The following is a 69,147-nucleotide window of genomic DNA, read 5'->3' as shown; positions in this document are numbered from 1 at the left end:
CTCCATTAAGATTGCATAAGGAGAAGTATGGGTACATGGTGTATGTGTGTAGCCACAATTGGCGCATGGCATTGTCTATGACCTAAGTGAGTCAAGCCATTCATATGTGCAGTAATAGAAACAATAGCAATATAGACTACTCCTTAGAAGAAGACAAAACTGAGAAAGTTTTTAGCTGAATAACCAAATGTGAAGGCATGTTTAGATGGACAAAGTGTGTCATGCTGTTGATATGTGGCATTGGATTCAGGCATAGCAGATCATATATTCAATGAAAATATGACAAGTAGGTATAGGAGCTTATCATTTGCAAGTGTGCAGTGCTTTAGTAGTGTTTGTGAACTAATGATAAGCATGAGCAAGTTCGAATTCCACTTAAATTATGTGAAGCTAAAATTTGAAACTTATTTGCTGTGATCATGAGATACTGATGATTGTCTACTGCTAGCATGCTTGCAACTTGAAAATATTATCAATCGCCAAGCATCAGTAATCTAATATGAACCTCATACCAAAGTGCATACTCAAAATGTAGGAGTACTGATGCTTAATTGTAATTATAATTGAATATTTGGAACTAGCAAATAAGTTAAAAGCAATCTTGTATAATCAACTAACTTATCAAATAAGTATGTGTGCTGTAGCCTGTAGGTGTGCACAAGTAGACAATATTACATGTGTGTCATGAGTTTAGAGCATCACGTATATAGAAGCAAGCATAATATGTGTGGTTTCATATGGCCGGCACACGTAGGCATGTAGTGGCTTGAATGGCCTCTGAATAAATACAGAAGTAGCGAGTAAGTAATGGTTTTGAAAAGAAAAGAACTTAACTGATTGTAGATAGATATCCGGAAAAGCTCTGAGACTTTTTTTTTTTTACTTCAAACAACAGAAGAGATGCTTCAGGGTGTCCAAGTAAGATCAATGGGTGCTTGACGAACTGTCAGAATGACGTAAAGGAAACCATAGTGCTTGTGATTGACAAACATCGTCGTAGTGTCGTTTCCCATTTGAATTGAGACGCTGGGAGGGCGTTAGCTTGACGGTGCGTCAAAGGAGATTGAAGCCTGGCGGAGCTTTTTACGAGGACACATTATATACCGTGATAAAGTGAGGTCTAAGGCAAAATTTAGAGAGATCTTCCTAATAATTTTTTTTATTGAAAAAAAAAATATCGGCAAAGCAAAGTTCAAAATAAAACATAACAAGTTATATAAACAAAATAAAAAGTAACAATGCCAATAAAGAATAATAGAACCTGATTTTTCAACCACAAAATTTTGTGAAGTATATAAACAAATACATTTACGTGCTTGATAAAAGCTTATCGTAAGCCCTCACACAGTAGATCAGAAAAGCCCTTTCTAACCCTCACCTCTCTCTCTCTCTCAGGCTTTCTCACCCAAAACGGCCATCTTCATCGGCGAGTTGCCCCGTCGAAGAAGCGCATCAAAAGCCCTTATCCCATTTCTCTTCATTAACAACCATCTCAGTTCGAAATCCGCAAACACTCCAAACCCTATATCTTCAAAACCCAGAAAACAAACCCTAATTGTTTCAATTGAATCGTCAGAGGTAATCTTCTTCTTTGAGCAATGAGCGTTAATTTTGACATTGCTACCAATTTTGAAAACCCCTCAAACTTATATCTTTGTTATTAATCAGTTGATTGGTGGAAGTAGTAGCGCAAAAATTAGGAGCAAGAGGTAATCTATTTTTTTATCTTTGCTAATTGAGTGAAATTATGTAGTTCATGTTTTGATTATATGATTTGATGAATGATGATTAAATCAAATTGAGATGATTAAATGATTACAGGTATGATGATTATGTTGTTTTGATGTTGATTCTTGAATTTTAGATAATTTACTCTATCCTATGTTGCCACTGATGACAGGTAAAAAATGCCAAAGGTAAAGACGAATCGAGTCAACTACCCAGAAGGTTGGGAACTAATCGAGCCTACTCTTCGCGAACTGCAAGCAAAGATGAGAGAAGCTGAGAATGACACTCATGATGGTAAGAGAAAATGTGAAACCTTGTGGCCTATTTTCAAAATAGCACATCAAAAGAGCCGCTACATTTTTGACCTTTACCATCGGAGAAAAGAAATTTCCAAGGAATTGTATGAGTTCTGCCTGGACCAAGGTTATGCTGACCGCAATCTAATTGCAAAGTGGAAGAAGGTTTGTCTCACAATCTCTTTTATTGTAATCTTATACTATTAGGCGAAATTTGCTTTGGTTTAATTGTGAATAGAGTTGACTCAGGGGTTTCATGACCTTGGAAATCGACCTGCCCATATGTGATTTGAAACTTTAGCAATTAATGATGAATGTATTCTAAATGAGCAAAAAAAAAAAAAATATTCAGTAAAGGAATTAATTGGAGTCGGCATAGCATGCTAGAACTTTAGCCATACAAAGCAGATACATAGAGGTTGGACACACTTATATAATATGACATGCATATGCCTAAGAAATTCCTGGTAAGAGTGATATAAAAGTTGTTCAACATTGGTTAATCCCATTGTATGCAGTATTTTGCTACATGCATTGGAAGTGGCAATGTTTGATATTAAGATGCTAAAGGAACTCTTATACCATAGATTTGGAGATTGTGTGAGATACTGGATGACAGTTACTTCAATTTGTATGTTGGAAATGACCTTCATATTCCTAAAGGTGTTCAACATTGGTTGAACTCATTTTCTGAAGTTCTCTTGCTACATGCATTGGAAAGGCATGTTTTGATACTACAATGCTAAGGGATTACATGTGTCATATATTTGGAGGGCGTTATGCAACTTTACTGGAAAACGATTGAAAAATATCACATCAAACTCATTCACTGTGCTGTCTGTTTATCAAAGTCTCTTTAATTTCCCACTTCAATTTTAATGATATCTGGTTTGTGTTTGCAGCCTGGTTATGAACGCCTCTGCTGTTTGAGGTGCATGCAGCCTCGGGATCACAACTTTGCCACCACATGCGTCTGCCGAGTGCCCAAGCATCTGAGGGAGGAGAAGGTTATAGAGTGTGTGCATTGTGGCTGCAGGGGCTGTGCCAGTGGAGATTGATTGCTGGTCTCTTCAAATTTTCCTAGATTATCCTTTGTACGATGTATGCCTTTAACTGACCTTGAACCTTCTCAAGCTGGGACTTGTTCTCAAGCTGGGACTTGTTTTAGTATGTCTTCTCTTGCAAGATCAAATTGCTGTGATGTTTAACTAACTGCAACTTGAAAGCTAAAACAAGGCATGCCTTGCGACTTGCATTATTTGATTTGTTTGTCATGGGTTTGCTTATTGATAATTTTGTCTGAAGACATATGGATGATTTCTTTCTCAGTAATTTGTAAGGTGTCTGTTTATGGTACATTTAATGTACCAATACATCAAGTAGACTAGTTTGATTTAAAAGTAAATTGACTTCATTCATTGGTAGACTAGTTTGGGACTACTCTAGATCTATGTCAAACAAATCAATTTCTATATCAAACTAAGTAGCTTGATAGAACTCCCCATTTGTAAGATTCACAATTCAGACAGAGTTCTCCCAGTTCACCACTCTGAACGTTGTTTGCTTTGGCTAGAGGACTCTTGGGCTGCCAATAGATTCTTGTTTGAGGAAAGGTTGTATGGTTCTTTTTTTGGTGGTAAGGGAAATTTTTGGGGATGTTTTAGGAAAGCTTGTATGGTTTGTTTTTCAGTGGTAAAGGGAATTGGATAAGCCTAAAACACAATAGACTTGTCAATTTAGATGTTGCTTGTCCTGCACAAAGAAAAGGAAAGAAAAAGAGGCCTCACAGTTAGAAAGTGGGGATGGTGTCATGGTGTGGCAACTATTTGTAATCATGATTGAGTATAGGCAATGAAAAGTGTGCCTCTACTATTATGCATTATATGAAGAATGGGAAACATGCTGTTAATGGTAGAGAAGGATCGCTTGAGCCTCCTGGCCTAGCGGTTTGAAGTTGTTTTCTTTTGGAGCATGTACTGATACCTGCACCCCCTGTTCAGCTTCTGATACTGAATCAAATACCTTACAATTCTTATACGGTGACAATATAGAGCATCTATTCAGCTGGTGAGCTGTGGTCTATTGATTTCTTGAAAAATCCAAACTGTAAGAGCAAGTTCAGCGGTATCCATTTGCCCGGGCAAAAGCTGGGAATGATGATGTGTTGACCAGCCTTTGTCAAAAACACTCCTCCACCGGTTGTGTTTTGACCAGCCATAGTTTGTCTTTTGATGACCCAGGCCAAGAAAAAAGCCAACAGACTGACTAATTTCTTGACCCAGCATGCCTGGCTGCCAGCATGCATGTGAGCTGACGTCAGCGACCGAAAGCAGAGAGAGACATAGAGCAGTAGACGCGTGGAGGCAACGCACCAATGAGAGCAGAAGACGTGCCGCAATTGCTGACCGCTGCTGGAATTCGATGAACAGTGAAATTACACAGAAAACCATTACTGAACAGTGAAAAAATGAACCGCGTTGACCGGACAAGAAAAAACGGGTAGAAACCCATGTCCGGTAGCAGTAAACAGTAACTTGATTGGTCAAATTCTTGACTTTTTGACCTTGACATTTCTTGACTACGAGTGAACTTGCTCTAAGTCGTGTTCAAATCTCACTTTCAACGATCCATCTCATATTCGTAGCCATACATCATAGATGCCAATTCTCTAAAACATGGTTGATAACTTGATATAGTAGACTTTGATATTTCCAAGGGTCACAACAGGTATACTTAGCCCGTAACATGAATATGTCATGCAAGGCATCTTTATGCTGGATATACAACAGCAGTATTACCATTACTGTGTATGAACGTGTAAGTAACTATATTAATTGTGTGACATGGTAATTTTGCACAACCAAATATTATCTCCAAAAACAATACAAAGCAAAGCCTCAATTCTGTTACAATAAATAACCATGCTAAATGGTGCTGAAGGCTACACTAATAATTTTAAGCAACTTGATATTGGATATACAATTGCAGCAGCATTGTCATTATTGTTTATAGATTAGTCGCATGGAACGAGGCATGTCTTTTTGTAACAAACTATTTGTGTCGGCAGCTTTAGGAATGTAAACCCTGCAGAAGAAAAGGAAATGTAGTGGAGTGAGGGTCATGCAGTAGTGGTTTGATTTCTTAAAAAACCAAAGATTATCAGACCAGCTATCAATTGTTCTATTGATGAAACTTACATTAGAATCTTGGGCTGGCAGAGACATAAGCGTAAATGATGGCCAATATGAGAAACATCACCATAATCTGCATTTCAAAGATAGATTAGTCAACTGTGATTTCTGAAATGATATTGATCCCTTTCTAATTTAATTTTCTATTTTTATAAGAAACTCACCAAAGCTGAATTGTAACTTTGCTCACTCTTGACTATATATGATTTCCTGCTGTGATCCATAGATACTTGTCAGAATTCAATACAGAAGAACGTTTAATATTCAGATAACTGAATTAGACACTATGAAGTACCTGTTGATAAGGGCTCCAGAGTCCCTGCATGTTTTCTGCACTGATTCCAGCCTGCTCAATGTTTTTGTAGCATTAGGATCCTTCTTGTCAACCTGTAGCCAAGATTCAATTTAATGTCTGAGAATTACAACAGAAAATGGACAAAGAAACCTTTGCATCAAATGAAAGCATGAGTGACAGCAGTGTAGAATTGGAAGCAAAACCAGAGAGAGCTTTCAGCAAGCATTGGAGCCAAAGTAATAGCTCTGTTAAACTATTTTAATAATTATGATAGACAGAAAGTCATGTACAATTTTGGCCTTTTCTTTTCTTAAGAATGTTTAATATGTAGACATTAATCAAACCTTTTTACTCAACTATTCACACACATTCTTGTCCAAGCACAAAGTTGGAATTGGTCAGATATATCTAACCCTTATACCCAGGGTTTATTGTAAGCTAAGGCAGTATTTTAACAACTAGTACATATCTTATACGTGTAGTGGTTCGTTCAGAAATGAAAATTTTGACTTGTCCGGTAAATAAAATTCTAGGGGAGGATATACAAGTGAATATAGGTAAAATAAAACGGTTTATTGATATTGGATTTGATAAATGCTTGTTTCTAGAAGCATCGTACCTTGGACTTTAGAATGGATGAAAAATCATAGAAAGCGGCATAGACATCAGCCATTGTTCTTGTTCTGTCAATAACTTTTGCTGTAAGACCTAAAAAACATAACAATAGATTAAAAATTGTTACTGAAATAAGACGAAATATTACAAGTATGATAGACTTCAAAGCACTATCACAATACTACTTTTTATATCCAGAAGATCCAGACCAAAATGAATAAGAGAGAGAGAGAGGGAGAGAGAGAGAGAGAGAGATGCCTCAAACAAAATTAAGTACAAGAGTACAGACATGAGTGCATAAGTATAGATATACGCATGTGGAGGAGCATCCAACGGTAGAAGATTGTGGACATCTCTATATGCTATGAAAAGAATTCTGCTAGGATCAAACGGATTTCATTTGCAGACACTAAAATCATATGGCATATGCAGACCAACCTTTTTTACAATTCATTTCTTAATAATTAATATATGCAATAGTTTAAGACTATTCGGATTTTTACAATTCATTTCTTAATAATTAATATATGCAATAGTTTAAGACTATTCGGAAAGTATCAGTTTCAACCGACTCAAATAACGTGTTTAAAGATTGATATCTTACCACGCCTCATTTTCACCACACCTCTGAAGACCTCAATGTTGTTGTAGCATAGTGCTAGTGTGCCAATTGCCATGATCTAGTAGAATTAGCATAAACAAATGAGATTCAAACTTCATTTAGAGATCTGTTAGTTTCAAGAGAATGTTGAATACTTAAACTGTAAATACGAATTTAGAGAAGAGTATTTTGACTTTTGTATCGCATTAATAAGCTCCGACAATTCAAAATGAAGATCAGAGGAGCTTTGATTAAGTATTTAAATCAGAAACAGTATATCAATGCCTTCAGATACTTCAAAGAATCGAAAGCTCATCTATAGAGTTACTATTTAGTTAAAAGAGGCGAGATATCTTGGAAGCAACACCACTAGATACTGCCCAACTAGCAGTTTAAAATAATTATCATTAAATAAATGACAATACATCTTATTTACTTAGAAACATTATAGGCTCTAGCATCTTACCTAAAATTCTTAGATCAATATCATTCCAACTTCCTATCAAAGCCACAATTCACTTGTACATAGAAATGAAAGGGCCGTCTAAGAATCACTGACAATAATCCCAAAGGAAGAATTCTTAATCTTCTCTTATAACTTAGACTAAATATATTCTTCCCCTGCCCAACATGGCGTAGTCAGGGAAACCCTCATTTCTTGTCAATGTATATCTAGAGATGTCCTCCTAGGAAACTGCTAGTGTGGTTTTCTATGAACAAACATGAAAAATATTTCTGAGGTTAATGTCCTATATTCAGGACAGATGGTTAATGACTTAATGTTCATTATGCAAGTTTCCCACTCAATTTATTAGGCCAATATTCTTCTGTTTCCTATATATAGACAAAGTACACATGTCAAATTCTGACGCACATAAGACTGACCAACTGTAGCGATATTTCATTGAAAACATCTTATACCTGAGGGATAGCACAAAATTTAAATATAGCAGGATCTCTTAAAGCAGACATATACTTCAAGCAGTCTTCCATATGTATCAAAGCATTAGTGACCATGTCATTCAGACATTGCACTGCCTTGTCTGAGTTTTCCTCATATTTCAAGTCCTGCAACCATAAAAAAAGAAATCAATTCAGGAAAGAATTTTTACTGTGCAATGAATTTTAGGAATAAATACTTGTGTCATCCCACAGTCATAAGTTTTCATGATGATTAGTAATGAAATGGAGCACAAGTCATTGGAAACTAAAGCGATAGCGTAAGTTGATTCAATGAGATCTGAGATTATATACCTCAAGTTTGTTAACATATTTACTCCAGATCTGGCGGGGCCAAAACATACGTGACTTGGGTATCTCATTAATATCCTCCAGATAATCTCGAATAATGTTTGTTTTCTGTAATTAGAAAATCCAAAGATCGTTTATTAGAATCACACTTTTAAACCAAACTTGATATGGAAAGCATTCCTTGCTTCAGATACCATTGATTTACCTGAAGAAATAAACCCATTGAATTTGAAAGTTCATCCGTAGCCAAATCCTCCAATTCAGCAGCATGGAAAAGCTTGGACAAACCTAAACCAACAAGTCCTGCCACATAGTGGCAGTACTCATCATAGTCATCAACTGTTTCTACCTGCAAGATGAGGGGAAATATAAGTAGAGGTCCACTTGTGCAAAAATTATACTATTAATGCAGTTAGGAATAGGAGACTCATGCATGGAAAATATTAAGCACTTCATTGCAGGATCTGGTTTCCCAGGATACAAAGACATTAAGCTTTCTATGTCCATATATGCACAAATTATGGTCCATAGATTAGATAACTTATAGATGTTTATAAACTATGGACACACTCAACTATGTGGTTGACCACAGAATATGAACTTCTGTTTAGTGTAGAGTTCCAAGTATTAACTCATAATTTTGAAGCTACTTAATAAAATCCTAGTTTAAAAAAAACCGTAGCCATAAATCATCTCTTGGTTGATCTACATTTAGTGCCATAAATCATTTCTTGGTTGATCTACATTTAGTCCCTTTTAGAAAGACTTGTAAAATAGCACTCAAAATATAACTACATCCCATGCTTATGTATATATGTGCGTGTAATAACAAGTTTAGTATATTGTATATAATCTCATGCAGATGTCAAGAAGCATTAAGAAACAATGCAATTGATCAAAAGGCTAAAAGGTCTCTGAGAAAGGGTCTTTCCCGTAAGTAAGATATAAGGTGTTACTTAGTAGAAATGAGAGGTAGGAAAAAAAACAAATTGCTTATGAACCCTTAAGCAACTTTAGGAGCTCATTATTAGAATGTATAACATCAGCCTATGTGTTCGCATGAGCATCTATTGTGACATTGATATAAAAATAAGCATGAGAATCATGAAAAACATTATAAAACATCCACCAAGCTTCCTACGGAATAAATGCACTACAAACCTCCTTGCAGATAAACTTTGCCATCCCTGCCCCCATTCTTTTGGTAATATCCTCAATTGCCTCCTGATAACTGCAAAATAGCATATCGATTGCTCATCAAATAGTGTCGAATGAAAACTCCAATGATAGAGAAATATTTTAAGGAAAAGAAATTACCCCTTCCCAAGTTCCAGAAAAGCAGTTGAAACATGATGAAACTCGTCCATGAGAACTTTGTACTCCTTTGTACCACCTTAAGACAAAGAGAGCTAAATTGAGCAAGCAGACCATGATTTCAATTTACAAATTAACATGCAAGTAACTTACTCAACACAGACCTACAGGCTAAAACAAAAGTACCTGAGCCTTGTGTTTTGTGTGTGTTTTTTTTTTCTCTCTCTTCTCTTTAATAATTGTAAATCCAAGAGCTTTTGCAGTGCACTTAATATTAAACAATAAAAATACGTACAAACAATGAAAGTAGAAAAGAAAAGAAATTAACCAATGTTTAGCATTTTAGGAAATAAAAAAAAATAAACTTTGTTTATCGTTCATCAGAACAAGTTTACAACTACATTACAAGTTATTCATAGTATTGTTTTGTCTACACGAATATACAGATAGCAAACATGAAGGATGGAGTATTCAAGTCTGAAATCACTCACATGCAAAATGCCACTTGGCATCATATATGTGACGATGGAAATCTATCAGGATAGGAAGTTTGACGTCTGTCTCTATGGCTGTATCATCCTCTGTAAAGAATCCACCAGAATAAATTACATCATTTATAATAGAGATAATACATTAGCACCAGAGTGAGGAAATTGAAGGAACAAGTTAAATTACACTACTATTAACAGTCACACAAGTAATCAACATGAAATAGGAGCACACTCTATATCACAGCAGATAGTTTCTGTGCTGGCCCTAGTTAAACAAATTAAAAGGTGATGCTAATACAACATCGAAGCATATAACCGTGAATAGGCATGATCTTTGTTTCTTAGTTTTAGTGAAGCAATGTTATGCAGTCTTTGATTCATTAACTATGAGCTGGATAAGCAGTCTTTGATTCACTATTTTGTTACAGAAGTAGCATGCATTGAGAACTAATTTGTCTAGTTCCACTTTCCACTTAGTGATTGAACTTAGGTATTTAAGCATCCTATACCACAAAAATTATCAATTGCAACCAAAGAGAAATGTATGTTCATTCCTCAAAACAATGTGGGGGCAATATCCTCCCAGAAACAGAATCTATCATCTAGTTATAGAATGGATTATCATATGAGCTTAAACAATTAGGAAATGGACCAAATAATGTTCATAAAGCTACACATGAAAAAATATATATTATCATTTTTGCCTAGTGTCTAATCAAGTCAAATTTCAGTAAATGCTATGCTGACATTTTGCCCAACAAACAACACCACATGCACAACGCTAATGAATGGTATAGAGACTTAAGCTGAAAAAAGCCAAATTGAATCTTTCAGACATAATCAAGAGTAAAGCAAAGCATAAGACCAAAAAAAAAATAGATACTTACCAACAGTGTCTAGAGCTCGAAGAACCAGATAAAAAATACAAACCTGCAATTACAAGAAAGTCAACACAAGGGAGAAAGGTGACAAGCAACAATAGAAATGAAATACGTTGGTCCGTGGGCACTGTATGCAACAAGTAAGAATAGTAGTGAACAACAATGACTTCCCCAAGTGAGAGTTATTTGCCAGAAATACAGAAGACCACAAAGTCACAAACATGTAATAATAATTCAATCTCTCACATGACCATGGAAATTAGTCGAAGCAATTACGTAATCATGTTTTAATGAAAAAATAAAAATTGACTGTCTTATAGATCATCTATATTGTAATACATAACATGATCAAGATTTTCAACATCAAGACCCAACACCATAATGGATTAAAATCTTCAAATCAGCATGATCAGAGCAAAAGAAAAGAGAAGAACTAACAGCATTACGGAGCTCCGTATCGAGCTGCTGAATAACGAGAGCGAAGCTCCTGGAGACCTTGTGAAGCATGGTGTAGCAGAAAGCCCAATGAGGCTCGGGAGGGATCTGCTTCTCGATGTTCCTGGCCGCCATCTTGAGCTTCAAAAGAGGGTAAATGTCATCTGGGTGTTTCAGCATAGCCCCCAAACTACCCATCTCGCGATCTGAGGCGAATCACAGAACCCAAATCTCGCAGAATCTGAAATCCCAAAAAAGAGAGCGACAGAGGTGCAAGTGAAGAAGTGGGGAATAAATAACGAGGATGGGTTTTGTGAAGGCGGGCTGGGTTTGGTCCAAGGTGGCGTCCCCGACTTTGGAAAATGATTAAAGAATTGAACTTGTGAAAGTCGTTGATGATGAGCTCGCTGCTCACACTGTGATATATACTCGTTTTTGTTTTTGGGTTTTGTTTTTAGTTTAATAATAATTTCACGCCTGCAAAATCTGGCTTAAAATAATGGCGTGAGGCATTGAGAGAGTTTGATGTTGGAGGTGTATTGGCTGGCGATGATGGTGATGTTGGTTACAGTAGTGAAATTTGTTTGCTTTCTCAAAGGGCAGGATTTGTTTGACGAGAATTCAGCGGCGATACGCAGCTACAGCTGACCCATGAGTAGATATGTTGGACGTCTCTAATTTTCGAGGAAATTATTGCCTTTTTTATAGGCCCACAAAGTAAATGTCTAATTCTCTATCAAGTACGGGAATTAGTAAATGCGGAAATATTAAGGTTTTAAAAAGGGTCATTGACCCAAAGCACCAAAATAAGCAAAAGTTACCCCACTTACCCCAGCAACAGATTTTTGTTCTCAGATACACAATTTAAGCTCAAATCACCATTTTACCCTCAAACTAATTAAAAAATTACCCACTGTCATTCTGTCTCATCTCTCTCTCTCTGAACGCCGATACTCTTTTTCTCTCTCTCAGTCTCCGATCTGCGTTCTCTCTCTCTCTCTCTCTCTCTCTCTCTCTTCCCGGCCTGCAAAGCCCCGACGCCAACTCCACCTACTACCACCTGCAAAGCTCCGACTCAGCCTCTGTCCCTCACGCTCTCACACCGGATCGAAGAAATCTCATCGGGTTTCAGGTATGGATCGTCGGCGCAAGAGATGAGCTGGTGCTATGGAGCTCCGGCGGTCAAAGCCTCGATCGTCGGCGCCGGTTCTAGGTCTGGGTCGAAGGACGACTCTGTCGCCGGCACCTCTCTCTCTCTCTCTCTGGCACGAAGCCGTCACCGGTTGCTTGGACCTCGCCTTCGACTCGTCCCGGCAGCAGGAAGCGGAGACCGGTCATCCCTCTCCGATCTGCACTTTCTCTCTCATCCCTCTTCGAGGTGGCGGGCGGGCTGCTGGTAGACGGGAAATTGGTGGAGGATAACAAGGATTTGGTGCCCAGAGCTTTTCTCTGGGTACCCAAACTATTTTTTTTTTTTTATATAGATAAAATGGGGCAGAAGACCAAAATGAAAGAAAAATGAAAAAAAAAAAGGTTCTATTGGGGCAATAGACGTTTTGAATTGATGTAATCTCCTTGTTTTTTTCCTATAATCAAAGTTTTATTTGTCTAAATTTAAAGAGATTAGTTCTCATTCTAGCAACTGAAAGTCTTATTGGGGGATAGTAGACGTCTATTGGGGGGCAATACATGGCTGATAGACGTCTATTGGGGGGCAATACATGGCTGATAGTCGTCTATTGGGAGGGCAATACATGGTTAATAGACGTCTATTGCCCCTTTATTGGGGGGCAATAGACGTCTATTGGGGGGCAATACATGGCTGATAGCCGTCTATTGGGGGGCAATACATGGCTGATAGCCGTCTATTGGGAGGCAATAGACGTCTATTAGGGGGTAATAGACGTCTATTGGGGGCAAAAAAACTTTTTGGTGGGTGGTAGCCGGTGATCGGAATCCGGCGGTCGGTGACCGGAATCCGGCTGCCGGTGATCGGACTCCGGCGAAGTCCCCTATGGTTTCTCTCTCTTCCATTCTCTCTCTCTCTCTCTCTCTCTCTCTCTCTAAGTAACAAAGGTGAGGGTAAAATGGTATTAAAAAAATAATAAAAACAAAAAAAAAAATCTTAATTGGGTATTAGGGAAGACCTCCTTAGAGTGTTTTGGGTAAGAGGGAATTAAAAAAACTTAGTGGGGTAAGTGGGAAAAAAATCTCTAAAAATGGTGTAAATGGACAAAAACCCTTTTAAAAATTATTAGTCGAGAGGGGACTAGCGCCCAAGCGCTTAGTCGGACACCGGCTTATGAGATCAGCGCGATACGCAGCTACCCACGTGCTTCATAAGTATGACTTGTGAGTAAGTATGTTGGACGTCTCTAATTCCCTATCAAGGGAATTATTGCCCTTCTCATAGGAACATGGAGTAAATGTCTAATTCTAAATGCGGAAGGTTTTAAAAATCACTAGGCGCTAGTCGAGAGGAGGCGTTAGGCGGCACCTAAGTAGTTTTTATTTTTTAAATATAAATTTTAATCTTTTTAATAATAAACACAAATTGATGAATTCACATGTTTTTTTCAATGGTAAATAATTCACATGTTTCGGAATATGAAATAATTCACATGTTTTTTTTTATGGTACGCCCAACCAATCATTGCCTATGCAGAGAGATGTTTTGGGTATTTCATTTTCATTAAACATGGGTAGTTTCATAATACAATTAAAAAATAGAAAAACTTGATTGGCTGGGCGTACCACGTGGCTGGTACGTTTGCCCTACCTAAGAATTTCTTTTATTGATAATTCGATTGCTTAGTTACATTTAAAACACTAAAATAATTCTCAAAAAAAAAAACACTAAAATAATTATTAAATACTATTAGATAATTATCAATCACCTAATATGCATAACTTATACCAAATCTTATCTGAAAATTTATTCTAGCAAAAAATAAAAACAACATGCCTCCACACCATTTAATAGTTCACTTTAGTTAATCCAGAGAAGTCCTCAACTTAATAGACCACCTCTCCACTTCTTTCTAGCAAAAAAAAAATAAAACCAAAATGCCCCCACACCATTTAATAGTTCACGTGAGTTAATCAAGAGAAGTCTTAATAGACCACATCGCCACTTTTTTCTAGCAAAAAATAAAAACAACATGCCTCCACACCATTTAATAGTTCACTTTAGTTAATCCAGAGAAGTCCTCAACTTAATAGACCACCTCTCCACTTCTTTCTAGCAAAAAAAAATAAAACCAAAATGCCCCCACACCATTTAATAGTTCACGTGAGTTAATCAAGAGAAGTCCTCAATTTAATAGTATTCAACTGATAATAGGGGTCTCTTTATATAAAAATTACAAGCACAGAAACTGAGTCATACAAGGAAAGATAATCATACAATGATTTAGATATCTAAGAAGATATCTACAAGAAAGGTGATGTATTCTTTCTCTAAGCTTTATAAGGGTTTGTCTTGCAAATACATGCCAGTCTTTTTTAAGATTTAGGTACCAAATGTTGAAGTCTCCCTAACTCAGATCTTTGTTGGTTCTAGGGTCAATTTAATTAAAAAAAATCTCTCTGTTACGATCCCTAGCCAGGGATCCGAATGAGAAATGGGTCGTAGCTGGCGACTTTAACGAGATTGGAGAGAAGTCTGGAGGCCGACTTTGCAGCCATGGTCATATGCAAGCCTTTTGGCAAGCATTGGCAGACTATCATCTTGCTGATATGGGGGCTGCTGGTGGCCCTTTCACTTAGAGCGATTCCAATAACAGAGCGCTTAGATAGAGGTACGTGTTCCCAAGCTTGGCAGGCGGAGGTTGGTTTCTCTAGGGTTGTGAATTTGTTTCCTAGTCGCTCTGACCATGTTCCCCTCCTCTTGGAGGTGCAACGCGAGTTGCAGCAAAGGAATAGAGTTCATAGACAGTTTCGGTTTGAAGAGATGTGATGTGCACATGAAGATTTCTCTTAGAAGGTAGAGGAGGCTTGGGGTATACCCCAAATTAGGGATCCTATGCTTCGGTTGTGTCATAAGATCAAAGGAGTGGGTGGTGATTTACTAGAATGGGATAGAATAGTGTTCCAAAGCAGAAGGCAGGAAGTTGAGAGTGTTAGGTCCCAACTCAATGATCTGCTACAGAAACCCTTTGACCAGAATGATATCGAGGTCAAACAACAACTGACCAGAAGGTTGAATGAACTTATGTCCATTGATGAGACTTATTGGCGTCAGCGCTCTCGTGCAATTTGGCTCAAGGATGGGGATAGGAATTCAAGGTTTTTCCATAAGAGGGCATCTAATCGGCACCAAAAGAATAAAATCAAAGGGTTGTTTAATGACAACGGTGTGTGGCAAGATTCAAAACAAGGAATTGAGTCTGTTGTTTTGGACTACTTCCAATCCATCTTTAGTTCCCAGGTTCTGGATTTAGATGCTCAAAACTTGGTGTTGCAAACTATTGGAGGAGGGTAACAGACCAAATGAATGAACAATTACTGACTCCATATGGCATGGATGAAGTTAAAGCGGCTCTATTTCATATGCATCCTTCTAAAGCTCCCGGGCCTAATGGTATGTCACCTTTTTTCTTTCAGAATTATTGGGACCTAGTTGGTTCAGAAGTTAGTACTACAGTGATTTCTATACTTACTAATTTGGAGATGCCGCCAGATTTGAATTTCACTTATGTGGCTCTTATTCCGAAAGTAAAAGAGATAGTGAATATGTCACATTTGAGACATATCTCCTTGTGCAATGTAATTTATAAAATTGCTTCCAAGGTCGTTGCTAACAGACTCAAGAAGTTTTTGCCGGATATTATTTCTTCTCAACAGAGTGCATTTGTGCCAAATCGATTGATTTCTGATAATATTGGTAGCTTCTGAAGTTGCTCATTATATGCATAAATTGAATAGGGGACAAGAAGGCTTCTTGGCACTCAAATTGGATATCAGCAAAGCCTATGATAGGCTGGAGTGGGTTTTTTTGCAGAAGATTATGCTCAAAGTGGGATTTGTTGTTGCATGGGTGGAGCTGATCATGTTTTGCTTATCTACGGTACGCTACTCTTTTCTTATTAATGAGGTACCTAGGGGATATGTGACACAGCAGCGTAGGTTGAGGCAAGGAGACCCTATCTTTCCTTATTTATTCTTGCCATGTGCTGAGGGTTTGTCTGCTTTGATTTCCCATGCCGTCTCTTTTGGTCAGTGGCAGGGCTTACGTATATGTGATGGAGCTCCCATTATTAGCCATCTACTATTTGCTGATGACAGTATGAAGTATTTTAATGCTACTTCTCAGGATTGTTCTATTATCCGTGACTTGTTGAATATTTATGAGAAGGCCTGGGGGCAGCAGGTTAATTTGCACAAGAGTAATGTGGTTTTTAGTGGCAGTATGCAACCTCATCTATGTGTAAATTTGGCGCGAATTTTGGGAGTGCAGGTGGTTGATAAGCATGAAAAGTATTTGGGTATTCGTACTCTAGTTGGCCGGTCCAAATCTGATACTTTTGCTTATATTAAAGATAAGGGAAAATTTTATGAATGGTACCCGAAGTAAGGCCCACTCTAAATTTCAGTACATCAAGTTTCAAAACATAAACTTTGGTACATCAAATATGAAGTTTGACTCAATATACGTACATGACGTTAATGACTCCGTCAGTCTGCATGCCATTACGCACATAATGAAGGGCATAATTGGTTTTTCATTTGTCAATTCCTCTCCCTCACTCCCTCTGACTCTCGCTCTCCCTCTCTCTCTCTCTCTCTCTCTCTCTCTCAACCGCTGCTGACGACGAGAACTACGGGTTCAAGAGGCCGGAGACCACGCGGCACCATCACCGTCATCGTCCTCCTCCCACAGAAGCATCGTCCTCATCCCAGGTCAATGCTGAAATCCAACTCCAGAAATCCAATTCTGAAATCCAATTCTAAAAATCCAAAGAAACCCAATTGAAATCCGAACCCAATTCAGGAGAATCTGGACAACGAGGGCTCGATGACGGGGTGCTGCTGCGGCGTGACTTGGATCCTGTCCGGGGACGCGGAGGCCACGGCCATGGCGGGTCGGGTCGAGAGGATCCGAAAGCGAGAGAAGGAGAGGAGAGAGGAATTGGGGATTGAATCTATCAGAGCACAACTCGCGTTCCTACTTGTAGAGATTTTGAGGGTCCAAAAGTAGATACTCGGCCACTTGCAGAAATTTAGGTTCTAAAACGATTATTATAGTTCCCACTTGCAGAGACTTTTAGGGTTTAAAAATGTTATCTACTTCCCATTTGCATAAATTTGTAGTGAGTTGATAATGCCCAGGCTGTCACGGAAGACTAACTTGTTTGATTATTCACTCATCTTGAGAGTTCTTGCGATCTGATCTCTATTGCATCCTTCTCACAAATTATGGAGGAGAAGCAACTAAAGAACGAGGCTGTGAAGGTATGGCTGGATGATCTCAGAGACTTGATTTATGATGTGGATGACATCTTGGACAAGGAAGGAAGGAGCGTCGGTTGGAGTTTGGCGGTGGAGTTAGAGTGAGGGAAGCTTCTGGAGCCAAGAATCCTCCTTTGTAGCCGAGTAGTGGTCCGCAGCCAATGGCAGCATTGGATCCCGGAACCTGCTTCCGATTTCCAATTGAGGGAGGGGGAAGAGAGAGAGGGAGGGGGAAGAGAGAGTTGGGTGCCCAGAACAAAAGAAGAGAGATAGCGGGGTGCTCAGAGTAAAAAATGTGAAGAGACCGCTTTACCCCTTGAAATACGACAAACTAACGCGTCAATGACGTCGTGTATGTTTACTAGGTCGGTTTTGAAACCTCATGTACCAAAGTTTATATTTTGGAACTTGATGTACTGAAATGCATAGTGAGCCTTACTTTGGGTACCATTCATGAAATTTTCCCTAAACATAATCTCTCTAAGAAGTTAACAGGGTGGCTCTCCAAGTTACTTAGTGCTGCTGGGTGGGAGGTCCTAATCAAGGAAGTTGCTCAGGCAATGCCTCTCTATACAATGAGTTGCTATCTTTTGCCTCAGAATCTTATCCAGGAACTCCATCATTTATGTTCTCAGTTTTAGTGGGGTGGTACGGAAGAGAAGAGAAAAATGCATTGGCGTGCATGGGATGAATTATGTAAACCCAAGAGAATGGGAGGTATGGGATTTAGATACTTGTTTGCTTTTAATCTGGCTAGATACTTATTGGTCAGCTCTTCAAAGCTCTTAATTATTTTCCTCATGGTACTTTTTGGGAGGCTACCTTGGGTACCCAACCTTCTTATGCTTGGCGGAGTATTTTACAAGGTAGAGATATCCTTCGAGCAGGCATCCAAAAACATATTGGAAACGGGTTTACGACTAATATTTGGTCAGAACCTTGGTTATTGGGGGAAGATTTGAGTTCGTTCTGGACAGACAGTGTGGCTGTTGTTGCCGACTTTTTTCTCTCCCCAGGTGTGTGTGATACTTATCTCTTGTTTGAATTATTTCCTATACATATGGTTGAAAAAATTCAGGCTATCCCTCTTAGTCCTCGGAATCATGATGATAGATGGATTTGGAGTGGTGATAAAAAGGGTCAATTTATAGTGAAATCTGCATACCATATTGCTAGAAGCAGAATCCTTGATGACCATCAGGGAATTCCTAATTCTAGTGCAATTCTATGGAACCAAATTTGGAAGGCTCCTGTACCAGGCAATGTGCAAATTTGTGCTTGGAATGCGGCTTCAAATATTCTTCCTACGCGTAGCAGGCTCAGCCAAAAAGGTATTGACATTGATACCCAATGCACGTTTTGTGAGGAGGAAGTTGAATCCCCTATCCATGCACTGCATGATTGTACTCATGCAGCAAGTATGCTTTGAGAGGCCAATATGCCTAACTCTTCCTCATCTTCATGTGTTGCGGATTGGTTAGTATATGTTCACTCATTAGCTCCTGATTCTTTTGCTCCCTTACTTATGATTCTTTAGGCAACTTGGAGGAATAGAAATTCCAAAGTTTGGGATGATCATTTCAAATTGTCCACAGAGGTTGTGCCAATGACTATAGGCTGGTGGGCAGACTACAAATCTGCACGTCTTTGTTCCGCTTCTCCTATTGTTCAGGGAAGAACTTCTAGATGGACAAAGCCTCCAGTTGGTTTTATTAAATTGAATGTTGATGCTGCATTTGATTTGGAATCTGGGCTTACAGGTCTGGGCGGCATTTTTAGCAAGGTTTCTGGCACACGGTGCTAGTATCCAGCTCGGCTAGGCATGCAGAGCTATTAGCTTTGCTTCTAGGTGTGCAGATGGCTATTGAACACCAACTTACGCCATTGATCGTTGAAACTGACTGCAAGGATTTGGCATTGGCGATTAATGGATCTTCCTTAGATAATTTCGAATTGGGTTTTTTGCTTCATGATTTAAGAGACTTGCTGCACGAAGCTTTGGCAGCTAGAGTGGCTTTTGGTAGACGGACAACTAATCAAGTGGCTCATATTCTGGCTCAGGAAGACAAGTTAGACCAGTTTGTGTTAGACTTTGAAAATACAAGAACAGTTTCGGAGAACAAGGTACCCAACTCAGCAACATCAAACTTCTTTTCATAAACCAAAGGTCTAACACATGTATAATTTTCGAAATCAAGACACTGAGTACGAGTTCCAAATCGAGAATCCTTACTTGGTCTGGGAGGCTTTCTCGAGAGGGAGGAGGAAGGAGCCGAGCAAACGGAGGAGCGAGGTCGCTTGGATTGAGGAGCCGCCGGAGAAGGGCTAGCAGAGCGTCGGTGCGAGGTTTGAGCAGGCGAATGAGAGACAGGCGCGGGCTCTGAGGCAGCAGAATTGGAAATAGCGACGGCGGCGGAGGAGTGCTCGGACCCAGAAGGAGACGATGGTGCCTGGGCGGTGGACCGAGATTGGGATGTCTCCAAATCCTGAGGATGCTCAGCGGAGGTAGGCGACCCAGAATCCCGAGGTCAGTGGAGGCGACGTGGTGGCCGGAGCGGAAGGACACTTGATGGTGTGCTTGAAACGAGGCATGGTGAGAGCTCGAGAGAAAAAGAAGGTGGCCTCGAGACGAATTTTAAAAATTGAAAGAAAAAGACCTAACTGAAACACCTTAAACACACCGTGAAGTACGAAGAAAAAAGAAAAGAAAAAAAAAACAAATTTTTTTTTTTAACTTTATTTTATTTTATATATACATATATAGGGAAGACAAATAAGGAAACAAAGAACATGAACCCATGAAGAGGACTGCAAGAGCACAAGTTGAAACAAGCAGAGTTCGTCAAAGGGACCAAAACCAAGTCCTGAAACTCCTTCTTAATTAAGTATGATATGAGTAAAGCAAAAATGAGATGCAAACACACAATGATTTTGGTTTGTATCCAATTGCTAAGATTAGATTGAATTTGCATAGTTTTTCCAACAAGAGCAATACCACTCAACCAGAATTAAGAAAGCAACAGAACAAGTTCACACGAGTGAATTGAATTCGACAATCACAAGGTAAGATAGAGGATGATCGAGTATTCTATACCTCTTGATGTGAAGAGTGAACATATCTCAAGATGGGGTGTGTAGTATTTATGGAAACCTGAAAAGGAAAACTCACATACGAAACAATTTGATGCACATAATCTTTATTCCCCTTATAACACCGTGTGGGCATGATTTTGAATTTTTTCTTTTTGCCTTTCACACAAAGTAACATTTTAATTTGCTCAAGAAGACTACGACCCATGTAACGAGTATTATGTCAGCAGCTCCCAAGTTAGATGACTTTAGGATACTAGATGTAACAAGGACATCCTAAAGAACACATTTACTCGAGTCAATAGTTTCACAATCCACCGCGGTGACCAAACCATTCTCGTTTCTTCCCAATCCTCATATCGTTTGTCACGACCGAGGCCTGTTTACTTTGGAAATAGCCTGGCCATGCTCCACAAAACATTGTACCTTTTTTTATTATTATTATCAAGGAGCAGCAATAACATTGAACAACTTCGTACAAGAGTATTGAGAACAAATCAACCACAAATATTACTTACCGCCACGTAGAGTATGTGTGCATGTGATGATCCAAAGTGATAGAAAATATGTTGTTCATGCTCAAGATTACAGAGTGATGCAAGAGCAAATTCAAAACGTGCTAAGCACCCCATTGCACAACAATTTAAGAAAAGGAGGACAGCCCTTGTCAATCTAAGTTCAAATTAATCTGTCAGACACTTGGGGACACAAACCACCATTTCAATCCTGAATTTCCAGAAACTGAACCTAACAATGCAGAAGCGAAAAGAAAAAAATGCATCTATACTACCATGAAGACATACAACATGAATGCATGCAGAGAGATATGGAAATTAAGGAAGAGTCTCAGAACTCAGAACTCCAATGGCACTTCTCAGTGATTCAAAAGGTGCATTATCCAAGGGTTTTGTGAACAAGTCTGCTAATTGATACTCAGTGGGAACAAATGCAAGTTCAAGTATATCTTTCTCAACCAAATCTCGGATAAAGTGATATCTTATGACATATGCTTAGTGCGGGAGTGTTGCACTGGATTCTTGGAAATATTGATGGCACTTGAGTTATCACAAAAAATGGTCAACTTACCTTGTGAGATTTTGTAGTCACGAAGCATTTGCTTCATCCATAACATTTGAGTATAACAGCTACCTGCAGCCACATACTCTGCTTCAGCTGTGGAAAGGGATATGCAGTTTTGCTTCTTGCTATGTCAGGCCACCATGTTGTTTCCCACAAAGAAGCAGCCACCAAATGTAGTTTTTCGATCTTTCAAGTTTCCTCCCCAATCTGCATCTGAATAGCCTGCAATTTCAACGTTAGCATCACAGGTAAAATAGATGCCACAATTTGTTGTACCTAATACATAACGTATTATCCGTTTTATAGCCTCCAAATGAGATTCCTTGGGATTTGATATGTCAGGCCTACTAGCAGGGAGAATTTAGGGCTGGGCATGGTCCCAGATCGGCACTGCATTTACAGGGACCGGGACCGGGAAAGGAATTCCGGGCCGGGCTTCGACTTGCTGAAAACAGGGATCGGCCTAAACCCAAACCGAGACTAAACGGTCCGGTTTGTCCAGGCTTTCGGTTCTATATCGCTGATTTCTTCATCCCGAAAGACAACATTGATTTGATGATTTCTCATCACAAAACTAACCAGAATCTTTATTTTTACAACACTACAAAACTCTATACATATAGATCAACTCAAAAACAACAGAACATGATAGATCTATCAATTTTGAAGAGTCGAAAACAGAAGCAGAAGAGGTATGGTGGTCGGAGACCACATCACAGAGCACAGATCAATCCCAAACTTGTTTGTCATCAAAGAAAATCAAAGCTTGGATCACACTTACTACCTAGACATTGATGCGAAAGGCTATCAAATACATGCATGTCCTGATTTCGTCGAATTCCAGCTTTGGATGTCGGAAATTCTGGTGTTGCCAGTAGAAGAGGGAACTCTGAAGTGCCCCTTCAATAGACAAGTGAATGGACGGTTGATACATCCATCCCCCTTTAGTAGAGAAGAAGAAAGAAGAAAATGTTAATTGAAAACAAAAAAAGAAGAAGAAAGAAGACGCAGAGAGAAGAAAGAAGAGAGAATAAAGAAGAAGACTGATAGTGATAGGTAGAGAAGAAGAAAGTCTCAGAGAGAAGAAAGAAGAGAGAATAAAGAAGACGACTTATAGTGATAGGTAGAGAAGAAGAAAGAAGAAAGGTTAATCGGAAAAAAAAAAAAAAGTCTCAGAGAGAATAAAGAAAAGACTGATAGTGAAGACCAAAGAGAAGAAAGAGGAGAGAATAAAGTAGGCTAGAAGACGCGTTTCTGTGTAAAAAGAGGGAGAGGATAAGTACAAAAGATAAAAAAAAATATTACTAATTAATAATATTCGGGCCCATTAGGCCTTTTGTTCTTTTAAAATTGAAAACCGGACCCGAACCCGGTCTGACTCAGTTTGGGACCGGACCAGACTTTTTCTTCAAAAATTTCTCCAGAACTCGGACCGAACCGACCGGTTCGGATAGGTCCAGGCTGGTTTTTCTGTTTGCATCGGTTTTTTTGCCCACCACTAAGTGAGATAGAGAAGACTACCAATCATACTCCTATAGAGAGTTTGATCAACAGACTTACTTGTGAGGTCCTCACTAAGTTTGGTGATTCATTGGATTAGTAATAATCTTTGCTGATTCAAGCCCAAACTTTTTCACAAGATTCTCAGCATACTTAGTTTGTGATAGAAACATACCTGCTTTCAGTTGACGAACTTGTAGGCCAAGAAAGCAATTCAGCTCCCCACACATGCTCATTTCAAATTCACTTTCCATGATGTTAGTGAATTCTTTAACATAAGTATCAGAAGTAGAGCCAAATATGATATCATCAACATAGACTTGAGCAATCATGACATGGTGTTCATCCCTTTTGACAAACAAAGTTTTATCTACTGAACCTCTAGGATACCATTTACTCACTAGGTAAGTAGACAAACGCTCATACCAAGCTCTTGGAGCCTGTTTCAAACCATACAAAACCTTTTTAAGTCTATACACATGAACAGGATTGCAAGGGTCTTTGAATCCCTGAGGTTGTTCAACATAAACTTCCTCATGCAATACATCATTCAAGAAGGCACTTTTTACATCCATTTGATACAATTTAAAATGAAGGTGACAAGCAATCGTAAGAAGAAGTCTAACAGATTCAAGCCTAGCTTGCAACCGGGGTAAAGGTTTCATCAAAATCAAGTCCTTCAACTTGTGTGTACCCTTGAGCAACAAATCTAGCTTTGTTCCTAGTAACATTTCCATGCTCATCACTTTTATTTCAAAAAATCCACTTGGTGCCTATAACATTGAATTCACTAGGCCTAGGAACAAGATACCACACATCATTTCTAGTAAACTGATTTAATTCATCATGCATGGCATTTATCCAATCATCATCATTCAAGGCCTCTTTAACATTTTTTGGTTCAATAAGTGAGACAAAACCACAATTTGAAATTATGTTAATGTTCACTTCATTTTCAGTCAGAAAACAAACAAGAGCATAATCAATACTTACCTGGGATGTAGCTTGTCTGCGAGTTTGAATTCCCCCATGTATGTCCCCAATAATATCCTGAGTAGAGTGATCTTTCTAAACTTGTTTGAACCCTATTCTCAGAACTGGTGGAGGATCAAAAATAGGATCATTGGGAGAGTCATCCTTTGCCTCATTTATTTCCACACTTACTCAGCTTCCTGAGGGTTGATCCTCATCTGGGTTAACTTGGACATTACTTACAATACAATCATCAATAGAAACATTATAGGACTCCGTAACAGACATGGTTCGCTTGTTGTACACCCTATAAGCTCTACTATCCAAAGAATAACCTAAAAAAAATGCCTTTATCACTCCTAGCATCAAATTTTGCAAGATATTCTCTATCTCTATAAATATAGCAAGGAGAACCAAAGACACGAAGATGACTTACATTGGGCTTCTTACCTTTCCAGAGCTCATATGGAGTTTTGCTAGTACCTGGTCTCATGAATGCACGGTTTCCAGTGTAGCAAGCAGTGCTACTCGCTTCGGCCCAGAAGTTTGGAGTGAGTCCAGCTGAGTGTAGCATCACTCTTCCCATATCTAGAAATACCCTATTCTTTCTCTCAACTACACCATTCTGTTGTGGAGTAATCGGAGCTAAAAAATCATGTGAAATTCCATGCTCAAGAAAAAAATCAACAAACGAAGCATTCTTAAATTCAGTCCCATTATATGTCCTAACTCTAACAATGCATACATTTGAAGAATGTTTTTCATTAGTATTCTTTTGCACAATCCTTTAAAGATTTCAAAAGTATCACTTTTTTCTCTAAGGAAATTCACCCATGTAAAATGAGAAAAGTCATCAACTACAACCAAAATATACTTCTTACCACCCATGCTTTCGGTTTGAGAAGGTCCAACTAGATCCATATGCATGAGCTCCATGTGAGGCACGGGTTTGCTAACCTGCCTTGCAACCGTCACACATTTTTTCTGGCTTACCACTCAGAGAAGGCATACCTCTTACACTCTCCTTGTGGGAAAGTTTCAGCAAGTCTTGAAAGTTTACATGCCCCAGACGCCTATGCCAAATTTCAAGGACACCATCTGATGTCTTAGCTTTCAAACATGTCTGCACTTCAACAGATTTATTAGCACGTATATGATAACAATTATCTTTGGAACGCAAACCACCCATAATATTTTTGCCATTGTTATCAGTAACTATACATCTTGTTTTATTGAAATTTACATCCTCATAATCATCAGTTAATTGACTAACACTTATGAGATTGGCTTGAAGTCCTTCAACAAACAAGACATTTTGGAGATTAGGAATACCTGGTGTATTTACCGTTCCCTTACCCATTACCTTGGCTGTCACGCCCCTAATTTTTACACAAATAAAAATCGATATATAATCTCATAATTATACATGCGCGATCGTTCATTCATCAATACAAAATACCTAGAACATCTTTCCCTAAAATCAAGTACATACTGATGCCCTGAACTCTCCAAGTCAATATACACTCGCTCCACAGAGTTATATATTACACAAACTTACGAATTAAATTGTCATCACAAAATAAAACGTAAATGCTCCTCAGAGCTTACTACATAGCGGAAGTCATACACTGGCAAAGCCAACAAAATTTGCTTCCTACCTGTTCTGCTGCCAACAAGCTACCTCAGCTTCAGCCACGATTTCCCTGACCTGCAGGATTAACCCCTACACCGTTTGAATGGTGCACCGGGTTGCCACACAACAAACTCGGTAAGCTTTTGCAAGCCCGTATGAGTAACTCATGAACCTCAATCAACAACTCACACAAATCAGCTTAAGGAAAACATGCAACCATGATTCCTTCTAACATTCCATATCCTTTCCACCGAAAGGACAACATAAATCACCGCTGTGACAATGTTCTATTTGCTAACTTAACCATCAAGAAGCAATTCAAGTCTCATCTAGACAATAAAAGAAGAATACTCTCATAACTCTCCTTTAACTATATACTTATGAGTCTCCAGCAACCTCGACCGTTACCCCCATAACTATAATGGCAGACAGACTAGCGCTCTAGTTGATCATACCCACTTACCCGGCCAACTGCGTGATTCCTTATTTCTTGCCTTGGTCACTATCTGCGACCTGTGACCATCTGTGACCTATAATCATTCAGACCCCGTCTGGTCTCAGAATCAACCTTTGGTCACCATCTGCGACCTATCACCATCTGTGACACTTGATCTTCAGACCCTATCTGGTCTCAGATCAACCATTGGTCACCATCTGTGACTCTTGGTTTTCAGCCCCCGTCTGGTCTTAGAACCAACCGTTGGTCACCATCTGCGACCTATGCTTTTCAAACCCCATCTGGTCTCAAAATCAACCATCTATACTTTTCAAAACAATAGAAAACATCTTTTTCCACAATATTATTTCTATGAAAAGTCGCATTTAACAATAATATGAACACCATCATGCATATTATTCATCACACATCATCCACAAGAATATATATATATTTCACGTAAATATATATATACGTAGTCATTCGCTCAGGAATGCCTACTAATACCAACTATAGTTTGCAGTTAAATAATTAACGCCAAAACAATAATGGTAATTCCGTTCATAATGAACCTTGTGAGATTACTCACCTCGAATTCCCGCTGCGTCTTCAACAAAGAACAAAGCGGCCAATCCGCCAAATAACCGTCTAAATACTTCGTCAAGTACCTAATCACAAACGATTTCCACTTAGTAACGATTCACATTTGATTTAAGTCCGAAACCCCTGTTTTGAACTAAAATCCCCAAAGTGGCGCCAATCGAGGCAAAACCACATCTGAGACCTCCCAAAGTCTCCGGAATACGTCCACGATCGATATGACCCAAACACAAGTCGATCGGACGCTCGAATCCTCACGGATCGAATAAATCGATAGGTATGAAACCGTAAAAATCATAACAATTCCATACGAACTCTAAAATTTGCATATTATATATCGAAACGCTCGTATCAACGAGTAAAACATATATAATACCAAAAACAGTCCCTTACATGGCAGGAACACAGCCGGAACGCCGCCACAGGAGGTGGCGCACCGCCGCCGGCCAAAACTCAATATTTCACAAAACTTCCAACATCAAAAAGCTTCATCTAAGCATGCTTGTGGATTTTCATAACTAGCTCGAAGTCAGAAAACAAGCATAAGGGATCGAAAACTACCTCACAAACCGTGAACAGTAATTCAATCTGAGTTGAACCGATTTCCACGTAAATCGATCGAAACAAACACCATAGATCGATGAAGGAGCCTCCCACGAACCCAAGGATGGAAGCCTGAAGCCTTGACGTCGCCGGAACTGTGTTTTCCTGTCGGGTCTGAAAACACCAGTTGCACCGCCTTGCTGCGCCGTACCCGGTGGTTATCGCCACAAGAGGATGCCACAGAGACGACCAGAAGGAGGAAACGATCCTATCTGGAAAGTTTCGTCGCCGGAGACCGCCACAGTTCACCGGAAAAGCCGGGTCGAGTCGCCGGGTTCGGGTCGGGTCAGACGGAAATCTTCGATACAGAAGGTATCGACCGAGAGAGAAGAGAGAGAGGAGAGTGGGTTTCCAGAAAAGGAAAGAAATGAAAATAGTAAATTTCCCACTTGGGAAACTTCTATTTATACTAAAATGGAAACTTCTTCCAATAGCCATAACATTCTCATACGAACTCCGATTCCCGGGTTCCACATATCCACGAACTCGTATCGACGCGCTCTACGACTTTTGTGAAGAAAGTTTTCTGAGAATCCCAACGTATAAAAACTCAAACTTCACACGACCCCTTAAACTGTGAAATTCGAATAATTACACGTACGAACAAGGCTTTAAAGTCCATGTTATAATTTGCGTGCAAACAAGGCTTTAAAATCCACATGGAGTGATAGTATGAAGGCTCTCAATCTGATGGTGAAGAGGTAAATCTTGCTCTTACTTCCTCTCTTGATACTGCATTATCTGATGATTCTGACATAGAAGATGATACTCTTTATGAAGAAACAAATGAAAAATGCAAGCAATTGTATAATGCTTCAAGAATTGTTCTTCGAAAAAATAATAAACTTGAAAAAGAAGTCGAATCTTTAAGAGTGGAAAAGATAAAAATTGAGCAAAAATTTGAAATTTCTTAAAAGAATGGGAAAAAAGAGCGTATTGACCTTGTTGATAAGATTAAAGTTTTGCAGGGTGAGGTCAAATCTCAAGATTGGGACAAGGAGCATGATGAGATTACTAACAAAATCAAAGTTTTGCAGGTTGAAATAAAGGCTCAATCCTCTTTAAATGTTTCACTAACCCTTGAAAACGAGAAATTGCAGCAATAATTATTGAGAGTCAAGGAAAGCTTTAACAAATTCTCTATAGGTTCTGAAAAAGTTTCTCAAATGATTGGATTTGGCAAAGCTCATTGTTACAAAGAACGATTAAGATATAATGGTGAATCCTGCAAGCCTTTGATTTTTGTAAAAGGTGTGGAATGTGAAAGTTCATCAAGTCAGTCACAAACCTCTTGTGACAACGATTCTGGTCCCAAGTTGCCCGTAAGGTCAGAACCACATGGAGCCCTCCAAGCACATCAGAAAAGCTCTTCGGTAAGTACTGACAAGCATACTTCTGTGCGTCAGCCCAGGTATATTCACAACCCAAAAAACTTCACTCCTACTTGTCATTATTATGGAAGATTAGGACACATACATCCTAGATGTAATATGCTTCGTAGGGTCATTCAAAACCAGAGGAAAGCATTGAAAATTAACTCGACTGCCTTGCTGGAAGCCGAGTTGAAAAAGGGTCTGAATTTGATCGCCAGGATTGCAAAGCTGGCTGCAATCCCTGTGGGTCTGGAAACGAAAACAAAACAGACTTTGGTTGAAAAAGGACCCAAATGTTTCTCAGCCAAGATTGATGATTATAACATGTCTTCTGAATTTATTGATGCAACGTGTTTGCTTTCTTCTTGCAGCTCTAGCAATGAAATTGAACATGTGGAAGCTACTTGTCTCGTGGCTTTGACTGCACTTGCAGATAAGAAAGGCTCCCACGAACATGCCACTAAATATCATGGACCAAATGGAATACCACCATTAATTTTTCAACACTATTGGTTCTAACATTACTTTGGCAGTGCAAAGCTTCTTACATACATGAACTCTTCTTAAGCAGATAAACTTCACTCATGTTTGCCTTCTTCCAAAGTCAAAAAAACCCTGGGAATATGGCTGGTCTAAAACCTATAGCTTTGTGTAATGTGATTTGTAAATTATGCTCCAAGGAGACTGTAAACAAATTGAAGATTATTCTACCTTATGTAATCTCTCCATTCTAGAGCGCTTTTGTTCATGGTCGAGTGATGATCACTAATCACATTTTGGTGGAAAATGAGGTAGCACATTTTGTTCATAATAAGAGAAAAGGTGAGGGTGGTTATATGGCTTTAAAATTGAATTTGAGTAAAAGCTAAAGCATACCATCAGATGGAATGGATCTTTTTACGAAAGGTGATAAAAAGATTTGGTTTTGCAGGGTCATGGATTGATGTGATAATGCAGTGTCTAAGTTCTGTATGATTTTCTTTTCTGGTTATGGGCAAACTTACGAGAAATTTTAAAGGATAAATTTCAGTTTAGTACCCTGTGGTTTGGGGGTAACATCATGTCAGTCCCTGCTCTTTCAATTTGATCAGCAACACCCATGTGCTTTCAATTTCAATCAGTCGTGCCCAAATTTTACTGTTCCGTCCAATTTGAACGTTAACTTTGACTGGATTGACAAAGTAAAATTTGGACGGAATAGTAAAATTTGGGCACGGCTTATTGAAATTGAAAGCACAGGGGTGTTGCTGATCAAATTGAAAGAGCAGGGACTGACATGATGTTACCCCCAAACCACAGGGTACTAAACTGAAATTAATCCAATTTTAAATACACACCCTAAACTACTTAATACACATCCCTATTATTTTATATTTCAAATCAGATTTTATAGGTAGATTAAATGACCAAAATAGACATCTATGTATTAGAAGAAAAATAATAATAATCATATATTCCTTATATGATTCTATAATTATAAACACAATAAATTTCTATACATGCATCCTCTTTTTTTTTTTTTTTTTTTGACAATGAACATTATAGAGATTTCATTAATGTAGGGTAAGGCCAGAATGACCATTACATATCCTTCCGCTACCATGTACAGATAGACAAGAAGTTGTGATGCAGTAGACACCACGATGATACATAGTAGGGCTGGGAATTTAGCCCGAAATCCCGAAACCCGGCCCGGGACCGGCCCGAACGGTCCGGGCCCTTTAAAAAAATTTGGCAGTTTTATAAAGCCCGGCCCGAAAAAATTATACAACGGGCCGGGCCCAGTCCTTAGAAGTCAGAAAAAAAAAAGTCCGAAGGCCCAAAATCATGTAAAGTCTGGCAATTATTTTATTTTATTTCTAGTTTTCTGTCTCCTTCCTTCACTCTCTCTTCTTTCTTAGTTTCTTTCTCTTCTTTTCTTCCCGTCTCTTCTTTCTCCAGTTCCTTTTTTTTCTAGTTTTCTCTCTCCTTCCTTCACTCTCTCTTCTTTTCTTCCGGTTTCTTCTTTCTCCAGTTCCCGTCTTCTTCTTGTTCCTCTCTCCCTCTTTTTTTTTTTTCTTTTCCTTCTCTTCCTAAACCTCCTTCCCCATCAAATCAATGGTAGATCTGATCTACCTACGAGCAAATCAACGCCCCCAAGTGGTTCGATTTCTTGAACCCCAATGACAACCTCGTTGACGACCACGCCTGGTTTTGCACACCTGGTCAGCTTCCTCCTCCTTCTCCAGTTCTCCTCATTCTTCTTGTTTTTCCCTTCTCTATTTCTTATTATTAACACCAAGAATCATATATTTGACCTACAACTCGGCGTCGTCGAACTCGAAGACTCCGTCGGAGTTGCGAATCGGGTTGTGAGTCGGGAACAGGTAGTTGGGTTTGGAATGGAAGCTGGTCATCCTTGACGCCATTGATGGATTGAAGAGAGGAAATGGGTTGGTTTGGCTTGAATTGTTTTGCAGAGTTGGACTTTTTGTTTTGTTTTTCCCTTCTCTAGTCATATAGAAACTGTGACCCAGATTTGGAGCTTCGATCTGGGCAGAGCAATGGGTTTGGAGCAGCGGAGCTTAGATCTGCAATTTGGAACTTTGATAATCGATCTGTTGTTTTTTTTTTTTTTTTTTTTTTTGCCTTTTGGGCCCAAAAGCCCGCAAAACCCAGCCCGGGAAAAACGGTCCGCCCTCAACTCAGTCCCAAAAATTAAAAAACATTATTTAGGCCCGGCTCGAAAATTTTGGTCCGGGTCCGGGCCCTTCAAATTTTACACGGGCCAGGCCCATTCCCAGCCCTAATACATAGGATAGGACCATTCATTCAACATTTCATGCTCACTTATTCAAAGCGAGCCTATTAACTACTACACAGTACGCATAGTAATAGGCAAGTTTAAAAGAAAAACTAACTAGAGGGTGGGTATAAAAACCCACCAGTCACTCCGATCCCAAAAAGGCCAGGCCCAGAATCTATCTTCCATGCTCTAGGCTGAACCGGCACCGCCGCACTCCAAGTGGGATTCCAAATGAACCCAATCAAACCGGCACCGCCGCGCTCCGCCGTTGTCGTCTCCAGAAGACGACCCAAGCACAGGTGATTGCGGGCCGTCTTATTCCGAATCCTTGGTCGAATCCATAAATCCAGCCGCGTTCGATCTCGAGTATGATTTACAATTGCAAGATTAGCATCCCCGAACGCAGAAGGAAATCGGAGACAGAGAACCCAAAAGAAAGTCGTTAAGAGATCTCGACATTGAATTCCGGCGAAGCAGGCTCCGACCAGTGATGACGTCGACGCTTCAAAGCATCTTTGAATACCCAAGCCAGGGCGGCTAGGGTTTATCGGCGGCAGAGCTCTCACTGCCATTCTTCTTTTATTTGCTTTTACATGCATCCTCATTTAAAACAACAATAAAGTTAGAAACCATCTAATTTAAATTTTCCTTAAATAAATTGTAATTAAATGGGGTGAGAAACCATATAATTTAGAATTTCAAAATCAATGGCATTAAATATTTTTAGAACAAATCGCTTTACTCCCACTTTTAGTTCTTCTTTTTTTTTTTTTCTAAAAGTTATGATTAGTCAATTTATTATCTAATATAAAACATCATAGGTATAAAACTTTTTTTTTTTTTTACTTTGTCAAGGGGAACCCAAAGGCTTCCTAGGCCCAAGATAAACCCCTTCGGCGCCTGGGAAATGCTCCAACTGTGTGCCTGGCCACTTTGACAGCTTCGGGGTTCGAACCTAGGTTGGGGAGCACACCCAACTAGGCAAGAACCACTAAGCCACTTGCAGTGGTTATCAGAGGTATAAAACTTTGTAATTGTTAATTTGTTTGACCATCCAATGACAATTTCGTAGTTCCGTCATTGTAGAGAAACTACTGATAAAGTTTTGGTTGAATGTTCGACTCAAAATTTTATACTTGATCAATATGGTGTTTGGTGGATGAGAACTCAAATAATACAAAACTTATTTCTAACACAAGTAATTAATATGGTCAATTATAAAACACTAATATGTTAATATATACTAATCAAATTAAATAGTAGCCTTAATGTAGTTAAATAATAGTGTATTTCATGGTTTTTTAGGTTAAGGATATTTTAGGTAATTTGGGTTGTGTATTTAGTAAAATATTAGAATGAGAAATTAAATGGTAGGTATATTGAGTAAGGAGTGTGTATTAAGTAATTAAGGGTGTGTATTTAAAACTTCTCCAAACTTAGAGGTTATGTAATGCCTACAAGAGGCTTAATTGTCTCCATACCTTTTCTTAGAGCAAAAGGTTTTTTAGCTTTATTGCAATAAAAACAACGGTTGGAGTTGTTGGCTGGTATTTCAGATTGTCGTAATGCTTCTCTTGTTAATCACTAGTTATTTGTTGATGACAATATGTTGTATACTCATGTTCAAGATGTTATTAAGACATATGGTAGAGCTTCTGGGCAGGTTGTGAATTTTCATATAAGGGAAATTTTTACAAACAATATATGAAGTTTTCGCCACTGACAATTAAGCTTCTTAAGTTTCAGAAATAGCAAATTAGTACCTGGACTAACAAACCCGGCACACTTTTGGTACATGTCATCATTAGCACCGTTAACTTTATGCCATTATTCATTTTCAGGGGGTAGTTTGGTAGTTTCATAGTTCCTCTCTCTCTCTCTCTCACTAATGCTCGCCGGATTTCATTTTCCGGCGAAGTCTTTCTAGTTTGGACCAGTCTAAATGCAATCATCATCCTCGGATCAATGTTGGTGGATAACGGAAGCGCTTGGGGACCTGAGGCGGCCCAAGGGGGTGAAGACTAGGAGGAAGAAGAGGATCACTATGCTGAAGAAGGCCGCCGAGACCAAGTCCAAGAGGCGCCATTACCTAGGGATTCGCTTCGATGCTAGCAAGTTCAGGTGACCCATTTCAGATTTCAGTTCCGATCAAATTGTCATGAAGGGTTGCAAATTGGAGGGGATTTGGTTCCTGGGTCATGGAAAAGATTGGATTTTGAGGTGTAGATGGGGGAGATTGGGTGAGTTTATGGGTTGGAGGTGAAGAAGCTCTTAGCTATTGTCACTTCCATCACCATCTCTCTCATTTTTGGAAAATGAAAGAGAGAGAACTGATTGTGTATAGAGAGAAGAGAAGAGACAAGTTTACCTTTGAAAAGATGCTAGGTGGCATTGGCGTCGTTAATGATAGGATCCATAATTGGGTCGGGTTTGTTAGTTCATGTACTAATTTGCTATTTTTGAAACTCAAGGAAGCTTAATTATCAATGGCGAAAACTATTCATGTACTGTTTCTGAATTTTTCCCTTCATATAATCTCGGATGCTTTTTCTAAAAATGTAATGTTAGTTGTTACTTAAGTTACTTTAGGGTTTCTAGGCAGTGGTTCAATTTTGAAGTACCCTATAAAGTACAAAGGGTAAATCATTGTGTAATGTTTTTACATATTAATGTCTTGACACCTAGTTTTCTCAATAATACAACAAAAATGAAAATATTGATTCCATACGTAGTAAACAAAGCATACAATGGTCTTCTCTACGTTAGGCTTCCCAAACATCACATCTTCAGGGGAACTCATCGAATGATCTAAGCTTTTCGAGGATCAGTTCTTCTTGCTTGGCATCTATTTGATGTGTAGTCAAGAGATCAACGTATGAATAGGATACATTTTTTGCATGACACCCAAAATACGATTTGTGTGCTTTATAAGTTTTAGCATGCAAAATAGATATGCAAGGACAGAACGTAACAAAAGACAAATATATCCACCTTCGGCTGAAAAGGATACATTCCATATCAGGGTTCTCGGTGAAATTTGAATGCAGAGCATTTCCGACACTGTCCACAATGGCTGAAGTAGTCATGGATGATTCAATACATAAAATGGCTGTAATGGCATCTAACCTAGTCACCTCATTTCTGAACATCAGCCTTGCATGTGCTGCAATATTAGACTAAACATCTTAGAAGTATTAGACATTGACTCCAAGACATTCACTCCATAAATAGGATAGTGTACCTTGTGCTAGGCGTATCAAACTTTCAAGCATACGCACAGTTGTCCTCGCTGAATCACAAAAAAAAATTAAATTAAATTAAAAAAGAGGATCAATTACATGGATTAAACAATGGTAGAAAGATTTAACAAACGAAATATTTTTAGGTGGAACCTGCATTGTCTGTTGCAGATTTTCTTTGGAGTTGATAATAGCTGGAGATAACTATCTCAGCCTCCTTCGTAAGGACTGGTTTGAAGAACCCTTTAACAAAGTGAATATATCTGCAACATTTTCCACAATATGTTGGAACTTGGGCTCTCACAAACATATATATATATGTAGAATGTTGAGGGAACTCTGAGGTTCTCACATAAATGTCTATTGAAATAAATCTGTCTAACAGAGGGAACACCTCGTCTGTTATTGCCTATAGTTATGAAGTCAATTTAGCTCAGAAAATTTTACAATAGAATGTGGAGGTTTCATGATCACTAAACTAGGAAGCTTTTAAAGTTTCAATGGTCTCTAAGTCCTACAAAAACTCATTGATTGTTTTAATGTAAGGTTGTTAACTACATTCTGAGAAGTTGCAACAATGCAACTTGTTACATGTTGTGATTCTCAAATCTCAATAAGATAAACAAGAAGAGAGAATTTTCCTATAAACAACTCTAACAAAAAATAATAATAATAATAATAATATAAAAAAGTTATATATATATATATATATATATATATATATATATATATATATATATTTATTTATTTATTTATTTATTTATTTTTTATATAAACCTTAGCTATCTTCAAGTACAGAAAACATTTTACCTACGCAGCATAGGAAACGGCCAGGTGTCTGCTAAATTTTCGTCCTGCTTGCCTTTGTCTGGTTCTCCCTGAAAATGATTCAATTAAAAACGGAAAGTCATGATTAGATAAATCTGCATGAGACGACAGCGAGCCATTTACACAATCGTAAGAGCACGATACCTCAGAAAGGATGTGAGATGACACAACTCCATCCCATTCAGGATTCTTTGTATCCAAGAGTACAAGGACTATATCAAATCGGCTCAGTAAGGGACCCGAGAGTGCCGTATTAACGGACAGAGCTATAAAGCAGGTTAAAAAGATGAAATCAGGCTAAAAATGATTGTTGCCACATATACTCTTAAGTGATTCATACAATAAAAAGTTTAGTCTTCTCTACAGAGCCCAACAACTTCCACAATTAAGTAACCAAAATCTAGGTAGCAAACAACAGACACTATCTTCTGAATAAAAGTATTACATTGATCAGGATCATACTGGCCCTTTGGATTTGTTGCTCCAAAAACAATCGTTTTAGTACTCAGAGTTGTCACAAGACCAGCCTAGAAGAGAGATATGAGATAGACAAGATTAACAGTCAGCTGCGAGTATACAATAGAGCATTAGACAAAATTGAATCAACAATAGTATAGGATATGGAATTCTGCAAATGGTTTTGAACAAACAGAATAGATTTATAAACATGGATAGAAATTGAAATACAATACCATACAAAATTTAAATATCTGGAAAGTTAGAAGCACCAGGGGAATTCCAATTTCAGTAATGCATATAACATCTATCTTAGCAATTTGAAATTAACTGCATCCTAATTTCTTATCTCATTATTGTATTAATTCTCAGATGTATGTTGATAAAAGAAAAGAAAATAGGTGACACCTATACGACAAATGGGATTCATCTCCATTGATGTGCTTGTTGTAGGACATCTAAGGATACTGGGACCTGTCCTGGTTTTTAATATTTGAAAACGATGCAGAGAATTCAAGACAAACAGGTAAAAACAAGATGTAGATAGAGATAAACAAGCTCTATGTGATGTCCTGAGAATAAAATAGCGTAATTTAATCATTTGTTGCCTCAAATAGCAGCCTTTACCAATATAAGGCTAATCTTATGCTTAATCAATTGTTCATTAACAGGTGAATAGTAAAGACCATCAGAAGGTCAAGGCCTATGGAGGTCTGCTAAGATTTAGTTTATGAAACTTACTGATTGCCTAAGAGTAACCCTATGCTTAACCCAACTCTGCATGTCTGCATTTCTTATCTTTGGAAAAAATTTGCTGAGCACCATCTAAGTTTAGTTTCAAATTTTGAGCTATTTAACATAATAAATTTGTATGCAGGCATTTAGATCTCCTGGGAGGACCACATTCCATATAATAAAAGTTGTTACCTTGGCGACACTTATTGTCTGCTGCTCCATTGCTTCATGTATGGTTGCCCTATCGTGTTCTCTCATGCTGTCCAAGTTATATCAGCTTGATATAATACGCCAAGAAGCAAGGAAAAAATTCAATGGCAACAACCAATTAAAATATATTTTATGCAATTATCTGGACCAGTGTCTTGATTTTGGCAATGAGAAGAAAAATTACAATTTCCTCTCCCTCATATTTTTCTTTCAAAATTAAACCCAGTAGCTGAAAAGAGCTTCGTACAGATGCATAGGTCCATTTCCACTCATAAGCATCAAGGGAATGAAGGAGAAAGAAATAAGGTGTCAAACGGTTGAAATTTTCTTTCCCTCCATTGAAAAGTTATGACTAGCTTCCTGAACTTAGGTTGTTTTTGTTAGCTTGATATCCATTATGGTTTATTCCCTAAAAGCTTAAGCTTTTGGAGTGTTCTCTAACAAGATATTAAAGCATTGCATGCAAGAGGTTCTTACTTTGAAACCTCCAATGCCGATTCCCCACTTCTTTGTTAATATGCATGCTGTAGGGGTGGGGCTGCATCAACCTGTCTCTGCCTATCTGCATTTCTTTGTTTACCTCAGGAAAGAGGGGGGCTCTGTGTGAGGAAGGGTTTTAGCTTGATAAAAGTTCTCGGGCCTTTCGCTAACAGAATAAGCTTTTGGGGCTAGTGGTGTTGTCTGACAGTTACTCTCATCAATACTGAATCTAAAAGGAAACTTCTCATCGATAACCTTATATCCTGCACACTAATGAGATTCACTCACATCATAGTATAGTTACTTCCTGACGTTTTTTCTAATAGACAACTAGGGATAACAAGCTGTTCTGCCATCATAAAAGAGCTTCATCAACAACTAAAAACTAGACCTTTCTGTTTCAACAATACCAAAGGAACAAAAGACAGGAAACTTTTCATTCCTTGTTTCTGGCTTGACAGCTCATGAGAGTATAGCCTCTATGAAAATTTATTGGATGGGACTAAACAACCACACAATGGATGAAACATTTCCTTGAACACACACATAATACAAACAAAACCAATTAAAAAAAAAACAAATGGAGATACCTAGAAATATAGCTAGCTTCAAACCCCAGTAGAAACTACAGAATTAGAAAGTAAAAACCACTACAGCCACTTAAAAGAAAATGACAATGAAAAGGCCAATGAAAGAAAAACTTTCTCATATAAATTCTGATAAAGACCACTCATTCTTCTGTTAGGATTATATTTTCTTTTAGAATACGCGACTTGAATCAGCATAATTTTAGTTGCTTGTCTAATCGAATCATGATCTGAAACTAATTGAAATCAGCCAAATAAATCCTCATTCATCATGACCTCCCTCTATCATTCAGTTCTCGTAGAAACCTAAGCCACCTGAAGTATTGTAAAAAATGTCTACTGTATGATAATAATTCCAACAATAAGATCAGCTCTCTCTCTCTCTCTCGGGTTTGTTATTCTAAAATGGGGGGACCTATCAGAAATAACCTCTCTCTCTCTGTGAGACCAATGCTTAAAAGATGTGCATTTGAATATTTTTGGGAGAGGTACAGTCAAACTGTTTTAAATGAATCATGCTGCATGCCTCTGCGACATATTCACGTAGCCGTGAGATGATGTGGATAGAGATGATAATAGTGAGTTAGTGACTATGAAGTTCTAATGACAAGAATAATCATGGTATAGATAAGGTCATAGTACATACATCTGTATATCATACACAAAATTGAATGCATGAGGAAAAAAGATAGAAAGGAACGTTGTATAAAGCAAAAGGAAAAAGCTAGAACCAAATATTCTATAACGCAATTGAACGGCATACCTATCAAACTCATCTATACAACAAATCCCTCCATCTGCCAAAACAAGGGCTCCAGCTTCCAACATCCACTCACCTAAATTTGGCACAAACACAGTTTACTTTTAAAGAAGGGCTCCAGCAATACTTGACTATATGATATGCAGATCTTTATGTTATATCCAGCATTGATGCTTCACATCCTATAGATTTCTAAACAAGTCACAAAAGGATGAAAGACGCTTATATACATACCTAATGCAAAAGAAATAAAAATAACAATAATAATATAATTATAATTATAATAATTATTATTATTAAATAAATGAATCACATAGACAAAGTAATATGGAAGAACAATCCTAATGGAACCATTTCCATAGCAGCAACTTAATGGTTCAGCTGGAAGAATAAATACCTACCACCATCCTTGACTGCAGTAACAGTTAATCCAGCGCTTGTGCTTCCTAATCCAGTTGTAATAACAGATCGGTTGCTCAACTTTGCAGCAAACTTTAAGAACTGAGATTTTCCAGTGCCTGAGAGTTTCAATAGTAATGATTACATATATATATAGGCGTATAGCCCAAAATTGTAATTGAAGATCTCAAAGTTGGTGATGATCCTGGAACATCTCTGTAATTAGACGGTTTCAGGGTGCTTGAGGTCCAGTTGTGTGTACATTATGAGTTATGACTGATATCTATTAAAGCTAGCGTGTATGAGATTCAGTTATTTCATCAACCAAAGAGTAAGTTCTTTGTAATGTGAAGAAAATAGGATTGAGAAGTCAATATTGAACTTACACTGACGAGTGAAAGAAATAAATCAACAATAGAAAAGAACCTGGATCACCAACCAAAAGCAAATGAGACTCTCCTCGAACCTTTGTCCCAGAAGCATCAACATGTTGCACGCCTCCAATAAGTGTTAATGCAACTAATTTGAACAAAGAAAATGTATATGTAACACAATTAAAAAAAGAGGGAGCAGAAATTGAAATATATTAGGAAAAGGGAATACACAAACAGTCAGAGATACATCGGGTTATTTTTTTTGCTGTATAGTCAAAAGATTCAAAACCCATAGTAACTTTTAATTTTTTTAGACATAATAGTCAACAACATGAGACGCAATATGTATTTCACTTTAGACATATCACTACCTGTATTCTTTTTTTCCATTTCTTTAATAAAAAATTTCTTTGAATCCAAATAAAATAAATAAATAACAAAATGGAGTTGTGGGGAATACCTGCAAGCTTTACAGTAAACAGTCCAAAGATTTGTGGGCATATTCCTTGTAGGATGGCATTTCTCCCTGTTCAATTCTCAAGAGAATACAAAATGGAGTTATATTGGAAAGAATACTCAGGCTCAGAGCATCATATTCCATAATTCCACAAAAGAAAAGATGATAGCTAAATTCTATACATCCTTCAATGCTACAGCCAACACAAGGACCATTATTTTCACCTTTCAAAGGTGTATCTTTGAAGTCTGACCAGAACTGCTTGAATTTTGTGATAACATCATCGGGTATATCAATTTCCGACTTCAGCTCATTAGTTCTCCTAAATATGAAATATGAAAGGAATCAACTCTTTAAACAATCAAACGAGAAATTGTATAAAATAAGGCACAAAAAATTGCGTTTCCAAACAAGAATATGTAAATCTAAGGCAGAAAAGGAAAAAAAAAAATTATGTGTTTCTGCTTCCACTTGTTTATAATTTCAAACATTGAATTACTTTCACTAGCAATACAACAGCATTTGAATTATAAGATCTGCTTAATATGATTCTCATATTAAGTAGCACAAAGCATGGTTCAATATGCTACTTGTATCAGTTTCTTTTTCTATTTTTCTGCTACTTACTGATATCTTTTCAACTATACAAATACACAACTCAATATTAAGCGTTATACGCCTTGAAGATAAAGAAAGATATACATACATTCCATTCAGTACTATTAAATCTGTAAATGATATAAGTTCAATAAAGACATGCATTAAACTTACCTAACGCAGTTAGCAACCAATACAGGATCAAGGTCGCATCGCACATCTTTCAAGTCTGGAGACCACTTTGCAGTTAATATCCCAGTAACGATTATGTCATCTGCATCAACATTTAGTTACAGTAATTTTGACCACCACAATGAAAAATTGGTGATATTAAGAGTTACTTATATCAGGAAAAAAAATTTGACTTATGCATCCATAACAGTACTAAGAATGATAGTTGAGAAAATACAATAAAATAATAACATACAGCAGAAAAGTGCACAGCCACAATTAACAAAATATCATGTTGCAAGGACCGGTAGAAGGACTCTAAACCGCCATAAAAGCAGAATTACTGACAGCAACTGGCATTAAGGTTGAAAGCACTTGGAGCAACTAACTACAATCTCAACGAGAGCTCTCGAAATTATTGACATTTTTGTTCGACTGGATCAGTTTGGTAGTTCTCACTGATAAATACCAATCAGAGTTTCCTAGTTTTACCCAACCGATATCTATCACATGTACAGCAACTTTAATTGTGAACTGGAAGTTTAAGAACTTTTGTGCCCGTGTCCAACTCTCCACTGTGATTAATGCTAATTATTAACAAAAAAAAAAAAACACACACACACACTTTGCCTTTAAAGGGTGAGATTTTATGGTTTGCTACATGCAACTACATTAACATCCCAAAAAACAGAGTAAAGTAGAACTACCCTACAAATTTCCTAAGACTCGAAAGAAAATATATTGTTTAAAATAGCACTTCTTTTTTCTTGTCCTCTAGCACAATTTTGAGAATTTCCTCCAACTCATAGTTAATGATGCTGTGCTTGTATTAACTTCATATATAAGTAAAATTGAACCTTATTGTATTACTTTAATGGATCAATCAATCTATGGTAATCTCATGGTTTACCCTGAAAAAAAAAAAAAAAGTTTAAGCAGATGTTTCTACTATCCAAAAGTGTAATAATTACTTCTTCTTCTTTTTTGGTTACAGTAATAATTACTTCTTTGCAATTGGTAAAGCTGGCACAATTTTTGGGCTGAAATTAAGTTTCCCTCTCAAAGTAACCATCAACAAGACTCTGAAATTTAGCACCATCTGGTGATGAATTTAAGGAAAACAAAACTCTACAATTCCAGAATGTGGGTACCTCCAGCTTTAACAATATCAACAAGATCATCTTTTAGAATGACAGGAATTGAGCGCGGAATGGCTCCAACACCCAAGACATGGGTACTCTCCTGGATTTTGATTTCCTGGTAATCATGGCATGATATAGAACCTTCCAAATGCGCAAACTTTGTGCCTTCACAGGCTTTAGTCTGTCATATACATCAGATCAGACACCAAACTCTGAAAACACACTTTTATCAAAAGATACATGATTATTAAAGAAAACCATAGTGAGACTAAGATACAAATATTCTCCACTCTAAACTAATAAATATCCAAGCACAATGCGACAAAGAAGATGTCACACTTTGAAACTGAGGTGCAATGTCCCCTCTTGCTTTCGAACATTTATGCCACAGCGGCAAAGCCTTACCCATATCCAATCAACGGTGTAGACAACCATTTTACTATTTTGAAGAAACAGATATAGTGAGTACTGACTTCTTCATGTTTTACATGTACACAGGTGACCTAACGTGATAGTTGATTAGCTAACTACTTTTTCATTTTTGTCATGGGACTTTTGAAAATCATAAATAGCAATAATTTTAGATTATCAGGGGTGGAATGGGAAATAACCTGAGAGGGGCAATATGATGGTAGTCTTATGGAGTTTCTCGATTCCAGCTCAGGATAAACAAGGAATCTGCAGAGGAGCATAGTTAACCATCAACAAAAAGAGGAAGTTATTCCAATATAAACTGACATAATGCACATGTCGTTTCATACATATATACACATCATTCCACTAAATCAGATGATAACTTCTCCTCAAAGTAAAAAAGATTCAATGTACCACAGAATGTAACAATCGTTGATAATAGCATTGAGTTGCTGCTCTCCATGCCCAAAATTATTTATGTAAACAGCATTTAGTATTATGGATGCCCCAATTTATGAACATCTTATCTTGCAAGCACAATTATCTAAATATATGAAAATCAAGAAAATTTCTTTCATCCCACAAAGCACAAACACGGTATTCGAGTAAAAGTTACCCACTCGTGCTTGCATTTCTGGCACATATACTTCCTCTCCCCTTCATACATCTTAATTGTCCCGGACCGAATCACCGTCCCTTTGAGGGTTAGCAGAATCCCACGATGCTTCACCCTCACACGTCCAATGCTCGGAAAAGTCTCTACAATACACACATCACACAACAACCTATAAACAAAATCCAACAACACCCAGTTGCGAAAAACAAAACAATTTGTTGAGCACTGAAACAGAAACAGAAGCCAACCAGGGCATTCAAGTGGTGATCCGCTGACATCAATGCGAACATGAATGAATTCCTTCTTCACCCCTTTACCCAAACCTTGCAAATCCTCCAATACAACTTTCTGTACAAATTAACCAGATGTGTTCGATCAAGACTATAAAAGCAGAAGTACTAGAGCGAGCAAAAGAAATTGAAATTGAAATTGAAATTTGCATTACGGACATGAGCCCAAAGGGCGGCCTCATCGAGAAAGCGCAAGTACTCGGTGGGTTGGGAGAAGACGAGCTGTGCCAGCGGAGGATCGTCATCCATGAGCTCTGCAAAACTAAGATTCAAGAAGAATGAGTGAGAATTGGAGTGTGAGAAAGAATGAAAGAGAAAATGGGGTTGAAATTACTTGACGTAGAGGGGGTAGTGAAGCTTGGGGTCTGGGGAGAGAGCGATGGAGCGAAGTTGGTGAGACTGGTGGCGTATCAGAAACGCCGCCAAGTCTTGGACGTGAGAGGGTTTCTTTGCCGCCGAAGCCATAGATGATGAAGAAGAAAGGGCACCTTCGCTGGGCGGGAACAGCCTTAAATATCCAGCATTGCATTTGTTTTTTTTTTTGTTTTTTTTTTTTAGCAGTTCTCTACGATTTAATATGTAGCGAAATATTTGTTTTTTTTTTTTATTTATTTTTCATAATCTTGAATCATACGATAATTTCTTTAATTAACAGTGAGTTTTCAATCATGATATGACTAATGATACTGTCCAGTTCTCAATGACATTTGTTGTGAAAGCGTCAATGCAGATGAGAATAGTTGTGACAACGTTGTAATGTGTAATTTTGTCAATCAATGAATGAGTTGACATTATTCAAAAAAATAAAAAAAATAAATGTGAATGACAACATTAATACTCAACTACTCCTAAAGATAAAATCTCATTTTCTCAATAATCTCTTTTTCTTCGGTTCTAATTATTTCAAGATGTTTTGTCCTAGCAACTTTAAGAGAAAAATTTACCACTTGTTTCTCACCGTCTTTCAAAACCGTCACACAAGGTTTAAGAACAGCTTATTCTTATTAGGGTTATTATCACAAATGGTACATGAACTTATCTTCTATTTTATCGATGGTACCTGAACTTCAATTTTGATCACAACCGGTACCCGAACTTTTCGATTTCATTTTAAATGGTACCTAAGGCCACCACTCTCACTATAGCCATTTTATTCTAAACCAACAACCATCCATCCATCCATCTTATAATACTATCATGCGCCCACCCGAGTCCCCGTAAAATTCTCAACCCTATCGTCTAGAACTACAAATCTGGTCACAGTACGTAAATCACCATTAGCTGATCGAAAGCTAGCTAACTAGTTGTGGAAGTCAATAAGCTAGGTAAGTGTAAATCATCATTAATCGTCAGCAACATCAAGCACCATGCCAAATTAGAGGAGAGGAAGAGGAAGTCGTCCGGCCCACTCATTATTTCATGTCGGTGAGGCTAAAGGTTAGTGCCGATGCGGAGACGCAGCCGGACAAAAACAAACAAAAATACCAAAAAGATTTGGTTCGAGTCAGCATATACAGTTAAATCTCTATAAATTAATAGTCTTCAAATTAAGAAAATCTTATTAATTTATTAAAGTATTCTTTATTTTTTTTTAAATATTTGTTGTACTTTGTTTAATGTGTTATGTTGACTGGGTTTGGGTGTGGAAATCCTAGCTTCATGCTTGGGTTTGGGCTGGGTTTAGGGCAGTGGGTTAGTGGGCCAGGTGGGTCTGCTGGGCTGGCCTTTTCCTTTTCTTCTTCTTTTGGATTGGGTTGTTTTGGGCTGTTGTGAGATAGCTGATTTTTTTCCTGTTTTCAATAAGTACTCTCACTTTGTTCTGCCCTTGGTCAAAGCTGTATGTTGGTTGATGAGTAGCGATGTACACCAGAAAGGTCTTAGGCGTCAACGCTTGTCAACTTGGTTGCTCTGATTTAGGGTTAGATAGGTGTAGGGTTTTTACATTCTGCTTTTTTTAGTTTTGGTTAGTTTTTTGTTTTTTATGATATTCTGCTTTTTGCAGTCTGAATTGTACTCTGAGATGTATTCTGAAGGATTTTTGAATCCTTCTAGCTTGACGCAGTGACGTCGTTAATATATTGGAACCTGATTCCATTCCCCTCAAAAAAAAAAATGTGTTATGTTGACTGACGATCAAATCATTGAGAGCATCATGGGAAACGTTGTTCACATCATATTGGAAGATGATAGTTCTACTATGGAGCTCGTTTCGCGAAAGGAAGCTCTCAAAACAGTGATGACATTGAATAATTTTTTGTTGTAGCATGAGAAAACCACATCAGAACTTCTTACCATGTTAAGAAAAGTCAAAGATAATATCCAAAGTGACAACAATTTCAAGAAGAAGAAAAAAACAACTATTGCATTTATGAAGACCTCATAGTCGAATCATATGTATCAAAGAATTATTAATTTATATATTACATGGGGAATTTAGTAAATTATTAATTTAGCACATTATTCCTAAGTTGAGATGGACCAAAAATATTATTTAATCGAGATTATTAATTTATCGAAGTTCTATTGTATTATAGGGTTTAGCATATTGGAATCAGACTCTTCTGAAGTTATTTGTGCTCTTAAGAATGATCATACTTCTTCTATGGATTGGACGATAGCACCGATGGTCTGGAGAATTCGTTCTTTAACTTCATCTCTTTCCAACGTTAGCTGGATTTGGTCCAGCCGTCAAGCCAATAAGGCGGCAGATTTCATTGCGGCATTGGCTTCTAGGAGGATGTGTCCTACTGATTGGGTTACCAATCCCCCTTCCTCCTTTACTAATTTGTTGTTGTTTGATGCTTCCCACATTTCTCCCCAGGATGTTGTTCCTTTTGGGTTTGATGTTGGTTAAACTTCTCTATACTTTTCTCCTTGTTATATTGTACGTTTGTTTTCTGTCAAAAAAAAAAAAAAACCATTCAAAAACTTAAGATTTGCCCATCCTAAACTATATTAGCCAAATAATAAACTTAAATATATTAAGAGAAAAACCGTAAAATAATATAATAAAAATAATAAAATAATATGAGAGCCTTCCACCAACTCGCCCATATCTTTAATATTTTTTTTTTCCCAATTTTTATCTCTAATTTTATTTATTGTTTATTTTCAAAATTAGTATAATAAAACTGAGGAGGAAGTAGAAAAATTATTTTATGGTCCCAGGTTATGGTACACGTAGCGATTCAGGTTATATATTATTGGTCCATATGATATGTATTTGTTGCTGATTGGTTCCCGTAATTTCATTTTTTTTTTTTTAAACTTTTGCAATGATCCCACTAAATTCAAATGATATTACTAACTTGAACCATCACAAGACTGAGCCATGTGAATAATTACTTGGAGGAAGTAATTGCGAAAAATAGATAACACGAACCATCCGCACGCACAAGCCACAAGGCGAGTCTGAGTTGTATGTGCCCTGTGGTCAAAAAAATCATATTTATTTACCAAAAAAGAAAAAATATTTCATAGTTTATAAAAGTTTTAGCCTACTTGTTGGAACGAAATGACAGAGACAGAAATAATTGGAGCAGAGAAAGACGGTTACGCTAACTCGTTAGCTCACTTAGCTACATACATATATATATATATATATATATAATAATAATAAACCTCGCAGATTTGCAGGTGGGATCACCCGAGATTCTGGTGGCGGCAACTTGCTTAATCCCCACCAAATTCCTCAAAACGACACCGCCCCACAACTCAAAACGACACAACCATATTAGAGCGCTGCATTATTGTTTGAAAAGTTGTTATGGAATTGCCGCTGGTCCTCAACACTCTCCACCTCTCCTCTTCTTCTTCTTCTTCAATCCTCTTCCATCGTTGATCCATTCGTACCCGTAATTCCATTCCAGAGCGCACACCAAAAAAAAAAAAAATGAATCTGAAAACCATGGCGCTCCATTCCCACACTACTCACCTCCAAACCCATAAGCGCTTGTCTCACCCTTCAATCTTGTACAACCCATTTCACACCTCTCACCGCAGCTCTGTTCGTTACGCCGTTAAGCCGCGAAGTTTTGGTGCTTTGGTGGCGAAAAGCGAGCGTGGCAATGGACGGCTGATCACGGCGTGCATTGCTGGCGGTAATGCTGACGCATTTGAAGAGGAAGAGGAGCAAGTGGTGGTGGAGGTCGTGGGTTCGAAGAAGGAGGAGTTGGTGGAGCAAAGCCTGTGGAAGCAGGTGAAGGACATTGTCATGTTTTCGGGTCCGGCCACCGGGTTGTGGATTTGTGGGCCGTTGATGAGTCTCATCTCCACCGCTGTTATTGGCCAGGCTAGCTCTACTGAGCTTGCTGCTTTGGGTAAGTACTTACTGTTATATTTACAGGAATTGAGTTTGAATTGCTGAATTGAGTAATGATTTTGGTATGATTTTTGGGTTTTGGATGGGCAGGTCCGGGAACAGTCTTCTGTGATAACATGAATCTTTTGTTCATGTTCCTTTCGATTGCGACTTCTAATATGGTTGCCACTGCGCTTGCCAAAAGGGTTAGTTTCCTGAGCTCATCATTGATGCATTACATATACGCCCATTTATGTTCTTGCTGGATGTGCTGATGCTGTTATATTGTTTGAGCTTCGACACACTTTATTGGCTTTATGTAACATCAAATTCATACATGTGAAACATGTTTACTTCTAATTCAACCCGATAAAAGAAACAAAGGGGTGTCGAAAATAAGAGAACAGGCTCTAAAATCAACTTTAGGGGTCAATTACAGATTGTATGGCTTTTGGAATGCTGCTAGTTTAGGAGAAACTGGAGGTTAACCTTTTGGCATAGTTGAAAGTTCAATGAAGTTCAAATAACATAACCCCCTATTGAAATATCGCAAAAGCAGTATATGCAGATGGAAGTTGCTTCTCAATAGCAACTTGTGGAAAGTTATCAGACAAGATGATAGGTGCTTCGAGAGACTGAAGTACTCCTTCCCTAAAAAGATTTTACTACACTAGCCTTTAACCTATCCTAGCTAGCTAAGATCAAAATATACTGCATGCTTGCAATTACATAGCGAGGTACTGATTATTTTTACACTTTGTTTACATGTTCAGAGAAAATGTTTGCGCCCTACTCTGCACTTTTGTAACACTACTGGATTGTTCAGTCATTCTTATTCTATTGACAACATACTTTTCATGCAGGATAAAAAGGAACTGCAGCATCAGATATCTATCTTGCTCTTCATTGGATTGACTTGTGGAGTTCTGATGCTCTTGTTTACACAATTCCTTGGTTCATGGGCGCTAACAGGTAGTGAAGACTGGCTTTTCCTATGGTCAGATACTCAGATGCATAGACATACTAAATCAATTTGGAATGTCAAATCACATTTAGTTTTACCACTTTGGAGTAGCATTGAATGCAGCAAACATTACATAGGCCATTAAATGTGATGAATTTTCTGGTCTTGATTTTACAGCTTTTGCTGGGCCCAAGAATGTGCATATTATACCTGCAGCAAGCAAATATGTTCAGGTTCTTTTTTCCTTGTGGTTGAATCATTTACCCCTTATTTTTTAGTACTTCTTAGCTTTGGTATTTTGTATAACAAATTTTTATCTTGTCAACTGAACATTTCTTTGCTGTAAGTAGATTCGGGGGTTAGCGTGGCCTGCGATTCTTTTTGGATTGGTTGCTCAAAGCGCAAGGTGTGGTGACCTTTCTTCTCTTCTGCATCATGGATCAACTTATCAGTTGGCATAATCTTTATGTAGCTATTCCAAATTTACTCCATTGTTCAGTTTATGTACTTGCAAGAACTCCCATATCAATCTTGTTAAGCAGCATCTAGTCGTGCCAAAAGTTAAGGAGGCATGGAGGGAGATCCCTTTATTGTATTGGATAATGTTTGCATTATGTTACAGTATTACTAGCCTTGCAAAGCTATATAGTTCATCAGATTTATTTCCGGAAGTATATTTCATCGTACTCCACATTTCTGGTATTGTAGGTTGCAAGTCACAAGTTTTGTTAGAAATTTAGGCTTACTCTTGTATTTGATTGAATCTTATATAGTTGTTCGACTAATTGATGTCCCCCGTACACCTCCAACTTTGAAAATGCATGAAGCCTACTTTCTATACACATTTTACATTGTCTTTTCTCCATTTGAAAAAATATTTGAAGCTCTTATTGCTTCGTGAATAAACCTTTATTATCTGTAAAGTGAAAGGTGCTTTGTCTTCTGATTTCAGTCTTGGCATGAAAGATTCATTGGGACCTTTAAAAGCTCTGGTGGTTGCCAGTGTTGTGAATGGCCTTGGTCATGTAGTCCTATGCAACTTGTTACACTATGGTATTACTGGTGCAGCATGGGCAACAATGGCATCGCAGGTATCTATGATTAGAATTTCAACAGTTACCATATCTAATCTCATTTATTCGTCCTCTTGTATTGCCAAAATTTTCGTATTAGACCCGATATTTTACACATACACACTATCCTGCCACTGAGTCATTGATCGTCATTTGTTTCAGATTGTTGCTGCTTGTATGATGATTGAAGCTCTGAACAAGAAAGGATTTAGTGCATTTTCCATCTCTGTTCCATCACCTCGTGAATGTCTGCAAATATTTGGGATTGCAGGTCCAGTGTTTGTAACAATGTTCTCAAAGGTTTGCAGCATCTATTTTATAATTTATAGCTGAATCTGCTAGCATGTGAACACATATAAGAATCTGACACCTTTTGATGTTTTAGGTGGCCTTCTACTCACTGATGACATACTTTGCTACTGCTATGGGTACAAATATAGTTGCTGCTCATCAGGTTAGCTTTATTTGCCCTCGTAGGTAGCTATAGTGTTCATTTGCAAGGAACAAACGACAATTATCTTGACAATCTGCAATTAAATATAGGTCATGATCCAAATGTACGGGATGTGTGTGGTATGGGGTGAGCCTCTTTCTCAAACTGCACAATCGTTTATGCCCGAGTTATTATACGGAGTTAACCGAAGTTTGGAGAAGGTTCGTTATGTTCAAGTTCCATTGATGCTTCAACCATTATTCTTGTGTATTTGTTTGATCTTTTTCTACCAAGATTTTCATGTGTCGATAATATGCGGATAATGCAGATTCTTTTCTTCAAATGAACTTAATGTAAAAGCTTTCTAGTTGAAAATGTACTTCCCATGGTGTTTTTTCTGCAAAAAGTGTTCTAATTTTTTTTTAATGAATACTGAACAGGCCCGAATGCTGCTAAAGTCACTCGTAATTATTGGAGCTATTCTTGGATTGGCAATAGGGGTTATTGGGATGTCTGTTCCTTGGTTGTTCCCCAATATCTTTACATTTGACCTGAAAGTCATACAAGAGGTTGGTTTTTATTTCGGGAGTATAAACTTCATTTCTTTTCCTATGATTAATTTTAACCTGACAGGACTATAGACTTGTGTAGTATAGAAGTTTCCATGAGTAAGTACGTGATAATTTGTCTGGTTAACATGATAACTAATTAGGTTGGACAGAAATGAATATTGCATTATGCAGTAACTCTTATGTATGTCAGAATGTTTCTCATATATTTGTAGTTAACAACAGTGAACTTGGGATATCTGAATGTTTCTCATATATTTGTTTTTTACCTGTGCCAAGCAGATGCACAAAGTATTGTTTCTGTTCTTCCTGTCGTTATCTATTACGCCCTGTACTCACAGCCTTGAGGGCACATTGCTGGTACGCTTAATAACTCTAATCAGACCTGTGTGTTCTTTTATTCTTCTCTTTCTTCTTTAGAATCACATACATGTGCTATGGAGCAAGATAAGTAATACTTGATATGAGTCGTATTCTTTTAATTCATCTCTAGTTTTAACAAGTTCAAAGACATCTGATATTTTCTGTATTAATATAGAGCTCATTGCCAAAATACGTAATTTCAAGCCTCCATTTATTATCCTCCGACAGAAACTCTTAATGCTAACCTCTATACTCTAATTATTTACATGTTTTGGGCCTTTTGGCCAAGTGTACACAGAAAATTTAAGTAGACAATGTTCTAAGTTTACAAACATAATTCTCATACAACTAAAATAACTATCCCCTCACTCTGCCCAAGACTTCCTGAGACTCAGTTATAGGTAACTCTTTGTAAACTTCTCTCAATCGACATGATTGTATTCAGGTGCAAATGAAATGACATTATGTTGCTCAATAAGTAATTATTAAATGCAAGAAGTAGCAAGTAGCGAAGGATTGTTGCTCACTCTATTTATAACCCTGTGTTTTAGAATCAAACTGTTTTGTTTTCTGTTTCAGGCTGGACGTGATCTTACCTTCATCAGCTTGTCAATGAGCAGTTGTTTTTCCTTGGGTGCTCTTCTACTGTTGGTATAGATCTATTTCTTTTTTGTTCTGTCAAATTTTCTGGTGCCATTTTCTTTAGTCATTTTAATAATTCCTCTTATTCTTGTGGTCACCAGCTTGTGAACAGCAGAGGATTTGGTTTGCCAGGCTGCTGGTTTGCGCTTGTTGGCTTTCAATGGGTAAGACAAAAATCCTCATCAGTTTTTATGTTGCTGATACTAGACTCCCATTATTTCGTTGGGCTAAGCGCCTAATATTAAAGCAATAAACACCAATTACATCTCTCTACCTAATACTCCAGTCTTTAAGACAATAGGCATACAATATGTTAAGGGCCACCAAATGCAGTTTACCCTTATCAGTGACCAAGCATAAGAGCTCTTGTTCATACCTATCGAGTCTCTCTGCCCAATAGAATGAGTACTCAATACATGCAAGTGATGCAACATTTGATTTTATTCGTGCATTTTACTGAATACATGTTCCATACAGGCTCGATTTTTCCTTGCTCTCCGACGGCTTCTTTCTCCCAATGGTATGCTCCATTCAGAAGATCTGGGCTCGTATAAAGTGGGGAAGTTGAAAGCTACTTAATATTTAGTTCATTTCTACACACATGTTAATGAAAGAAGTAAGGGACTACTGAGGAAGCCACTTCCATGGATTTTGTCGATGGTTCTCGAATCATGGAATTTAGCAAATGCGTCTAGTCTGGCTGCCAGAGATCAGTGTTGTCATCATTCTTTAATGTGTTCACAATATCAGATAGATCAATGATTAGTATATGTAAGGAAGTAATTGAAGATAAGTAGTTATCTGCAATTAAGAGAATTTTTTTCCTGGAATTTGCTATTTTTGTGATAATTAGTGATATTAATATTGGAGAGGGATTTGAACTTAGACGTTGGTGTAAAGGTAACGATTGTTGCTATTTTTCGTTTTTATCAAAGGGAGGATTCAAAGTTTAAATCACTTCGTAATAACTCCTATATAATTTAGACTAGTAGCTATTCGTTCGATCTGGAAAAGAATATGGTCATGGTCCATCACAAGAGGACTTATTCTTAATGAGACACGTGACCCTTCACAAGATCATGTGGCACTACCATGTGGTGGTTCAAGCTAATAATATCACTTGAATCTGTTAGGGATCATGCATGCGTGAAATAAAAAAGTTAAATTAAGAGATCAATCAGAAATAACTACAAGTCATATGGACCAATAACATTAACCCAGACCACCACGTATACCGTCCGGGACAATGTTATAATTTGTCCCTTCACAATGATTTTAGATATAATCCTAACCACTGCAAGTGGCTTAGTGGTTCTTGCCTAGTTGGGTGTGCTCCCCAACCTAGGTTCGAACCCCGAAGCTGTCAAAGTGGCGAGGCACTGTGCTGCAATGCACAGTTGGAGCATTTCACATGCGCCGAAGGGGTTTATCTTGGGCCTAGGAAGCCTTTGGGTTCCCCTTGACAAAGTCAAAAAAAAAAAAAAAAAAAAAAAAATGATTTTAGATATAATCCTAGATATTTTGTTCAACAACGTTTATATTTCTGGATTTCCAAATAAGCACATATTTTTTTCAAGTAAATAGCCACAATACTGGTTTCGTCGAGTAACCCTCTCTGTTAAGATGGACCATAGTATACCATAGTATACCATTGCTAGCCTCTTTGTTAGGTTTTCTATTATATTATACCTATGATTGTATAAACAAAATATTATACCTATGATTGTGGTATATATCATTGCATGTCGATCTCTATTAAGCTTGAAAGTTTCTATTATTTAAGCACTACCTACATATACATATTTAATAGGTAATTTAGACGTATTATTTGAGAGAATGTAAAAGGGCAAATTAGACATATATGAAAATAAAGAAAAATATTGATTATAGACATACACTATATGGAAGGTTTACTAGTGTGAATTGGGTATAAATTAAAATAAAATTATGTATGGGTTTTTTTTTTTTTTTTTGATGGAAATAGGTCAGCCCTTTCATTAATATTCAATAAGCAGTATAAAAACGAAACACCCCTATGAGGTCGACAGAAAGAATTGTTCCTTAGAACCTCAGAAACCCTATTCTAGAATAATAAAATCCCAGAAATCCCGAGTACACCCACCTTTTAGTAAATTCACGCACCATTATTCTAACAAAAACCAAGAAACCTCGAATCTTACATAAAAAGATTTCAACTAAGACACTGGTTTTTGCGACCCAAACAGAAATGAAACAATGGTATGGGTCATAGAGACCCTACTCATAGAGGGAATAGAAAGTGAGAAATAACCCTCCACCTCCATTCCAAAGACAGACCAGGCCTTGAAAAGACTTAAGACCCAGCCTACCCACTTCCAGCCATGGGATGGGACAAAGCCCATCCTGTCAACCCTAGCCCGGAAAGCCCAAAGCAAGGATCCTAGACCTAGTAAGGAGACAAGGCAGCCCACTCCGGTCGTACGCCACCGTCGACCTCCGTCACCGTAGATCTCCGGTCTTCCACCCCAAAACCTCCGCCGACATCCCTTTCAAGTACATCCCATGCCCAGTGTCAAAAATCTGCAAGCACAGTCGATGGAGCCTCAACACAATTCGCCATCGATCTTCGCTCCAAAGTAGCCTCAAACGCCCGAAATCGGGTCTTGCCGACAAACCAACCCCGACAACCTCCATCGGTTCCACAATCAATCCCATCAGCCACCAGACTATCTCCCAAACGAGACGATGTTGGAGTCAGCCAACATCTAGCCTCCATCACGATCCTTGGACCGCGAAGAAAATCGTATAGAAAAGTAAGATGGGCACGCCGGAGAGCACCCCCACCACTGCCGCCCACGAACCAGCTGGACAAAAGAAGGGATGATATGCCCTCCATCGTAGTAGAAAATTACCGTTGCCAGTCAGATTGGAAATTTTGTCGAAGGCCGTCGCCGTCGAGTAAACCCTAGTAAAGCTAGGTCAAGATGAAAGATTTATGTATGGGTTTTTTTCTAATAGAACGTTAAATTTTTGGGTTTATATCTAATTTTCTCTTCTCGATAACGTTTATGAAATAAACTACAAAAATTTGTCACTTTATTGTACTTAAGTGTCTAGTCCTTATGCCCTAGGAATTGCATTAAGTATTTCCAGTATATGTTTCCTCAACTCATACAGTATATTTTATTTGCATAACAGGGAGTAAATGGAACAATTTAGTTGTACCATACCCTGCTCATATATTGTTAGAAAATGTTGAGATCTAACACACAAAGATTAAAATTACCCAACATGCATTCAACTTATAAAGTAAGCCATGATCAGGGATGGAAGGAGATCGAAATTGAGAGTGATTATGCTATCTTAGTTGCTGCCATGAACCAACACGTGGAGGATAACTCAAAGGTTAGTCAGATTCTTGATGATTGTAAAGATTATATGCAAGCTTTTGATTATGATAGAATTCAACATGTTTTTTGTGAAACAAATAGTGTGGCAAATAGATTGGCCCACTTTGCTAGTTTAGATCATGTTGTGGATCTCTCTATAGTTGAGGCTCCTAATTTCTTACAGGATGTCCTTTACGAGGATATATGTAATGCAACTATGTATGCTCGGGGTACAGGTATTACGTCTCCCCCCCCCCCCCCCCCCCCCGGGATGTGACGAAGTATTATAAATAATAACATGGGCGTGGGGATGAGCCTCCCGGCTTGACTGGGTTCAAAAGCCCATTATTCAAATAAAAAAAAAAAAAAAAAGTGCACTGCTCTTATGGCAATGTGATTCAAAAATCAACTTTCTACATCGAAGAAGATGCAAAATTGTTGAACAATTAATAATGTATATCGTTATTGTCGTTTTCTCTTGAAAAATATATTAGACAATAACGACAGACCATCGGTGCTATTGTCAGTTCTCCTAACGAGTTTCTTCAACAAATAAAAAAAACAACAGTAGCAGGACAAAATTTCCAAACAAAAGAATCATGTTTACCATAACCCTCAATTGAACAACGGAACTCATCTTAAAGATACTCTGCATGACATATTTCGGTCTTTATTCTATTATTGTTATCAGGACAACACTTAATAAAATCCGAAAAAAATGTGGCTAATAGAATAAATTAGAATTTGTTCAAGTCCAAACAATTTATGGATTCTACAGAATTCATGAAAATCCACGAATTATGAATCCTGCCATTCTGTAAAGGGGTTTTGTCCATTTACCCCATTTCTAGGGATTTTTTTCCTACTTACCCCATTAAGTTTTTTTAATTCCCTCTTACCCAATACACTCTAAGGGAGTCTTCCCTAATACCCCATTAAGATTTTTTTTTGTTTTTAATTTTTTTTTTAATACCATTTTACCCTTCACCCCTTTGTTACTTAGAGAGAGAGACAATGGAAGAGAGAGAAACCATAGGAGACTTCGCCGGAGCCCGTCACCGGCCGTCAGAATCCGGTCACCGGCTGCCGCCCACTAGAATTTGCTGAAAATCTCACCGGAAAGTTTTTTTGCCCCCAATAGACATCTATTGCCCCTTAATAGAGGGGCAATAGACGTCTATTGCCCCAATAGTCTATTGCCCCCTAATAGACGTCTATTGGCCCCCAATAGACGACTATCAGCCATGTATTGCCCCCCCAATAGACGACTATCAGCCATATATTGCCCCCCAATAGAGGGACAATAGACCTCTATTGCCCCCAATAGACGACTATCAGCCATGTATTGCCCCCCAATAGATGACTATCAGCCATGAATTGCCCCCCAATAGACGTCTATTGCCCTCCAATAGAACTTTCGGTAGCTGGAATGGGAACTAATCTTCCTAAAATTAGACCAATAAAACTTTGATTAAAGAAAAAAACGAAGAGATTATATCAATTTAAAAACGTCTATTGCCCTCCAATAGACATCTATTGCCCCCCAATAAAACTTTTTTTTTTCCTTTTCTTTTTCTTTGAGGGTCTTCTGCTCTCATTTTACCAAAAAAAGAAGAAAAAATAAACAGATTGTATAATTTATTCTAAAAAAGAACAGATTGTATAAAAAAAACAAGTCCAAATTAGATGATGGAATTCTTTTCAAAGCAGTGCATGCATAGAACAAGACCAAATTGTATAAAACTTTTTTTTTTCCCCTTTCATTCTTGGCCTCTGCCCACAGTTTACTAAAAAAAAAAAAAAAGATCTGGCCACCCATAAAATACTCTGGGCACCAAATCGGAGCAAACCCAGAAATCGGGTCAGAAGTTGAGTGCAGCTGAGGGATCCAAACCAGCTTCAGCGGAGCCACCCACGACGATGACCAGATCGGAAACCCACGACTCTGTGGAGCACGAAGAAGAAGTCGAATCATCCAAGGATGGAAATTCGAGTCCTTTGAAGTTCCTAATCTCTCCGAACAAATGCGCCAGTAGCGCGATCCAGATCGGTGCAGTCCTTCCTGAAGGCCCCCACGCCGTTGACAGACTTTCCAGCGCCGACGACATAGTTGACGAGTTGCAAAAGCTCCGACGCGCCGCCGGCAAGCTCCACAGCGAGGCTCTGCATCGAGACAGAGTTTGACTCCGGTAACTCCGACCGGAGCTTCAGGTGTGGACTATCGCCGCCATGTCGTCCAAGATCGTGATGCCAGAATTCGACGCCGCGCCGGAGGTGGAGAGAGTGAGAGAGAGAGACCAGATGTGGAAATCGGGGAGAGAGAGAACACGAGGGAGAGAGAGAGAGAGAGGATAAAATGTAGTTTATTAATTCAATCAAGGGCAAAAATGTCATTTTATTTTAAACAGGGTAAGTGGGAATAAAAATTTGTTGCTGGGGTAGTTGAGATAAGTTTAGCTAATTTTGGTGCTATGGGTCAAGAACCCTTCTGTAAAAGACCGGCTCTTTAAAAGACCGTTTTGCCCTCCTTTTCTGCAAAATTACAATCCTGCCATTCGCCAAGGTTATACTAACAATTGGGCTGCTCAAGTTCTACAGAGATAGCTAGCTGTTTTGTGCATTGAGCTCCTTCCACCGATGCCGGTCAAGGACAACAGCCCCTCCGAGACGGAGAAGAGCCTTGACCTCTTCTTGAAGGTCGGGCTGGATGAGCGGACGACCAAAAACACTATAGCCAACACCAAGGTCACCGCCAATCTGACCGCGGTCATTCTGGAGGTACTGGATTCGATGGGACTCTTCTTCTTCTGATTTTCCATGCCCCCCATTACCTCAGTTTCGTCACTCTTGCTTTCATTCTCAGGCTGCAGTTACTGATGGATGCAGCCGAAGCATCGGGAATCTTCTTTACACGGTAACTAGTCTTAGACACACTGGTCACATGTCGCGATATCGTCCACTCATAATACTGCTTATGATAAACTCCTGGCCTAGATCATATGGCTACAGGCTCAGTACCCGGATCATCCCATTCAGTCAATTCGACTTGATAATGCTGGAGAGTTTTACAACGAAGATTTCGATGACTATTGCATATCGTTGGGGATTGATATTGGGCTTCATATTCCCATCTACATGCCCAAATGGTCTTGTGGAAAGCCACCATTAAACGACTACGATGGTAGTCCGAACATTGGTAATGCACAATAATATTTCCGCTTGGGGTTATGCAATTTATCGCATGTAGCTATGCTAATTCGTCTACGACCCACCGCCACTCACCTTTCTTTGTGGTACAGTTAGTGACTGGGTGCGAGTCTGCTATCTCTTACTTACACATAATTGAGTGCGCAGTTTATGTGCCAATCGCGCCGCCACAGCGCATCAAAATGGGTCATTAGCAACGAATGCATATATATTTGTGTTGGATATAAATCTCAAACTATAAGTCTGCTATATAGATTCCTTGACAGACGATCTTCTTACTGCTAGATTTGAGGATTATCACTTTGATGAGACAGTCTTCCCATCGTTAGGAGGTGATAAGAATGTCAACGTTTAACAGGAACAACATGAATTGTCGTGGGCTGTCCCCACTATGTCTCATCTCAATCTCCTAAAAGTGACGAGATCACATATACTTGCTGCAAACATGCCTTCAACGATTGATGTCCCTCAAGAGGAGATGGCGCCACCCAAAGGAGCTGGGCACGGCGCCGGCACCCAAAGGAGCTGGGCACTGCGCCGCCATCATGCATGGATGGTGGCATGGTGACGCCACAAGGTGGCATAATGGCGTCATAGGCCGTGAGTTCCGCTAGTGAGCGTAGACCCATAGGTTCGATGGATTCTAGCCCTAGGAACTGGAAGAGAGCAAGTTTGGCACAACCTGATCCATTGATCATTGATACTCAAAATCCGTCTCATGAGAATATTTTGGATTGTGGTTATGTCCAAGAGACATCGTTGGGGGACGCCTCAATGTTAGAACTAGCTAATTCCTGATAATATAAAGATCTCTAAAAACTACACTAGTGTACATGAGGACGTGGGATTATTGAGACCAATGACATCGAACCTTGCTCCGTTGAAGAATCCCAACGTAGAGAAAATTGACATAAATGGAAAGATGCGATCCATGTTGAATTAGATTCACTAACGAAGAGGAAGGATTTCAGGCCTGAGATGCCGACATCTCCTAACATAAAACCTTTTGACATTAGTAGGTCTTCGTTAGAAAGCGTGATGAAAAAAAAGAGATCACAGACTCGCCTCATGGCGCAAGGCTTCTCACAACGCCCTAGAATCGACTAGAGCCACTTGATTTGGGTAAATGAAGTCCATCAGGGACCTTCATGTATATTTTCGTCTAGATGCCCATAAAGATACATAATAACCACATTCGTAAGATGCATGTTCAGGTATTCAGAAACTACCAAACTGAAAAGGTAGTGGAGTGCAATGACATCTATTACGGGAGAATATGTCTCCTCGTAGTCGAAGAGTTCAGACACTATTAAAGTAAAAAAACCCTTATCTATTTACTCACAGCTGCAATATATTCAATCTTCTATAGGAGTATAGGACACACCTTCTGATCGTACATATTCAATCTTTTTGCCTTGGGCAACTTTTCTGGCCTATTGTGTACATTATGACATGCAGGACCGAATAATCTGTCTTTTAATAGCTGATGTAGACTTCACTACTGTTTTGTAGTGGACTTCTTGTCCGCATTATGTTGCGAGTTTTAAGAAAGTTCATTCGTGTGAAGTTTAATTTTGAATTTTTGATATATCAAGCTAGCTAGTTTGCATGAATAATACCCCAAACTGGTACAAGTTTCTGATTGCATATCATTGTTGGCTAAGATAAGAAAATTTTGTTTTTTCATCTCCAATACTTCCAAAGATTGATTGTGCATATCATCAAGATCATATACAGCTGTTAGCTATCTAAAGCAAAGGTAATTTGCTTTACCAATTAGAACAGAAACAGAATGAATGAATTAATGATATTCAATTACTCATATTGAATAGGAATATTAGTTTTCCCTTGCATATCCACATGATGTCTAATATTATATCACTTAACTTGCATTTTTATATGCAATCAATCAGTTGATCTCTGTAGATTCTGTCATTGTTGATCCACCTGTTGTAGTTGAAGTGTCTACAATATCCTCTGCTGGGATTTCTTGTGGATATAAGAAAGGCTTTGGGGGTATTTGGAGGCTTTCCAGTTCTCCTTCAAGCATCTCGACTACTTTAGTCATTGAAGGGCGTTCACTAGGCTTCATTTGTATGCACCACAATGCTACTACAATCATCTTCTTTATGGTTTTCATTTCATCGTCAGTGGCATCTTCTATCTCTATGTCTTTTCCTTCATTCAATTGGTTAGATACCCATGAAGGAAAGTAATTTTCACTAAATTGGCTTGAATGCTCTATCCCTGCATTCAAGTTCTTCCTTCTCGCAGCCATTTCCATCAATAGCATTCCAAAACTATATACATCAGCCTTGTAGGAAACACCTCCAATGTTCTTATAGAATAGCTCGGGAGCTATGTATCCTATCGTGCCTCGTACTGCGGTCAGAGACACAATGCTATTATCCAATGGGTATAACCTTGCTAACCCAAAATCAGAAACCTTTGGAATGAAATTCTCGTCGAGAAGAATGTTATGAGGCTTGATGTCAAAGTGCAAAATTTGCATATCACACCCTCGATGCAGATAGTCGATACCACGAGCAACTCCAAGAGAAATTTCAAAGATTTTCTTGAAACTTAAGGAGCTCACTCCTTGTTGAACAAAAATGTACTTGTCAAGAGACCCATTAGGCATGAAATCATACACAAGAGCACGCTTTGATCCGTCAACACAAAATCCAATCAGTTGCACAACATTAACATGGTGAATCCTTCCAATGGTCGCAACTTCACTGATAAAGTCTTGCCCATTAGCTTGGGACTTACCCAGCATCTTGATGGCTACAAGCCTACCACTACGTAGCGTTGCCTTGTATACGATCCCATAGCCTCCTTCACCCAATTTGTCCTTGAAACCCTCTGCCATCTTCTTGATTTCTGAGTAAGAGTATCTCACAGGCATGAGATTATTATTGTTCAGCAGGAAGTCTTCTATATGGTCGTACATTGACATGTGTCTTCTTCGCCATTTGTATATTAGTAATGCAGTTATACAAGGAAGGCCAAAGATAAGTTTAGCTGCTAGGTACATTGCTGTTGTTCACAAAAAAAGAGTCAATAAAATGACGTTGATTGCAACAAGCCGGCCTACAATACTATAAAGCATAAACCATCTGATCATAAATGTTTATTAATTTGTATAAATATTCGTAGAAAGAACTTTGAAATCCATCTCTTAATTACCAAGGTAAACGCCACAATTTTGAAGGAGCAGAAGAAGGAATCCACTCAATCCAGGCCTCTCCCTACGAACTAAATATATTCCTGCAATGGAAGATTGTATGCTAGTTTGATCAATCATAAACCCAATATGACACAGAAAATTAATTTACTACAGCATAAATATGTATGATAAGACGACTTCTAACATAAAAAGTAAGAGAAAAGAGTAAAGATCCACTTAATTACCTGATAATAATGTTATTTGTATTGGCTGCCACCATTGTTCTGTGAATAGAGTAATAGACGAGGAAAAATTCAGATTAGCACATGCAACTGCAAGAGAGGAGTAACCAAAAGAATAGCATTGCCACATAGATTATGTCTGGTCCAAATAATTCTATCATATTCCTCAGGTATGTATGCAGTTTTGCTTTGCCACACATGGAAAATAATTCAGGAAATTAAAAGAAGATCAGAAGTAGCATACTTTTCCCTAAGAGCCATGGCCGCCGATTGCATTCGATGCTGTTGAGCTCGGATCTGTTGTTGTAGTTGAGGTTGTAAGGCCTTAATTCGCACAGCTCACCAGTTTTGCATTTTCCACACCCATAAGTAAACCATGAGAGTTCAAAACCATTCACTAATTCATCACATATGCCTTCACATGACACCATGTTGCTGTTGGTTGAAGGGGTTGTTAAAAGCATTTGTGTTATTTTGCAGGACCTCCCCAAATCAAAAGAAGATACTTTGCCAACCATAAAATAAGAATATTTGGAAGAATGGGTGGTGGTGGTGTTGAGGCATGGAGCGGTTTCAATAAAGAGAGTGGAAGTCATTGGAGTTGCGCAGGTCACAAGTATTATAGGCACTGGTTCCATATGAGTGTACGTAGAAGAGGTACTGTAATTGTGTCCATAAGAAGTAAAGTTGGAGGTGGTTACAGGGTAAAGTGGGGTGGAGCAGTAATTGTTCTTCTTCTGAACACCAGAATCCACAACTCGGATTGTGAAGTTATTGTAATGGATTGACTTCACGTAATACTTTTCTGATTCCAAGTATAGAAATGCAGTAGTACTATTTGCCTCACAAGATAGCTCAAACCATTTGTTTCCACAGCTTTGAGGGTCTCCTTTCAGTCGAAATGGATAGCTTATGCAAATATCTCCACAAGAAGAGGTACAGATATCTATAGGATTTTCGGCATCCGACGTTTGTGAAATAACTGTAAAAGGAAGAAGAAGGAGGATGGTGTAAGAAGCAAAAAGGAGACTTCCTCTAGACATGATGAGCAAGGAGGAGGTCGTATGAAAACAGAGAGATAAGGGTGAATAGAAGTAGAATGGCTATTATTATCTGGAGTCCGTTAAACTATCGTGTTCGATGAGCTTTCCTTGGTCAATAAAAAGCCAATCCCTCAGAGAGATTGTTGGGGTTAATTAAGTGGCATAATGAGAATCACATGATGCGCTGGTGAGGATATCACATCGAATAGAAGTCTCTTTCCATTATATAAGATGGGCAGACCGTAGAAACAAAGACTAGTCAAATTGTAGACTAACCAAGTTAACTATAATTTAGAGCAAGTTCAGCGGTATCCATTTGCCCGGGCAAAAGCTGGGAATGATGATGTGTTGACCAGCCATTGTCAAAAACACTCCTCCACCGGTTGTGTTTTGACCAGCCATAGTTTGTCTTTTGATGACCCAGGCCAAGAAAAAAGCCAACAGACTGACTAATTTCTTGACCCAGCATGCCTGGCTGCCAGCATGCATGTGAGCTGACGTCAGCGACCGAAAGCAGAGAGAGAGACATAGAGCAGAAGACGCATGGAGGCAACGCACCAATGAGAGCAGAAGACGCGCCGCAATTGCTGACCGCTGCTGGAATTCGATGAACAGCCCGATGAACAGTGAAATTACACAGAAAACCATTACTGAACAGTGAAAAAAATGAACAGGGTTGACCGGGCAAGAAAAAAACGGGTGGAAACCCATGTCCAATGACAGTAAACAGTAACTTGATTGGTCGAATTCTTGACTTTTCGACCTTGACATTTCTCGACTACGGGTGAACTTGTTCTTAGTCTCCATCTACACAGCCGAGAGAGGATGACATTACGACTTTTATTCATCTCAGAACCTAGCGGTGCCGTAGGCTCAACGAAACAGTTGGTGAAGCCAGACTAGACAAGTCAAGCTACGCCATCCACATAATCTGGTTTAGATATAATATATATTATACAATAAAAAATAACAGGAAGCCAAGCTGCCGTGTATATCCACTTCAGCTCATTTCTTTCAATATTACAAATACAGAAAATGCTTCTCAATGTGTTATGCAGTTGGTTGCTCATAGTCACCGTTCTAGATGTAGATATTGTTGTGCATGGCGGGTCCGTAGGTCCCGAAAATTGCACACAGGCTCGATGTAAAGACCATGGCCCTGCAATCCGATTCCCATTTCGACTAAAAGGAATGCAACCACTCCATTGCGGTTACCCAGGCTTTGATCTGTCATGCAACAAAGACAAGCAGACTGTGCTCCAGATCACCCCATCATCAGCAGACAAGTTCTTGGTTAAAAGGATTGATTACACAGCTCAGGAAATTGAAATATATATTTATAATAAACATTATGATTATTACGATGATTTCAAAGATATTTGTATTCCTAGACAGATTTTCGAGCTCAGTTCCTCTCCATTCGAATTCTCAGACGCCCAACGGAAAACTGACTATACCATATTCAGTTGTCCACCGTCAGATGAAAGAGATCGGCTTCCTTATCAGCTGGCGAAACTGAGCCCTTGCTTTGGCAATCACAGCAACAAGATGTATGCTTTTGATGATTCAGACCTTGAATCCACGCCCGAGCTGGTGTCGTGTACCAAGGTGGAAGATTACAGATCAGTACCATCTTTTATCATGCAGCCTCTTCTGAAGCTCAAATGGTCCAGACCATCGTGTAAACGTTGCGAAGAGATGGGCAAGACATGCGGATTGCTGAATCAAGTTGCAGATGACCAGACCACTCAAGAAACTCAATGTTTAGATGTGCCAAAAGGTACTTAAATCATGTGTATCTTCACTCTCACTAGCTAGCTAGCTAACCCTTTAGTGATTTTTATACTCGTACATTACCAACAAGCTAGTAAGGGATTTTATATGGAATTAATCAATTACTCTGGATTTCATTGATTTTACAGGTCCTAATCGTGGAAGACAAATCTTAGAGATATTAGGTAAGTCTTTGGAAGCTTTATTACTTATGTTTCAGAACTGGGTCTATTAATTGGAGTCTATTCTTATTAATTTTTTCTGTAGAAAATGCATGTCAATCTTAATGCAGAATGTCATATATATGTGCAGGCATTTGTGCACTCGTTACGGTTTTCATAGGAGCGGCGACTGTATTGTACTATGTGTATAGTTCTAAGAAAATAGAAGAAGAAAGTCAATTGAGAATTGAAAAGTTTTTGGATGATTATAGAGCTCTTAAACCAAGTAGATATGCCTATGATGATATTAGGCGAATAACAAATCGATTTGAGGACAAGTTGGGCCAAGGAGCTTATGGCACCGTGTACAAAGGAAAGCTTTCCTCTGAATTACTTGTTGCTGTGAAAATCCTCGACAGTTCAAATGAAAAGGGGGAAGATTTCATTAATGAAGTGGGAACAATGGGTCTCATCCACCATGTCAATGTGGTTCGCTTGGTTGGCTTTTGTGCTGATGGATTCATACGAGCTCTTATTTATGAGTACTTACCAAATGGTTCATTGCAGAATTTCTTGTCATCTGCAGATGATAAGAACTCATTTCTTGGTTGGGAAAAGTTGCAAAATATTGCTTTAGGTATAGCTAAAGGAATTGAATATCTTCACCAAGGGTGTGACCAGAGAATCCTCCATTTTGATATCAAACCTAATAACATTTTGCTAGACCAGGATTTCACTCCAAAAGTTTCTGATTTTGGTCTAGCCAAGTTGTGCTCTAAGGATCAGAGTGCAATATCCATGACTACAGCTAGGGGGACCATGGGCTACATTGCACCAGAAGTTTTCTCTAGGAACTTCGGAAATGTGTCCTATAAGTCAGATGTATATAGTTTTGGAGTCTTGCTGCTTGAAATGGTTGGGGGAAAGAAATATTTTAAAGTTATGGAGGACTCCACCAGCCATATCTATTTCCCAGAATGGATTTATAACCTTTTAGAACAAGGGAGCGATCTACGAATCCATATTGAGGACGAAGGAGATGTTAAAGTTGCTCGAAAACTTGCAATCATTGGTCTATGGTGCATTCAATGGCATCCGGTAGATCGCCCATCCATGAACATTGTAGTTCAAATGTTGGAGAGAGAAGGTGACAATCTAACCATGCCTCCTTATCCCTTTGCCTCTACTTCAAATTGAACAAGAATAAATGCATGTTTCCGCAAGAAGCTTAAGTTCATTGAAGAGTTACCATGTGTTGTTGTACTTGTCTTTCCATTATATAGCAACTAGAATTACATAACAACTAGTAGTGGTTTGTGAGTTGAACTGATCAAAACATTCCAGTTACATAATGGGTGATTTTGTAAGACGTTCTACATCCAGTTAATTAATTGCTTTTATTTACTGTACACACAATTGCTTTGAAAGCAATCATAGATAGTGACAGACTTACAATTATATATTATAAAAGAACCACAACTAGTATGTACTAAAATTCGGAGTGTGGATGCAGAGTAGCCAAAAGCCATTTCCAAGTCTACCCAGGAGAATTACTACCTTGAAATTAAGGAGCTTTTCCTGTTTCTGGTTAACAAATTAATGGTCCATGCAAATATATTTTTTTCTTAGAAATGATGCATTGTACTTTTCCTATGATATAGTAGAATGCAGTTTAGTTATAGGTAAGCTAGGAATTCCTTACTTCCATAGGTAAATAACTACCCATGCTAGCAAATCACGGGTGAACCCCGAGAACAAGAGAGTACTAATTGTGACGTCTCCAAAATTTGCAAAAGCGAAAGTGAAAAATCGTAGAGGGACTTGAAAACTTTGATTCAAGCTTCAGAAGTTAATCGATCAATCGGAGAACTTATAATTATTGGAAGCTCAAATGATGTATTGGAAAGTTTCTCGAAATCAAAAATCGATTTTGAGGCCATCGATAAAATACAAGTTGAAACGAGCCCGTTAAATGTTGTGTTATCAAACTTTTTTTTTTTTTTTTTTGTAAGATCAGGCCTTTAGAAACTTGTATTCGTTCACTTTCGATTTTGGAGCATGAGAGGCAGGCATCTTATTTGACACCTGACTCAAATAATTTTGAAAGTAATGGCCGGTATGGCTATCCTCAAGCCTTCATTAATAAAACTGCAGGAGACAATGTGGTGGATATAGTGTCCAAACCTCATATTACAGTGGAGAGAACGTTCTGAATAATAACAGGAGTCTCCGCTATTCCTAAGTATTCTAACTGTTAGCATTAAAACCACCCTCAAGTGCAAGAGGTAAAAGTTCTAGAATATGGGATTAAGTAAGGATGTCAAACCCACGAGGATTGACAAATCATTTCCTAGCTAGGGAAAAACCTAGAAAATACTAGAATAATGTGTGATTGTGTGTACACATCACCATGTGAACCAAAGTTTATGGTGAGTATGTGCAAGATGGTGTGTGGTGGATTGATTTTGATGTTGGAAATTGATGTGATTCAAATTGAAACAACTGGAACAAGTAATGTAAACTAAGCTAAGTTAAACAAGTAGTTATGAAATAAATGGAAGTTAGAGAGCTTAGGTTATCCACCATGGCCTCCCTTGCATGCACTGATGTTCAAATTACAAGTGATGCAATCTCAAATACGTACCCAATTGCCCTCTTAGCATTCGGGTAAGATTACTAAGACCTAAACTCCTTTGATTTTATCAATTCCAACTGGGTAAGTTTAGAATTAACTACCTAATAATAAATCATATTACCGGTTAAGTCACAATTCATTGTTCCTAGATGCATAAAGATTACATTTTAGATACCAAGCAGGCAAACCAATCCTAGTTCTAGGTGATTTTAGCTTATTACCCTCACATGCAGACATGATGTGCTTTCATGCTCCCTTTTGCCTATAGGTAATCAATCTCTTAGCAAAAATTTTATGTCATGGCAAACACATTGACTCAAATGGATTAGGTGTAAGTAAATGCATTCAACTTTTAATTTACCATGTGCATGTGATAAAGGAAACTTGCATCAAACATAGTATTCACACCAATGTCTTGCAAGATTGGCTAGGGCTTTCAACTCTAGCACAACAAGTTCACTACTCACTCATAACTAGATAAACAAACTTCAACATAATATAATACATCAAGTAATTAGAGAGAGAGAGAGAGAGAGAGAGAGAGAGAGAGAGAGAGAGAGAGAGAGAGAGAGAGAGAGAGAGAGAGAGAGAAGTGACTATTGATGATGGTGGAAGTGGTGTTGGGGATTGGTCTCCCATATCATGGTGTGGTGTAAACAGATGAGTATTCTACAATGCTCATAGAGATTAATGCTCAGCTCAGAGATCTCTAGATGGGGGTCACTAATGATTATGTAGTGCATGGTGCACTGCATTCTTTGCTAATAGCTTTAGCTAACTCAAGACTAGCTACAATGCTCAGAAAAATAAATGGAACCTTAAGGAGTTAATAGCCATCTGTGCTGATGAAGAAGACATGATTAAGAAAGGGAGAGAGCTAACCACCTCTATGAACCTTGTGGAGAACCCTAAGAAGAAAAACTAGAACCAGAATAAGCTGAACCCTACCAAAACCATCACCAAATGGTCTACCTCTGCAGCAGCTAAGGGCAATAAGCCATTCAGGTTTAACTGCTACTTTTGTAAGAAAGTAGGGCACATGAAGAAAGACTCAACTGGTTTTAAGAACTGGTTGATTAAGAAGGGTAAGTTTTCTAATTCAGTATTTCATTTAGAAATAAACTTAGTTAATGTTAACCAAAAACTTGGTGGCTTGATTAAGAAGTCCCTTACATATCACAAATTCTTTGTAGAGATTCATAAGGAAGAGAGTCCTAAGAAGTGATGAAGTGAACTTGTGTGTAGGTAATGACATGAGAGTGGCAGTCAAAGTTACTGAAACCTTAAAATTAGATCTTGGTTTAGGAAAGTTATTAGTTTTGGATAAATTTTTTTTATGTACCTTCCATGAGAAGGAATTTGGTTTTTGTTTCTCTTTTAGTCAAATCTGGTTATAGACTTCTTATTGATAATAGTGGAATTATTATTTCTAAGGATTCAGTTCAAATTGGTTCTGGTGTTAATGATTATCTGCAAATAAATTGTTCACAAAGTCAACAAGAAAATTCACTTGTTGAAAATAATAACACATTGAGCAACACTTTAACTAGTGTTAAAAGAACTAAAAGTAATGACAAGTCTGAATATTTAGGGCATAGAAGACTCGGCCACATTTCAAAAGAAAGATTGAAAATTCTGGTGAAAAACAATATCTTGAATGAAATTGACTTTTCTGATTTAGAAAATTGTGTTGAATGTTTAAAGGGAAAAATAACAAACATAAAGAAAAAGCCTGCACACAGAAGCCAAACTCTTTTAGAACTCATACACACTGACATCTGTGGTCCATTTAGAAATCAAACCATCTGTGGTAATGTATACTTCATCAGT

General features: G+C 38.3%; 8 protein-coding genes and 1 long non-coding RNA gene across 13 annotated transcripts; 5 read left to right on the top strand and 4 right to left on the bottom strand.

Annotated features, from left to right (window-relative positions):
* Window positions 1-1,324: 1,324 nt before the first annotated feature.
* LOC133741241 (protein BUD31 homolog 1) lies at window positions 1,325-3,291 on the top strand. Of its 3 annotated transcripts, XM_062169172.1 has the most exons (4): window positions 1,325-1,578; window positions 1,669-1,709; window positions 1,901-2,189; window positions 2,927-3,291. In XM_062169172.1, the coding sequence occupies exons 3-4, from the start codon at window positions 1,908-1,910 to the stop codon at window positions 3,080-3,082; spliced, it is 438 nt and encodes a 145-aa protein (XP_062025156.1). In that variant the 5' UTR covers window positions 1,325-1,578; window positions 1,669-1,709; window positions 1,901-1,907; the 3' UTR covers window positions 3,083-3,291. The 3 variants fall into 3 exon arrangements, with proteins under 3 accessions (XP_062025156.1, XP_062025158.1, XP_062025157.1); XM_062169174.1 differs by lacking the exon at window positions 1,669-1,709; XM_062169173.1 differs by having other exon boundaries at window positions 1,325-1,709.
* A 1,539-nt stretch (window positions 3,292-4,830) lies between these two features.
* Window positions 4,831-11,597, bottom strand: LOC133741240 (squalene synthase 2). 2 transcript variants are annotated; one of them, XM_062169171.1, is made up of 14 exons: window positions 11,102-11,597; window positions 10,670-10,712; window positions 9,783-9,872; window positions 9,295-9,370; window positions 9,139-9,208; window positions 8,183-8,326; window positions 7,981-8,085; window positions 7,648-7,794; window positions 6,730-6,805; window positions 6,130-6,218; window positions 5,511-5,602; window positions 5,380-5,425; window positions 5,222-5,288; window positions 4,831-5,108 (listed from the first exon to the last, which is right to left on the bottom strand). In XM_062169171.1, the coding sequence occupies exons 1-13, from the start codon at window positions 11,294-11,296 to the stop codon at window positions 5,223-5,225; spliced, it is 1,239 nt and encodes a 412-aa protein (XP_062025155.1). In that variant the 5' UTR covers window positions 11,297-11,597; the 3' UTR covers window positions 4,831-5,108; window position 5,222. The 2 variants fall into 2 exon arrangements, with proteins under 2 accessions (XP_062025155.1, XP_062025154.1); XM_062169170.1 differs by having other exon boundaries at window positions 5,380-5,428; window positions 11,102-11,592.
* A 3,186-nt stretch (window positions 11,598-14,783) lies between these two features.
* LOC133737377 (uncharacterized) lies at window positions 14,784-16,673 on the top strand. Its single transcript, XM_062164944.1, has 3 exons — window positions 14,784-14,993; window positions 15,084-15,577; window positions 16,025-16,673. Exons 1-3 carry the CDS (start codon window positions 14,784-14,786, stop codon window positions 16,671-16,673), a joined length of 1,353 nt encoding a protein of 450 aa, XP_062020928.1.
* Window positions 16,674-17,515: 842 nt separating this feature from the next.
* Window positions 17,516-19,708, top strand: LOC133737376 (uncharacterized). Its single transcript, XM_062164943.1, has 5 exons — window positions 17,516-17,624; window positions 17,978-18,105; window positions 18,627-18,966; window positions 19,144-19,331; window positions 19,406-19,708. Exons 1-5 carry the CDS (start codon window positions 17,516-17,518, stop codon window positions 19,706-19,708), a joined length of 1,068 nt encoding a protein of 355 aa, XP_062020927.1.
* A 1,869-nt stretch (window positions 19,709-21,577) lies between these two features.
* Window positions 21,578-22,825, bottom strand: LOC133741156 (uncharacterized). Its single transcript, XR_009861654.1, has 2 exons — window positions 22,503-22,825; window positions 21,578-21,940 (listed from the first exon to the last, which is right to left on the bottom strand). It is a non-coding gene; the product is annotated as an uncharacterized LOC133741156 (long non-coding RNA).
* Window positions 22,826-34,195: 11,370 nt separating this feature from the next.
* Window positions 34,196-43,903, bottom strand: LOC133735308 (probable DNA helicase MCM9). 2 transcript variants are annotated; one of them, XM_062162723.1, is made up of 20 exons: window positions 43,710-43,903; window positions 43,535-43,637; window positions 43,334-43,433; window positions 43,090-43,228; window positions 42,667-42,733; window positions 42,065-42,236; window positions 40,917-41,016; window positions 40,370-40,467; window positions 40,149-40,214; window positions 39,741-39,833; window positions 39,317-39,433; window positions 38,919-38,991; window positions 37,071-37,137; window positions 36,133-36,214; window positions 35,832-35,953; window positions 35,670-35,737; window positions 35,013-35,122; window positions 34,862-34,909; window positions 34,631-34,783; window positions 34,196-34,465 (listed from the first exon to the last, which is right to left on the bottom strand). In XM_062162723.1, exons 1-20 carry the CDS (start codon window positions 43,838-43,840, stop codon window positions 34,407-34,409), a joined length of 1,968 nt encoding a protein of 655 aa, XP_062018707.1. In that variant the 5' UTR covers window positions 43,841-43,903; the 3' UTR covers window positions 34,196-34,406. The 2 variants fall into 2 exon arrangements, with proteins under 2 accessions (XP_062018707.1, XP_062018708.1); XM_062162724.1 differs by lacking the exon at window positions 34,196-34,465 and having other exon boundaries at window positions 34,662-34,796.
* Window positions 43,904-47,034: 3,131 nt separating this feature from the next.
* LOC133740603 (protein DETOXIFICATION 46, chloroplastic-like) lies at window positions 47,035-52,604 on the top strand. The gene is made up of 14 exons (XM_062168550.1): window positions 47,035-47,694; window positions 47,787-47,881; window positions 48,539-48,647; window positions 48,817-48,872; window positions 48,990-49,045; window positions 49,592-49,730; window positions 49,875-50,012; window positions 50,098-50,166; window positions 50,256-50,366; window positions 50,586-50,714; window positions 50,997-51,074; window positions 51,657-51,728; window positions 51,821-51,883; window positions 52,197-52,604. The coding sequence occupies exons 1-14, from the start codon at window positions 47,268-47,270 to the stop codon at window positions 52,296-52,298; spliced, it is 1,644 nt and encodes a 547-aa protein (XP_062024534.1). The 5' UTR covers window positions 47,035-47,267; the 3' UTR covers window positions 52,299-52,604.
* A 7,391-nt stretch (window positions 52,605-59,995) lies between these two features.
* Window positions 59,996-63,191, bottom strand: LOC133736034 (rust resistance kinase Lr10-like). The gene is made up of 4 exons (XM_062163471.1): window positions 61,950-63,191; window positions 61,709-61,747; window positions 61,484-61,564; window positions 59,996-61,333 (listed from the first exon to the last, which is right to left on the bottom strand). The coding sequence occupies exons 1-4, from the start codon at window positions 62,746-62,748 to the stop codon at window positions 60,204-60,206; spliced, it is 2,049 nt and encodes a 682-aa protein (XP_062019455.1). The 5' UTR covers window positions 62,749-63,191; the 3' UTR covers window positions 59,996-60,203.
* A 520-nt stretch (window positions 63,192-63,711) lies between these two features.
* LOC133736035 (rust resistance kinase Lr10-like) lies at window positions 63,712-66,098 on the top strand. The gene is made up of 3 exons (XM_062163473.1): window positions 63,712-64,528; window positions 64,671-64,706; window positions 64,834-66,098. The coding sequence occupies exons 1-3, from the start codon at window positions 63,784-63,786 to the stop codon at window positions 65,877-65,879; spliced, it is 1,827 nt and encodes a 608-aa protein (XP_062019457.1). The 5' UTR covers window positions 63,712-63,783; the 3' UTR covers window positions 65,880-66,098.
* Window positions 66,099-69,147: the final 3,049 nt, after the last annotated feature.

Source organism: Rosa rugosa, chromosome 3 (genome assembly GCF_958449725.1).
Source record: "Rosa rugosa chromosome 3, drRosRugo1.1, whole genome shotgun sequence".
NCBI classification, from domain to species: Eukaryota; Viridiplantae; Streptophyta; class Magnoliopsida; order Rosales; family Rosaceae; genus Rosa; species Rosa rugosa.
Note: the sequence above shows the minus strand (reverse complement) of the source record. Positions and strands in the feature narration are given on the sequence as shown.

Bases quoted from the DNA above. Each gene is read 5' to 3' on its own strand.
- LOC133741241 (XM_062169174.1), top strand. From the start codon at position 1,908: ATGCCAAAGGTAAAGACGAATCGAGTCAACTACCCAGAAGGTTGGGAA. The intron at 2,190-2,926 runs GTTTGTCTCACA...TTGTGTTTGCAG, and splicing joins TAATTGCAAAGTGGAAGAAG to CCTGGTTATGAACGCCTCTG.
- LOC133741240 (XM_062169170.1), bottom strand. From the start codon at position 11,296: ATGGGTAGTTTGGGGGCTATGCTGAAACACCCAGATGACATTTACCCT. The intron at 7,795-7,980 runs GTATATAATCTC...TTATGGTTGCAG, and splicing joins AATATGTTAACAAACTTGAG to GACTTGAAATATGAGGAAAA. The intron at 5,289-5,379 runs GTGAGTTTCTTA...TTTGAAATGCAG, and splicing joins AAAGTTACAATTCAGCTTTG to ATTATGGTGATGTTTCTCAT.
- LOC133737377 (XM_062164944.1), top strand. From the start codon at position 14,784: ATGGTCATATGCAAGCCTTTTGGCAAGCATTGGCAGACTATCATCTTG. The intron at 14,994-15,083 runs GTGCAACGCGAG...TTCTCTTAGAAG, and splicing joins ATGTTCCCCTCCTCTTGGAG to GTAGAGGAGGCTTGGGGTAT. The intron at 15,578-16,024 runs GTAACAGACCAA...TAAATTGAATAG, and splicing joins TTGCAAACTATTGGAGGAGG to GGGACAAGAAGGCTTCTTGG.
- LOC133737376 (XM_062164943.1), top strand. From the start codon at position 17,516: ATGGAGGAGAAGCAACTAAAGAACGAGGCTGTGAAGGTATGGCTGGAT. The intron at 18,106-18,626 runs GCAATGCCTCTC...GAAAAAATTCAG, and splicing joins TAATCAAGGAAGTTGCTCAG to GCTATCCCTCTTAGTCCTCG. The intron at 19,332-19,405 runs GTTTCTGGCACA...CTAGGTGTGCAG, and splicing joins TGGGCGGCATTTTTAGCAAG to ATGGCTATTGAACACCAACT.
- LOC133735308 (XM_062162723.1), bottom strand. From the start codon at position 43,840: ATGGCTTCGGCGGCAAAGAAACCCTCTCACGTCCAAGACTTGGCGGCG. The intron at 41,017-42,064 runs GTACCCACATTC...ATGTTGATGCAG, and splicing joins TGATATTGTTAAAGCTGGAG to ATGACATAATCGTTACTGGG. The intron at 37,138-38,918 runs GTATGCCGTTCA...TAACTTGGACAG, and splicing joins TGTATAGATGAGTTTGATAG to CATGAGAGAACACGATAGGG.
- LOC133740603 (XM_062168550.1), top strand. From the start codon at position 47,268: ATGAATCTGAAAACCATGGCGCTCCATTCCCACACTACTCACCTCCAA. The intron at 48,873-48,989 runs GTTCTTTTTTCC...TGCTGTAAGTAG, and splicing joins CAGCAAGCAAATATGTTCAG to ATTCGGGGGTTAGCGTGGCC. The intron at 49,046-49,591 runs GTGTGGTGACCT...TTCTGATTTCAG, and splicing joins TTGGTTGCTCAAAGCGCAAG to TCTTGGCATGAAAGATTCAT.
- LOC133736034 (XM_062163471.1), bottom strand. From the start codon at position 62,748: ATGTCTAGAGGAAGTCTCCTTTTTGCTTCTTACACCATCCTCCTTCTT. The intron at 61,748-61,949 runs GTATGCTACTTC...CTCTATTCACAG, and splicing joins GCCATGGCTCTTAGGGAAAA to AACAATGGTGGCAGCCAATA. The intron at 61,334-61,483 runs GTAATTAAGAGA...TGTGAACAACAG, and splicing joins AAATTGTGGCGTTTACCTTG to CAATGTACCTAGCAGCTAAA.
- LOC133736035 (XM_062163473.1), top strand. From the start codon at position 63,784: ATGCTTCTCAATGTGTTATGCAGTTGGTTGCTCATAGTCACCGTTCTA. The intron at 64,529-64,670 runs GTACTTAAATCA...TTGATTTTACAG, and splicing joins ATGTTTAGATGTGCCAAAAG to GTCCTAATCGTGGAAGACAA. The intron at 64,707-64,833 runs GTAAGTCTTTGG...ATATATGTGCAG, and splicing joins ACAAATCTTAGAGATATTAG to GCATTTGTGCACTCGTTACG.